This window comes from Petromyzon marinus, chromosome 1 (genome assembly GCF_048934315.1).
Source record: "Petromyzon marinus isolate PM22_M1 ecotype Great Lakes invasive population chromosome 1, UKy_Petmar_22M1.pri1.0, whole genome shotgun sequence".
In the NCBI taxonomy this organism is placed as follows: Eukaryota; Metazoa; Chordata; class Hyperoartia; order Petromyzontiformes; family Petromyzontidae; genus Petromyzon; species Petromyzon marinus.
Window position 1 is genome coordinate 9728291 of NC_133667.1, and position 72089 is coordinate 9800379.

The 72089-nt window shown below is 43.5% G+C and overlaps 2 protein-coding genes across 3 annotated transcripts in view; both read left to right on the top strand.

The window, feature by feature from the left end:
• Positions 1–16291: 16291 nt before the first annotated feature.
• On the top strand, positions 16292–44110 carry LOC142917881 (uncharacterized). 2 transcript variants are annotated; one of them, XM_076062250.1, is made up of 9 exons: positions 16292–16751; positions 18685–18756; positions 26878–26953; positions 35265–35399; positions 38108–38218; positions 39642–39749; positions 41214–41281; positions 42619–42937; positions 43352–44110. In XM_076062250.1, exons 1-9 carry the CDS (start codon positions 16683–16685, stop codon positions 43885–43887), a joined length of 1494 nt encoding a protein of 497 aa, XP_075918365.1. In that variant the 5' UTR covers positions 16292–16682; the 3' UTR covers positions 43888–44110. The 2 variants fall into 2 exon arrangements, with proteins under 2 accessions (XP_075918365.1, XP_075918370.1); XM_076062255.1 differs by lacking the exon at positions 18685–18756.
• Positions 44111–57114: 13004 nt separating this feature from the next.
• LOC142918106 (uncharacterized) overlaps positions 57115–72089 on the top strand; it is a 25964-nt gene continuing 10989 nt past the window's right edge. The window contains exons 1-6 of the mRNA XM_076062259.1: positions 57115–57490; positions 59806–59877; positions 61194–61269; positions 61873–62007; positions 65747–65857; positions 69221–69322. Of these exons, the coding sequence (XP_075918374.1) occupies positions 57422–57490; positions 59806–59877; positions 61194–61269; positions 61873–62007; positions 65747–65857; positions 69221–69322 (565 nt within the window). The 5' untranslated portion in view covers positions 57115–57421. The remainder of the gene's footprint in view (positions 57491–59805; positions 59878–61193; positions 61270–61872; positions 62008–65746; positions 65858–69220; positions 69323–72089) is intronic.

The following is a 72089-nucleotide window of genomic DNA, read 5'->3' on the forward strand; positions in this document are numbered from 1 at the left end:
TGCACCCGATTCAAGAGCCGGATGGCTCACAGGGCTATACCAAAATAAACTGAACTGAACTGAAAACATCGTTTCTGGGCCGATTAACGTCCTGTTGATCCCTTTCTCATATGCTGCGACAAGGTACAATTTCCACATTTTGCGTTGGAGATGAACTCAGCATAATTTTCTACATTGTGTCGTGTACGTTTACACTGCATGCATACTTGATTGGTGCAAAGTTATATTCATTTGTCTGAGCCTTTGGTCTTGAAAGCAGCCCAGAACATTGCTGGGTCGTTGGTCAACTGTCAAGGCATCCATTCTATATCAGCAATTGTTATTGCATATAAAATATCTTACTTTTTTATGGGAATTAAGCAATATGTGTTTCCAGTTTGTGATCATTATTCATATATTTGAAACACGATATATGGGAAAGTAACTTTCAGAAATAATAATATCTCAGTCTCTGAAACCTGACATCAGGCAAATAACGTGATACAGCCTTTGACCATGAATTAGTATCAGTGACAGCAAGCACTATGACCACTTGCTGACCCTGTCAGTTCCATGGATGGCTGGAGTGAAGTTGCCTTCACTACTGTATAGCTGTTTATTTTGTGAATTAGTATTAAATATGTAATTATAAATGTAACGGGTCCAACCCATTGTGCTGTACGAATGAATTGTGGTACAAGGGCCCGCTGAGTTAAGGGATGAACAGAGAGAACGCGATAAAGGGCGCATTGGCGTCAGTTGTTGCTGGGCAGAAGTGGACTCAGGTGCATAATCTTTATGAGAGTTACAAGTGTTTTTCATTACGGTTAGAACCATAGAGCTAATACTTTTCTGTATCCACCTTTCAGGGGTAGATAAAAATGTAATGATTCTTTCAACGTGAATTACCTACAGTGAGGGAGAAGCATATTTGATCCCCTGCTGATTTTGTACTTTTGCCAACTGACAAAGAAATGATCAGTCTATAATTTTAATGGTAGGTTTATTTGAACAGTGAGAGACAGAATAACAACAACAAAATCCAGAAAAACGCATGTCAAAAATGTTATAAATTGATTTGCATTTTAATGAGGGAAATAAGTTTTTGACCGCTTCTAAATCAGATTTCTGGCTCCCAGGTGTCTTTTATACAGGTAACGAGCTGAAATTAGGAGCACACTCTTAAAGGGAATGCTCCTAATCTCAGTTTGTTATCTGTATAAAATACACCTGTCCACAGAAACAATCAATCAATCATATTCCAAACTCTCCACCATGGCCAAGACCAAAGAGCTCTCCAAGGATGTCAGGGACAAGAGTGTAGACCTACACAAGGCTGGAATGGGCTACAAAACCATTGCCAAGCAGCTTGGTGAGAAGGTGACAACAGTTGGTGCGATTATTCGCAAATGGAAGAAACACAAAAGAACTGTCAATCTCCCTCGGCCTGGGGCTTCATGCAAGATCTCACCTCGTGGAGTTGCAATGATCATGAGAATGGTGAGGAATCAGCCCAGAACTACACGGGAGGATCTTGTCAATGATCTCAAGGCAGCTGAGACCATAGTCACCAAGAAAACAATTGGTAACACTACGCCGTGAAGGACTGAAAACCTTCAGCGCCTGCAAGGTCCCCCTGCTCAAGAAAGCACATATACATGTCCGTCTGAAGTTTGCCAATGAACATTTGAATGATTCAGAGGATAACTGGGTGAAAGTGTTGTGTTCAGATGAGACCAAAATGTAGCTCTTTGGCATCAACTCAACTCGCCGTGTTTGGAGGAGGAATGCTGCCTATGACCCCAAGAACACCATCCCGACCGTCAAACATGGAGGTGGAAACATTATGCTTTGGGGGTGTTTTTCTACTAAGGGGACAGGACAACTTCACTGCATCAAAGGGACGATGGACAGGGCCATGTACCGTCAAATCTTGGGTGAGAACCTCCTTCCCTCAGCCAGGGCATTGAAAATGGGTCGTGGATGGGTATTCCAGCATGACAATGACCCAAAACACACGGCCAAGGCAACAAAGGAGTGGCTCAAGAAGAAGCACATTAAGGTCCTGGAGTGGCCTAGCCAGTCTCCAGACCTTAATCCCATAGAAAATCTGTGGAGGGAGCTGAAGGTTCGAGTTGCCAAACGTCAGGCTCGAAACCTTAATGACTTGGAGAAGATCTGCAAAGAGAAGTGGGACAAAATCCCTCCTGAGATGTGTGCAAACCTGGTGGCCAACTACAAGAAACGTCTGACCTCTGTGATTGCCAACAAGGGTTTTGCCACCAAGTACTAAGTCATGTTTTGCAGAGGGGTCAAATACTTATTTCCCTCATTAAAATGCATATCAATTTATAACATTTTTGACATGTATTTTTCTTGATTTTGTTGTTGTTATTCTGTCTCTCACTGTTCAAATAAACCTACCATTAAAATTATAGACTGATCATTTCTTTGTAAGTGGGCAAACGTACAAAATTAGCAGGGGATCAAATACTTTTTTCCCTCACTGTAATGAAGATAACATTTTAAGTTATAAATATTAGAAACCGCTGCAACACAGTCTTATTTGTGCCTCGGGGAAGTCTCAGGCGGCTGTTATTGCGATTAGCTTCGCATTTTAGCCACGCCGTTTGAAACCCATTTGCTACTCCGTGTGTGCAATATTCATCTGCTGTATTAATTTTCTCATTCCACCAAGGTCCTCCACGTGTCATGTAAAACAACTTATGGCCGAATGTTTCTTATTCATGTCAACAAATAAAATCGATCAAATGAAATCATCACCAATCTTTTCCTGCACGTTCCTGTGCATTCTTGGCCAGTTTATTCTTCTAAGCCTTGGCTGCTGTCAGAAATTCTGTCGTCTGCACTCCCATAGTGTACGCACTCACGAACTGCGTTAACAGTGGTCTTATATAGCTGCCTTTGCCAAAAATCCTCTATGATTCGATTATTTGCATATTCAAGGGGCGGAGCATCCACACTTCCACGATCCACTCTCTCGTGTGCATCGGAATATTCAAACAAAAGTGGTCGATATTCGTAAAAAAATGGGTTGCATATTTCCTTTAATCAAGAAGAGAATGATACCTATTGGAAATAATTTGAAACTGAATGCGCACACTATTGAATACATCTGCAAAGGACAATACATTCAAACAATCCATGTCACTTTGACTTAGAGGTTTTAAATGATACTGGATATATTTTAATTGAAAATGTGTGATTGGAAAAGTGTGCAAATACAGCGTTAATCAGCCATTCCCCAATGAGGTGTTTTCCATTGACTGAGTTCACCTATTAGCACCCTCACTCCACCAAAAGCTCTCCCAATGAGCTTCTCACCCCGTTTACACCGTACCCCCCAAAAAGTGACATCCTTTCGATGCGTCTGCTTTGTGTAGAAGGGTGGTTGACGGTGCGTCGCGCGCAAAACCACACCAGGAGAGCCCAACAATAATTGGGGTGTAAAGTATATTATGGAAACCGATGGCCAAGGGGACAACCCACCACGTGTGACCCATGCAATAATGTATGGAAAAATATATGAACAGTGAATTTCCACCGAGTCTGGAATTCGGTCCCCCAATCCGATTGCATTCATTCTCTTTCCCCAAGCTAAATCCACGAGGCTACCTACACTTCTGTTTTGCCATGGTGCCTCAGGTGTCCTTGTGTTGCCTTTCACAACACCCTTAGGAGTAAGATGTGTGTGCAATGCCCTCTCTTCCCCATGCTTTGAAAATGTGGGCCCGTTTACATGGATACCTGCACCAGCTATCAACATTAAGGTTGCCCTGTCGACGATGAACCCTGTGTTTAACCAGACTGGATTGTATGGAGAACTCTCGGATAACTTTCCTATTAGTGAGCTCCTCTGGAGGTAAAGATGTACTGGCTCGGTCATTTGGCATGACCAGCCATTGCATGTCCAAACAACTCCTATTTCGATAGAAAGAGTCGGATAAATGGGCATGGCACAGGCTAGAGAGAAAATGGGCTCATGTGCTACAGGATTTGGAGCAGATTGTACTTGGTGATGACTGGCACCTGTGGTGTGAATATTGTGTGTGTATATATTTGTGTTTGAGTGCAGTCGGCATGAGTGTGTGTAGTCTGTATGGGTGTTTGTGTAAAATTAATAAATCCCACACATGCTCACTCTCCCCCAACTGCAGGTGAGGAACAACACACATACATGCAAAAAATAAACTCAGCAATTTGTTTATTATGCAAAATAACATCAATAGTTCTTAAATAAGGTGCACTGTGGTCGTCTTGTTCTCGGTCACCATGAAAATTAATTATAATTTGAGTTCGGTAACTGACATAGGTTGACAATTGTAGACCGGTGTTGTATTAATTAGGACTCATCGCTACAGTATAGCATCAATACTTACTGCTGCGAAGTCTGCGTCTGGGAACCACATATCTAAAACCCATATTTTCTGGAAGTGCTGGTGTTTTTTTGCATAAAGCACAAAAACTGGGCACTTTTTTACACGTTTTTGTGTTGCTATTTGAAACGTATGGTTTCCCAGCCCGCACTAATTTTCTGTGATGTTTTTTTTCATAATTTACAGACTGATTGCGGGTGGAGAACTGAGTTTTAGTGTGGCAGATAGAGTTGTAGGTGGGACATCAACCATGACATTTCACGGGCATATTATCGTGCTGCATTCATTATTGTCAAGTTATACCAACTACTTCGTGCAGGCTGTAGTAACAGCACGAAGACTATCAGACACAACTTAGTCCAAAAAGCAGGTTACGTAGATGATGCTCACTCTCAATGATATTTAAACAGAAATGTTCATGTAAAAATAAATACATTTTGACCAAATTATGAGGATCACACAATGCACGGTGGCTACTTTTCATGTAATTTGCAAATCCACGACCAAAGAGAACACATTTGTCAATTTCCATCTCGCCATAGCTTCTGCTCAATATGATCAGAGATTTCTGCAAGGACGTTCGTAGCCGTGTCAGAATAAAAGGTAAAGGAGCAACACTGCAATTTCTTGCGCATGCCACTGCTGCTGGAAGAGCCCCTTTAGAAGGCATTTGGTCTAATCTTCCACGCTGGACATGTGTTATTGGAAAAGGTGGGAGTACCCACGATTTATGATTCCCACAGGACCTGCCTTACAGACTAACTGTGGTGTACCCATTTACACTGCTGGGATGACAGGTGGGGGGATCTAAGACACTTGCCCATTGTCTCACCTGTCGTGCCCAGGAGATCGAACCAGTGACCGCTGGATTACAAGTGCTGTAACCAATACACCATGGCATCATCCAGCTGTAGCAATACCGGAATAATAATACTAATAATACTAACACTGTATAGTACTTTATAAGTTTCGATTTAAAGCTTTCGTGACTGCAGGGATTCATCTTCTTGGTTCTTTCGGTAAAGTCACGTAGAATGGAAACAAAGTAATAAAATAAAACATAATAAAATACAATTCTCACGACGTTTCGGCCACAACACAAGTAGCCTTCTCCAGGTGAAGTAACAGAACTGTCGGGACGACAGCGCTTTGTTTCCATTCTACGTGACTTTACTTTATAAGTGTTTCTATATGTCTCCGTGTCTCTCTGGCTCTGTGTCTGTGTGTCTCGCTGACTTTGTGTGTATTCGTGTTGGTGTCTCTTCTTGTTTCTGTGCGTGTATTCGTCCGACTTGTCTGCTTATAAAAGCATGTGTCGCCCGCACATTTGCTTTGATTTCTGCGCATGTTTTGTCACGAAAGATGTTTGCCGATGAGAGGGTGATGACTCATAAATCGCGGATAAAATAGAGGAAAGGGGGCATGGATCGTCGGAGTCGAGGGTGAAAGCGCCGTGGATGAGAGTTCCCCTGTTCAGTATTCATATGCCAAGTTAAAATATTTGTCAAATATAATTATTTTTCAATCTCCAGCTCTCAACCCCTCCATCTCTCTGGCCGCTCTGAAGAAGGGTCATTGCCCTAAACGTCACCTATTTTATTTACACTGTATTTCCTTGTAAGACCACAGTGTTATTGATGCACATGTTGAGTTTTTTGTTTGTTATGTATGTATACTGTTTGATTTTTTTAAGGGAAGTCATGCAAGACCTGCAAGGTATACAGCTCACATTCTTGCTCCAAATACAGTGATTTACTGGTGGTTCAGATGTTTTGTGACCCTCCAATTAATTAACCCCTACAATGTGTTTCCTTTGCATTTCTGCTTCAAATCAGAAATAATCAGAATCAGAAAGGGTTTTATTCGCCATGTAAGTTCACACCGACACGGAATTTACTTTGGCAGGATGGTGCATACATTCAACATATAGGAATCTAAAATCTTAAATAAGTTTTAAACAAGTCTTACTATAATAAGGGTTAAAAGTCTAACACCAAGGGGCTGAAGTATATAAAATTTAATAAATATCGAATATAAAATAGCTTTAAGATATAATTTAAAAATAAAAAATACAAATAGGGTAACATAGTTAATATCGGCAAGGTGTCGTTATGTAGATCAAATGTTAAAAACAGTGTTAGCCCTTGGCCTTGTTTAACAGGCCAGCAGCAGATGGGAAGAAACTGTTTTATTGGCGTGAGGTTTTGGTCCTGATGGACCGAAGCCTTCTGCCGGAGGGGAGTAGCTGAAACAGAGAGTGTCCAGGGTGGGAGAAATCGGCCATAATCTTCCTCGCTCGCCTCATGGACCTTGTCGTGTGCAGGTCCTCGAGGGTTGGTAGATTGCAGGCAATTACCTTCTCAGCAGTGAGGATGATACGCTGCAGTCTGCTCTTGTCCTTGGCAGTGGCAGCAACGTACCAGACGGTTATGGAGGAGGTGAGGATGGATTCAATGATTGCTGTATAGAATTGCACCATCATTGTCTTTGGCAGGTTGAATTTCTTCAGCTGCCGTAGAAAGTACATCCTCTGTTGAGCTTTCTTGGTGAGGGAGCTGATGTTCAATTCCCACTTGAGGTCCCGGGAGAGAATAGTGCCCAGGAAGCGGAAGGACTCTACAATTTTGACTGGGGAGTCTAACAGGGTGATGGGGGTGAGTGGTGCTGTATTCTTCCTGAAGTCCACAACCATCTCAACTGTCTTTAGAGCATTTAGCTCTAAGTTGTTCTGGCTACACCAGGTCACCAGATTGTCAGCTTCCCACCTATAGTCAGACTCATCCCCACCAGAGATCAGCCCAATGAGGGTGGTGTCATCCGCAAACTTCAATAGTTTGACGGACAGATGATTGGAGGTGCAGCTGTTGGTATACAGGGAGAAGAGCAGAGGGGAAAGGATGCAGCCCTGAGGAGTTCCGGTGCTGATGGACCTGGAGTCAGAGACTTGTGTTCCCAGCTTAACGCAATGCTTCCTGTCAGACAGGAAGTCTGTGATCCATTTACAGGTGGTGTATGGCACGTTCAGCTGGAAGAGCTTGTCCTGAAGCAGGGCAGGGATGATGGTGTTGAAGGCAGAGCTGAAGTCCACAAACAGGATCCTGGCGTAGGATGCTGGGGCGTCCAGATGCTGTAGGGTGAAGTGGAGGGCCATGTTAACTGCATCGTCCACAGACCTGTTGGCTCTGTAGGCAAACTGAAGGGGGTCCAGGAGAGGGTCTGTGATGGCTTTGAGGTGTGCCAGGACCAGGCGCTCAAAAGACTTCATTACCACAGATGTAAGGGCGACCGGTCTGTAATCATTTAGTCCTGTTGGCCTTAGCTTTTTGGGCACAGGGATGATGGTGGAGGGCTTGAGACAGGCTGGTACATGGCATGTCTCCAGGGAGGTGTTAAAGATGTTGGTGAACACCGGAGACAGCTGGTCAGCGCAGTGCCTGAGGGTGGCTGGAGAGACAGAGTCCGGCCCGGCTGCTTTGCGTGGATTCTGCCTCTTGAAAAGTCTATTAACTTCTCCCTCCTGAAAGGAGATAGTCGTCTCTGTAGTATTGGTGGGGGATGGGGCCTCTTGGGTTGGAAGGGGTGGTTCAGGACAGTCCAATTGTCTTTCAAATCTACAGTAGAACTCGTTCAGGTCGTTGGCTAGGCGGGAGTCGTTAGTGGTGTGGGGGGCTCTGGGTTTGTAGTTGGTGATCTGCCTGAGCCCTCTCCAGACAGAAGCAGCGTCGTTTGTAGAGAACTGGTGTTTTAGTCTCTCTGAGTACAGTCGTTTAGCCTCTCTCACCGCTTTGCTAAACCTGTTCTTCGACTCCTTGAATCTGTCTCTATCTCCACTCCTAAACGCTTCCTCCTTCTCCAACCTCAACCTTCTGAGCTTTGCTGAGAACCAGGGCTTATTGTTGTTAAAGTTCACCCTGGTACGTGTTGGGATACAGCAGTCCTCACAGAAGCTGATGTAGGGCGTCACAGCCTCTGTGAGTTAATCCAGACTATTGGTAGCAGTCGTGAACATATCCCAGTCAGTACAGTCTAAGCACGCCCGCAAATCTTCCACAGCCTCACTGGTCCACTGTTTAGATGTCCTCACAGCAGGTTTACAGAGTTTCAGTTTCTGCCTGTATGCAGGAATCAGGTGGACCATGGCATGGTCAGAGTGTCCTAGTGCTGCTCGGGGGACGGTGTGGTAGGCTCTACTGACTGTAGTGTAGCAGTGATCCAGAGTGTTCCCTTCTCTGGTTGGGCATTTAATGAATTGTATGTATTTGGGGAGTTCGTGGCTGAGATTACCTTTGTTAAAGTCGCCAAGTACGATAACCAACGAATCTGGATTTCCTCGCTCCACACTCAGAATCTGATCGGCGAGCATGCGTTGGGCCTCTTTAACCTGAGGACAAGGCGGCAAATAAACTCCGACCAAAATGAGCGACGCGAACTCGCGAGGCGAGTAAAACGGTTTACAGGTTATAAAAATTGATTCAAGGAGTGGAGAACAATGTTGCAGAATCACTGTGACATCTACACACCAGCCACTGTTAATGTAAAAACAAATACCACCGCCTTTCGTCTTGCCGGAGAGTGCTATGTCACGATCCGATCTTACAAGATGGAATCCTGCTAGTTGTAGCGAAGTGTCCGGAATCAAATCACACAGCCATGTTTCCGTGAAGCACAATGCAGAAGCTGAAAGAAAGTCTTTGTTTTTTACCATCAGTAGCTGAAGTTCATCCATTTTGTTGTACAGTGAACGTACGTTGGAGAGGAAAAAGCTCGGAAGCACTGTTCGGATCCCGCGTCTGCGTAGCCGTACTAGAGCCCCCGACCGTTTACCCCTTCGGCGGCGTTTCGTTGCTTGAGCAAAGCCTAGCGCGGCATTGACTAGAATGCCTACTAATTCTGCCGATGGAAGCAGAAAAGTAGGAATTAAATCCACAGGAGTTGTTTCCCTGATATTTAAAAGCTCGTCTCTTGTTAGAGAACTCCGAAAATCTTGGCAAAACACTGAATTGACGATTTAGTCGATACATAAATGGTGATCACAAGACATCTGGACCATCACCCTGCAGTGTTTCCAGTTTGACCACTTCTCTGTCCTCTGGACAGTCCGGTCCCTTCACCTGATGAAGGCCACTTGTATTGTGGCCGAAACGTCGTGATTTTTTTACCTACGTGACTTTACCGAATAGAACCAAAGAGTATGGATCCTTGCAGTCACGAAAGCTTTAAATCTAGAATAGACAATGAATCGCACAGAATGAGGAATTTGCAAAGGAGTTGCGGTCGCCGTTTTTCGAGATTGCTGGATGTCGTTAGTCTAAAAACTCGCACGGTACATTCATCTTCGTCTACATGTACTTTTAAGAGACATTAACAGTGTTTAATAGTTAAGTGTTTTACACTTATAACCACTGGTGATCGAGCTGGGGTTTCTTCTGTAGAAATATTGATGGGCCACAAGGCGTATTTGCATTATTTGACAGTGAAGTATCTCTAAAGCAAAGCTACATAACAGCGATATTCATCGTTAGCTTCGTGCTCCACCATTTTGACACCAAGTTTGAAACGATGCAACCAAACCAAGTGACAGCAATGACGCTGATCTCTGGCATCATCTTTCTTACGTTCATCTCAATGGTGAGTGTGTAATACAGTTTATACCAACTACGAGAAGACGCTTTCTACTCATCAGCTGCTCCTAATATATTTCGTTATCAAACATTGCCTCCCATCATCTCCCCAAGCCTCTGATCACCATTGACATCAAGCCGATGGCAAGTGTCGCTATTTCCCTTCGGCTGCCCAAATGGTCTTTTCTCTCACAACCACCCGTGATTTTTCTCTGTTGCTTCTCAATGGCACTCAATGGGAGGTTGCCACTTATTTTGGGCTGGTCTAAATATATAAAACATACGCGATGAGGTCTTTAATTTTCGTTTGCTGCTCCTTCAGTTTCGGCTAGCCTGTTTCTTGCCGTTAATGTTTCAGATGTTTTAACTATTTAAGAACTAAATATTTCCATCTTCACTATTGTGTATATTTGCATAACACCTCTCTTTCACTGTATATATGAATACTCTTAATGTCATCATAACCTTTAGGCCTCCGCAACCATCACAATGCAGGGTAAAACATAAATCTTGGGATAACACAGAATCTGAATTTGTATTTATCCTGGAGGAATCCGAAGAGCTATGAAGCTCTTTTTTACAGATGTCCAGTACCTATGAGGCAGGTAACACGAACTGTTGAACGGCAAATATTGTTAAATAAAAATATCTATGATGGATAAAAAAAAACGTAAGACCAGCTTTTCAAACCCAACAAAACCATAATATCACAAACATTAGGATATCACATTGCTTCTCTATGTCACTGCTACATAGCAGGCTGTCGCACAACCTTACTAGAAGCAGCAGCAAATCCATTGACAATGGAAGCATATTAATTTGTTTACGAGTTTCAAGACAGAAAATCTGTCAAGCATAGCTGGACATCGTGTATCACGTGTGTTGGGATATAATTTGTGGGAAAGTCCAATAATATTGTGCTTAATTCACAAAACACTAAATCTTGACTTAACTCTTTCGTGACTGCAGGAATTCATATTCTTTGGGTATTTCGGTAAAGTCACGTAGATAGGTTCAAAGAAAATAACAAAATATATATGACGTTTCGCATTCTGATGAAGGTTGCTTGTGTTACGATCGAAACGTTGTCGATTTTTTGTTATTTTCTTTGAACCTATCTACGTGACTTTACCGAAAGACCCAAAGAATAATCACAAAGCACTCTTTCAAGAACTGCCTCAATATGAGTTTGACCTCCTCACACAGCCACGCTTTCGGCAAAAACTCTTGGAGTTTTGGTTTTTTTGGTCCTTGGCCCTCAGATTTGGAACGCTCTGCCTGAAACCCGACTATACAAGACCACCGAGTAGTAAAAATTAATTATTTCCTATGATGTGGTAAATAAACTAGAGATATTTTTATGTACAGCACTCTGAAGCCCTTTGTTGAAACTGGTGCGGCTTATAAAACGTAAAATAATAATTAACATAGAGCAATACCTCGGTTAATGAAGAAAATTCGTTCCATGACGTCACTTCGTTATAAGAAACTTTGTTACCAGAGGTAGATATAGCAAATAACGTATTGGGATGCGTTCCAAGACTTCAGAGAAGGCGGTACAATAGGATAGCATGGCCGCACAGTCGCCTTTACTTTGTCTGCTTGGTTTTAAATTATCTTTAAGGTGGACTGCACGAACCCTAACGAACGCACCACTTCAATGTCATATCTCCCACCTCTACCCTCGTTATGATCTGCATTTTCGTTTTCAAAGAGATGGATTGACGTACTTTTTGCCCAGTAAGGCCACTTGGATTCGACCAGGGGTCAACAACTTTTAAAAGAAGAAGAGGCCATTCTTTATGTTTTTGTCTTTGACCAAAATAATTCGAGAGCCACATCACACGCAGAGCTACTTGTACACAAAACAACAGTTTACAAATTCTGACTTAAACAAAATATGTGATGGAATAAACTGCGTCTATTTAGCGCTTGTCCCCCTGAGTTATTTAACACTGTACATTTTGTTGTCACCAAGACAATATATAGTGACCAATTCCCTGTCGTATTTAATACATTGCTAATTAATTGTCTGTGTATTAAGTCACGTTTAAGATTGTCGTCTGCCCGCAAGCGGGCAGCCAAAGAGCTGTAAGAGGGAAGCCAAAGAGCTGCATGCGAGCCCGGAGCCGCAGGTTGCCGACCCCTGTGCTCGATGGTCATTTGTATAACATAATGTGGGGGTAATCAAATATTTTTGTCTCTGCAAAAAAAACCGATACAATTTAATCAATACGAGAACCTCCAGCTGTAGCAGGCTGGAGAGAGAGACTCTAGAAACTCTTTCCTGATTGGCTACCGATAATGTAATCAAACCCCACTCAGTTGAGTTCACAGGGCGCGTTTGAAATGTCACTCTTTTGAATCGCTTCGCATGATTTCAGAAGATATATACTACTACAAACTTTCGTGACTGCAGGAATTCATATTCTTGGGTCTTTCGGTAAAGCCACGTAGATAGGTCCAAAGAAAACAACAAAAAATAACAAAAGACCACGACGTCTCGATCGCAACACAAGCGGTCGTCTCTAGGACGACCGCTTGTGTTGCGATTGAGTCCCCACGACTACCACTTGTGTTGCGATCGAGACGTCGTGGTTTTTTGTTATTTTTTTTTGTTTTCTTTGGACCTATCTATGTGACTTTACCGAAAGCCTCAAGAATATAATAATACGTATGAATACTCTTAAGATGTCATCCTAACCTTTGGGGCTCCGCAACCATCACAATGCAGGGTGGGTAAAACATAAATCTTGGGATAACAGAATCTGATTATTTATTTATCCTGGAGGAATCCGATGAGCTATGAAGCTCTTTTTCACAGATGTCCTGTACCTATAAGGCAGGTAACACGATCTGTAGTTAAATAATATCTCTATGACTGATAGAACAAACTCTATAAAAAAAGTAAGGCTCGATTTTAAAATCCAATAAAAGCAGGTGACAAATTCTGACTTAAACAAACATTTTATGGAATAAACTACGTCTATTTAGTTTTTGCCCCTCTTAGTTATTCTTTAACAGTGTTGGTCATTTTGTTGTCACAGAGACAATCTATAGTGACCCATTCCCAGTCGTATATAAAAAAAAAAATGTTAATTATCTTTGCGTTAAATACAGGAATCGTAATGCTATACAGTACTTTATATGTGTATCTGTGTATCTCCGTGTCTCTCTGACTCCGTGTCTGTGTCTTTGTTTTTGACTCAAAGTTTTTGTGTCTTCGTGTCGATGTTTTTCTTGGTTTTCGTGCGGGTATTCGTGTGTGTCTGAATCTCATGATTTAAGTGTCGCCCGCGCATTTGCAATGATCACGGCGCATGTTTTGCTACAAAAGATGTTTGCCGATAATCGCGGGTGAGAACAACTCATAAATCGCGGATAAACGAGAGGAAAAAAGGGTTATTGGTAATAGTCGGAGTCGAGGGTCAAAGCGCCGTGGATAAGAGTTCCCCTTTACAGTATTCAAATGCCAAGTTAAAACATTTTTTTCAAAGAGAATGGCATTATCTTCTTTGGTTCTTTCGGTAAAGTCACGTAGAATGAGAATAAAATAAGAAATTGATAAACTAAAATAACACAATAATATTCTCACGACGTTTCGGCCACAACACAAGCGGCCTTCATCAGGTGAAGGGACGAGACTGTCTGGTAGGACAGCGCTGGAGTGAAAGAGCCACGTTCAGATCACGACCTTTAAGCTGTGTGAGAGGAAACAAAACGCCTTGACAAAGGAATTAGCATATAATTTAGCATTGAAATGGCTGAGTGATTAGCTTGTGACTGGTCACAGAAATAGCTATGTTAAAAGTTAAAGCATACCCATCCGCAGAGGCACCCCTTGATGAAGGAATTAGCATAGAATTTAGCATTGAAATAGCTAAGTTAAAGCATACACATCCGCAGAGGCACCCCTTGACACAGGAATTAACATAGAATTTAGCATTGAAATAGCTGAGTGATTAGCTTGTAACTGGTCACAGAAATAGCTACGTTAAAGTCAGAGCATACACATTCATCGAGGCACTTAGTACAAATCAAACAGGATAATTTAGCATTGAAACAACTAGGCGAATTTAGCATTGAAATAACTGAGTGATTAGCTAGTGACTGGTCACAGAAATGACTATGTTGAAGTCAAGGCCTACACATCTGAGCTATTCACAGTACTATATAGTGAACCAATAAAAAACTAAAATATGAATTACCTTAATGTTATCAATAAACTCTATATCCTCCAATCAGCTAAGCTACCAACAATAAGTCGTTATATATCACAATGCTATTTGGCGAAAAAATGGGTGGATTCTTACCCTCAACTTTAGCACCACGGAGAGCTACGGGCCCCGTTGAGACGGACGAGTTCATCCATGGTCGGAACAGAGGAGGGGGAGAGAGACAGCTGCGAGGTGCTATTATACTCCATGTTGTAAACCATACCATTAACCGTGGTGTGAGAGGTATTAAGAGTCAATGCTGGCGAAAGAGCTGCGGTCTGAAGGTCATCATAAAATACAATTAATTAAGAACAGAAATGGTTTAAAACATCTTTCCAATGGTTACTAAGCCAGAATCCATCTTCTCGGTTGAAATTGTCTCTGTGCTTGTATATGTGAATGGCCTCATGAACGAATCTCTCATGGTAGCCGGTTGGTTTGCAAAGAACCTCCGTCTTGGAGAAGTCAATGTCATGTGAGCCCACTGAATTATAACAGTGATCTGCCACGGCAGAGGAGTTCGTCCTACCGTGTTTCAAGTCTGCTTTATGTTCGCGGATGCGGTCCGAGATATGTCGTTTGGTTTCTCCAATGTAGCTACTACCACAGAGGCACTTTAGTTTGTAAATGCCCGGGTACTGTATGTCTGGAACAGCATCTTTTACAGATGGAACTAAATCACGGATTTTATGTACTGTGTTGAATCGGACCTGGATCTTGTGTTTATTCAGGATTTTGGAGATCCTTTTAGTGACCCCTGCAATGTAGGGTAAGGTGATGGTTTTGAGTGGCTCCACAAGAGGATCCTTCTTCATGACTGGAGTAATGGCTTTGCGGATTGTGTAGTCGGAGTAACCATTAGCCCTGAGAGCCTGGTGTACGTGCTTGAGTTCACTGGTAATGTGTTCCTGGTCGGAAATGCATTGGGCTCTATGGTATAGAGTCTTGATGAGGGAGTTCTTCTGGGATGGATGGTGGTGGGAATCCGGTTTCAAGTAGGCATCTGTATGGGTAGCTTTCCTGTAGACAGAGTGGCTCATTGAACCATCATGTCTCCTTTTAATTAAGACATCCAAAAAGGGTAGTTTGCCATCTTTTTCGAGCTCCATGGTAAATCTGATGGCTGGGTGTATGGAATTGATGTGGTCGCGGAATTGGTCTAGAGCAGGCTGGCCATGTGGCCAGATGACAAAAGGTGTCATCAACGTACCTCTTCCATAATGTCGGGCGTAGAGTGGCAGTCTGGATGGCGTCAGTTTCAATTTTTTCCATGAATACGTTGGCTACAACCGGAGATAGGGGGGAGCCCATTGGGGTGCCCTCAGTTTGTTTGTAGAAAGTTCCATTCCAGGTGAAGTATGTGTTTGTTAAGCAATGTCTCACCAGGGGGGGTACATCAGTATGCAGTCCTTGATGAACCAGGTCTTCAATGATAGCGATGGTGTCAGGTACCGGGACTTTGGTGAACAAGGACACCACATCAAAACTGACAAGCAGGTCGTCTGGGGACAGGGAAATGCCTTTGATTGTCGATACCATGTGAGTAGAATTTAGTACCGCGGAGGTGTTTTTTTCCAGTGAAAGGTCAGTCTCCAGCTTTCAACCCCTCTATCTCTCTGGCTGCTCTGAAGAAAGCTCGTTACCCTAAAGGTCATCTTTGTTGTTGACACTGTATTTTTATGTATGACCACAGTGTTATTGATGCACATGTTGAGTTTTTTTTCATGTATACAAACTTTTTAAAAACATGTTAAGGAAGTCAGGCAAAATCTGCACGGTATGCAGCTCACATTGTTAACGAAACAATGTACGGTACTTGCTCCAAATACAGAACTCTACTGGTGATTCAGATGTCTTGTCAGCTCCCAATTAATTGACCCCTACAATGTTTTCTTTCCATTTTCATTTTTGCTTCAAATACATCTTACTGACAAAAATATAACGATTTAGTTGAGAATTAAATGGTGATCACAAGACATCTAGACCACCAAGCGGTACAGTGTTTCCAGTTTGACCACTTCTCTGAAGCGACAATGAAAAGCACGGAATGAGGAACTTGCAAAGGAGCCGCAGTCGCCGTGTTTCAAGATTGCTGGGTGTCGTTAGTCTAGGCACGGTACATTCATCGTCATCTACATGTACTTTTGAGAGATATTGAAAGTTGATTTAAAGCTTTCGTGACTGCAGGGATTCATTTTCTTGGTTCTTTCGGTAAAGTCACGTAGAAGGGAAACCGAAAGAACCAAGAATATAGACATTAACAGTGTTTAACAGTTAAGTGTTTTACACTCATAGCCCACTGGTGATCTAGCTTGGGATTCTTCTGTAGAAATGTTCAAGTGCCACAAGGCGTATTTGCATAATTTGACAGTGAAGTATTTCTAAAGCAAAGCTAGATAACAGCGATATTAATTATTCATCGTTAGGTTCGTGCTCCAGTAGTACCATTTTGACACCAAGTTTGAACGATGCAGCCAAAACAATTGGCAGCAATGGGGCTGATCTCTGGCATCATCTTTTTGACGTTCATCTCAATGGTAAGTGCGTAATACAGTTTATACCCACTACGGGAAGACGCTTTTTACTCATCAGCTGCTCCTAATCTAACATTGCCTCCCATCACCTTCCCAAGCCTCCGATCACCATTGACATAAAGCCGATGGCAAGTGTCGCTATGTCGCTTCTGCTGCCCAAATGGTCTTTTCTCTCTCAACTACCCGTGATTTTTCTCTTGCTTCTCAGTGCCGATCAAACAATGGGAGGTTGAAACTTATTTTGGGCTGCTCTCATCTAAAAAAATGCACGATGTGTGATCTTTCATTCTCGTTGTCTGCTCCTTCAGTTTCGGCTAGCCTGATTCTTGCCGATAATGTTTCAGATGTTTTAACTGTTTAGGAACTATATATCTATTATCACTATTGTGTATAATTGCATTAAACCTCTCTTTCACTGTACATATGGATACTCTTAATATGTCGTACTAACCTTTAGGGCTCCGCAACAATCACAATGCAGGGTAAAACATAAATCTTGGGATAACACAGAATCTCAATATTTATTTATACTGGAGGAATCCGATGAGCTAGTACCTATAAGGCAGGTAACAAGATCTATAATTAAATAAAACTATGTAAAAAAGTAAGACTCGATATTAAAATTCAATAAAACCAGGATAACACAGACATTAGGATCTCACATTGGTTCTGTCTGCTGTTATAGCAGGCTGTCCCACACCCTTACTCGCAGCAGCAAAGCCAATGACAATGAAAGCACATGAGTTTGATTACGAGTGTCAAGACAGAAAATCTGTCAAGCACAACCGGACATCATTCATCACTTATGTGTGTTGGGATATAAATTGTGGCAAAGTCCAATGGTATAATTGTACTTAATTCACAAAGCACTCCAACAACTGCCTGAATAGTTGAGTTTGAGCTCCTCACACACCTGCTTTGTCAGCCACGCTTTCGGCAAAACAGTTTTGGAGTTTGGGCTTTTTTAGTCCTTGTCGCTGTGATTTAGAACGCTCTGCCTGAAAAACTACGACACCTACCTGCTGAAATTCTCCCATTTAGAAATAAACTACCAATTTACATTTTTCTCTGATGTGGTAAATAAACAATAGGATAATAGAATCCATTACTTAGTCTAGTTGGTTTAAAATTATATTTAAGGTGGACTGTGCTAATCCCAACGAATGCGCCACTTCAACGCCATCTCTCCTGCCTCTACCCTCCTTATGATCTGCATTTTCGCTTCCAAAGAGATGGATGAGATTTACGTTGCACTTTTTTCCCAGTAAGGCTGCTTGCATTCGATCAGGGGTCAGCAACTTTTCAAAGGAGAAGGGACATTTTTTGACCAAAATATTTCGAGACCTGCACCACACACAGAGCTACTTGAACACAAACAGCAGGTATACAGCAGGTGACAATTTCTGACTTAAATTAACAAGATATGTTATAGAATAAACTGTCTATTTAGTTTTTGCCTTGCTTAGTTATTCTATAAAAGTATTGCTCATTTTGTTGCCACAAAGACAGTTTATAGTGACCCATTCTATGTCGTATGTAATAAATTGTTAATGATCTTTGTGTTAAATGATGTTCAAGATTAAAGTGTTTCTTCTTCAACAAATGGCTGCCCACAAGGGAGCAGGCAAAGATTATCATGCGTTTTCTGGAGCTGCAGGTTGCCGACCCCTGCACTTGATGGACGTTTTGATGACATAATTTGGGGGTAATCAAATATTTTTTGTCACTGAAAAAAAACCGATACAATTTTATCAACACGAGAACCTCGAGCTATGGCGGGCCGGAGAGGGAGACTCCCTTAGCTCTTTGCTGATTGGCTACTGATAATGTAATCAAACCCCACTCGGTTGAGTTCACAGGGCACGTGTTAAATGTCACTGTTGAATCACTGAGTGACTTCAGAAGATATATATTTGTTTCTCATTTTCAAAAATAGGGCGTTGAAGGGTCCCCCTACAGCCGACTTCGTTATAACGGATCTTCATTCCAAGAGGAGTCGTTAACAGAGGTATTACTGTATTTACTTACCCTAAAGGAAATTATTTTGTGTTACACTTAATGATATCTGTATAAAATATTAACACGTTGCATAATGCATGATACAATGACATATCATTGTTAGCAAGATCATCAAATGAACGTGAACATCAATATCAACATCATCATCAACAATAGTTGGCCTGTGGCCATATCTGCAGCATTAACTTTTAGCTGCAGAGCTACAACCCACGATCTGAAGTTTAGCTTTTGCCCATGAAGTATGAAGCCCCATCGTAATATTTGCCTGTTCAAAATTTCTCAGTGCCATGGACCGTGATGCTAGCTGCTCTGCCAAAAGGAACTGCATCATCAGCATATTTGAGATCAGTAAATAGTTGGTCCCCAACAACCCTTTATCAATAACTCATCCTTTTTATACCTAATAGATGTGCCAATTTTTGAGTAAAGGCTTTGGTAAGCCTCATAATTCTCAAATTTAGAATACTGTGAGAATGGGCCTGCCAATTTCTCTTAGCTAACTGGAACCTCCATCAGCCAGTTTCTTGGGCAGTGTTCTTCTCTAAGTTTCAGAGAGGGGCCACTTTCGCCGATAAGACATCATTGTGAGGGCTTCCATACATTTGAAACCATTGGGTTTGACAGTACGATGATGGGGGGTGTTTTCACATTTGTGTATTTTCGGGGGCCGCATGTCAGGGGCCGCACTAAAGGCCACCAGGTGCCGCTAGTAGCCCGCGGGCCTTGCAATGAAGAACACTGATGTAGGGCGATCTGGACTGGCTATTCAGCACAGTCGTAGCACCTGCATGCATCATTCCTAAATGGAAGCATTCCTAAATGCAATCAATGCTCGTATTCTTTACAGCAATGTTAACCACCGTATTGAGCTCAAATTATCTTGAGTTTTATGGTCAATAGTAGATGTTAACGATTGATCGATATTTTAAATTGAATAACTTTTCATACTTTTTGGTTCTTTCGGCAAAGTCACGTAGCTATAAAATATAAAATAAATTAAATCACCACGTTTCGGGCACAACAAGCGTCCGTCATCTGGTGGGACAAACACAGCAAGAAAAAAATGCTGAAGTAGGCAACTACCAACTTCAGCAAATTGCTGAAGTAGGCAACTACCTACATCAGCAATTTTTTTCTTGCTGTGGTTGTCCCACCTGATGACGTACGCTTGTGTTGCACCTGAAACGTCGTGATTTAATATATTTTAGATTTTATAGCTACGTGACTTTGCCGAAAGAACCAAAGAGTATGGATCCTTGCAGTCATGAAAACTTCAAATCCAGAATGAATAACTTTTATGTTTAGAATGTATTTTTCAAGTCAAATATTTGTATTTATTGCTTAAGTAATACATTATTTTAATAGTGTTTTCCTTTAGGGTAGTAAAACAGAATGAGACTGAAAAAATTAGGCATACAGTACAGACACAACAGTACACGTAAAACAGATAGTACAAATGATAGTGTGAAGGAGACAGTACATTTAGACAGTAGAAACGAGGCTTAACAGGCAAGACAAAAAAATGTACTTGACCTTGAATCACGAAAATACACAGGGGATGTGGAGTCGAGTGAATTGTTACATGTGTAGAGGAGTAGTATGACGACGTGACGTTATGCGCACTGTGAGGTGCGATGACGTCATGTCACAGGAGCTACTTAAGGGGGACCCCGTGACGAAAGCGGGGTCATTGTGGGAGCCCGAGATGGTGAGCGTCTGAAGGAGGTCTTCTGCTCATGACCGGACAGTGTTGGCTGAACCCCCGTCCGAGTTCTACGAGTAGGAGAGCCGAAGATATAGCCAGGGGTAAGGCTGAGAGAAGTCTGCAAGAGCCGACTAGGTTTATGAGGAGTGCTGCTCTCCTCGGTCAGGCGGTGTTGGCTGAGCCCCCGTCCCGACTCGAGTGAGAGAGTCAAGAGATAGCCAAGGCTAGCAGCAGATAGAGCCCATGGTCCGGGTGAAGGACCGAGTGTAGGGACACCTACCTCTGGTGCATAGTGTTACCCCTTTGTGTTAATAAACTGGCGTAAGCCCTTACTAGCAATTCTGCCTCCGAGTCGTCGCGCACCACACAACAACTGGTGCCAGAAGTGTCTCCAGCCTTCGCCGCCATGTCAAAGTCCGGGGCGAAGAGGAAGAACCCACTTGTGGTGAGATTCGATGACGAAGATGGCATGGAGGAGGGTCCCACAACGTCCCCGGAGTTCGGGGCCCCGGAGATGTGCTCCATGGAGCTGGGCCAAACAGAGCAGGAGGAGGTGGCGGCTGTGAATGGCTCCTCACCACTGCGGGACACCTGCCGGATCCTCAGGAGCCAGCTCAGACAATTTCTACAGTCCGCCGCCCAGCTTGTCTCGACGATGGTCAAAGTCGGAGCCCAGCCACGCGCACCCAGCACTCTTTCTGAGCGGGAACGGCGGATTCCCGCCATTACGCCTCCCGCCTCGTTCATATTTGGCGCCAATTCCACAACGGACGTGACTCCAGAGTTGAGCGCCATTGTTCTGCAGGACGAGACGCAACATTCGGGCGCCATTTTTGCCGCGACTCCGCAACCGGGCGCCATTTTTTCCGCGACTCCGCAACCGGCTGCCATTACCGAAGCGACTCGGCAACCCGGCGTTGCTACGGCTTCCCCAGCGTTGCCTCCGTGTGTGCCAGTTGGTGGGCCCTCACTGGTATTAACGTCCGGTGGCCAGAAGCTCCGTTGCTTGCCACTCGTCCACCCATTCATTGCGGCAGGCGCCGATTGGACGGCTTTTCAGGACCGGTTTGAGGCGGCGTATACTTCAGTTGGATGGCACATGGAAGAGGCTCTCAAGGTGCTCCCCACGGCACTTGATGACAGGGCTTTGGCTGCATTTAAATCGATTTACCCGGTGGATAGGGGGACGCTCCCGATGCCAAATGCCCAAAGGGCTGCTATTTTTGAGTTTGCCTTCCAGCGCGCGGCTGAAGTTTTCCCTGCGGAGGCGAGAGGAGACCGAGACACCGCTCGCTTTCCTCAGCTCCTTGCTGGCGCTGGCTTGGGCGGCATTCCCTAACATGGGTGGTGCGGCGCTCAACTCTCTGGCATTGGAACGTCTGCTCTCCCTTGCGCGTGAGCTGGGTGTAGTCCTGGCAATTGCCGAGGAGGCTGACGTTTCGTCCCTGAAAGTAGCGCAGGGAATTCAGGTGCACCTTGCACTGAGCCAGTCGCCCGGTGTGGCGGCGTGCGCTGGGATCCCAGGTCCAGAGGGGGCTGGCATGCCTCAAGGTCAGGATGGCCTCGCAGCTTTCGCTGGGAGCGATCGGCGCAGGAAAAATGCCGGGAGCCGCCAGCTGGAGCAATGGAGGCTTGCGAGGGCTCCTCCCTCGCAGGGGCCGGCGCCCACCACCTGCTTCCGCTGTGGTCAGCAGGGCCACATCACGTTGGGCTGCTGCAACGCCCCCGGGGCCTTCAGCAGGCCCTCATCGTCGTCATCTGGGCCCCAGACAAGTCGCGACGCATCAATCACTCGGCCGCTCCCCTTACCTCACTCATCTAGCGGGGTCAGGGTTCATGATCATGCGGCCATCACTAGGTGCTCTGCTTCGCCCAGTGCTCGTTCGTTACCATTCGCTGGTTGGCCTAGGCGGATCCATCAATGGAACGCATCGGGTGGTGGCGGCCGCGGCAGGTTTCTCTGCGGTCGCTGGTTATGTCCAGGGAGTTGAAGTGCGGGTTTTGGTGGACATAGATGCGTCGGCCACTATTGTATCCGAAAGTATTTTTTAACATAGCGTTGGTCCATTACGGCCGGTTCAGGAGGCTCGTGTTTCCGCAAAAGGCAGCAGTTTGGGCATTTTGGGCCACATTGTTGCCTCAATAAGAATTAGCGAAATTGAATTGGAGGGGCCCGTTTTAGTCTCAAGGGCATTGGCAGTGCCATGCCTTTTGGGGACGAATTTCTTGGCCAACATGCCCATCTGTATACTCGTGGACCAAGGTTGTGTGGAGATGCCATCAGGCCATCGGTTGCACTTTTTGCAGTCTCCCGCCATGTTGTCCCCACTTGCGGCCAGTGTGCGAGCTTTGTCCAGGGATTCTACGACCATTCCACCTGGGGCACAGATGTTGGTACCCCTTAGGTTGCGCAGACCCTTGAATTTACATTCACCGGAGACGGGAAATCTGTTGTCTCCCTCAAACTACTTTTCGAGGACGCCTTGTTTGGTGCGTACCCTGATGGCCATGTCAAAGAATCAGGACCCATTTTTATAGATCCTCATTCGGGTCCTTCACAGGTGATAATTCCTGCCGGCACTGTTTTGGCGCACGCGACCCCAACTTCTCTACCCGATGATGCCATGCCAGCTGGGGGAGTTGTGGCGGGCGTGATGCAGGATGCAAAGATGGACGCATCCTGGATTGACGCGCTGTGTCGGGAGAACGCCCTCTTGTCCCCCGAGGAGCGCCAGCAGCTCCGTGCGCTCAGTGAACGGTTCACCGATGTGTTTAGCCAGAAAAAAATCGACATTGGATGTACGACCCTATTGTCTCAGCCCTAAAGAGAAAGATCATGTCCGCTTGGCCGTTGATGAAATGTTGGCAGCATACATTATCTCCCCTTCTACTAGCCCTTGGGGTGCCCCCATTGTGCTAGTCAAGAAACGGGATGGGAGTCTCCGTTTCTGGGACGATTTCTGGAAATTAAACAAGATTTCAGTGGCTGATGCATATCCCTTGCCCCGCATGGATGACTTCCTCAACGCCATCTCAGGTGCGCGGTTCTATTCGACCTTAGATTTGCTCTCAGGCTTCTAGCAATTGCCGCTGGACGAGGCCTCTAGACCAAAGACAGTGTTCTGCACACCCCAGGGGCTGTTCCAATTTAATCAACTTCCTATGGGCCTCCATTCAGCCCCAGCCACCTTCCAGCGTCTCATGGAAATGGTTTTGGCGGGTCTGCAATAGGAATGTTGTTTAATTTACTCGGACGACGTCATTGTGTTCAGCCATACGTTTGACGAACACTTGTGTCGTCATGAGTCAGTCTTCGTCAAAGTACGTGCTGCGGGCTTGAAATTCAAACCACAGAAGTGTCATTTGTCACAACCATCGGTGGAATAATTGGGCATATTGTTAGTGCGTCAGGTGTCGCCACGGATCCGGAAAAGACAGCTTGTGTTCGGACGTGGCCGACTCCCACATCTGTCGCTGAGGTACGCAGCTTCGTTGGCTTTGCCTAGTATTATCGCCGCTTTGTGCACGAGTTTGCGACGGTTGCGAAGCCACTGCACGCACTATCCGCAAAGGGACAGAAATTTCGCTGGGCAAAGAGGAGCAAGCTGCATGTTGCACTTCAAGCATCCTTGGCGGATGCGCCGCCCTTGGGGTACCCCGACTTTTCCAGGCCCTTCGTGCTCGAGCATGACGCCAGCGACACGGGCATTGGGGCTGTCCTGGCGCAGGTGGTCGATGGTGTGGAAAGGGTCGTTGCGTATGGCAGTCGTGTTTTGTCTCCCGCTGAACAGCTGTATTGTGTGACTCGGAGGGAGCTGCTGCTTGCCATAGTTTTCTTTGTGCAACTGTACAGGCCCTATTTCTATGGCAGGCGGTCCACCGTTCGGACTAACCATGCGGCCCTGCAATATTCGTTCCGTATTGATCAGGTCTCGGGTCAGCTGTCCCGCTGGCTCGAGGTGCTGCAGGAGTACACCTTTGACGTTATCCACAGGAAGGGGGCGGGAGCGCGTGTACCATGGGTTCAAGTCACTGCAGGGCCCCATTTGACACCTTGGCCCAGTTGGTTGCAACGGCCGATGTGCCCCCCCCCCTCCAGGTATGTCGTTACCTACCGATTTTGGGCTGGGTCTCCCTCGAGAGGTATGGTCCAAGATGCAGATGGAGGACTCCTCTCTGTTGAGGCTGTTACGCCATGTTGGGCTGAATGCCCGGAGTTCATCTCCGTCGGCCGCCCCGGTCGTCGCTGTGCACGACGGCCTCCTTATGCATTGGGATACAGAACTGGAGAGGTATTGTGTGGTCTTGCCCACTGCCCTGCGAGGGAAATTGACCCGAGCCATTCACGAGAAACTCATGCACCTTGGTTACCATAAGACCTTCTTAACCCTAAAGCGGGATTACTACTGGCTAGGTGTGGAGAGTGACATGGCACTACTGCTGAAAGGTTGCCATGATTGTGCGCGGCGGAAGGCCCCAGTTGGCCATGATCGGGCCCAGCTGCAGTCCATCCGGGTTTCTCATGTTTATGAGCTCGTGGTACTCGACATTCTGGGACCATTTCCTACATCCCAACGGGGCCACAAGTACCTCCAAGTGGGAGTTGAGTATCTCACACGTTGGCCTATGGCGAGGCCTTTGGTGGACCAATCGGCCTCGTCCATCACCGAGCCCTTTGTGCAGGGTTATGTTCTCGACAAGGGTGCTCCTGAACAATTGTTCTATGACCAGGGTCGCAATTTCTCTTCACAACCTGCTTGCACCAAGAAAATTCGCACTTCGCCCTATCACCCTCAGACCGATGGGATGGTTGAACAGTTGACCCACACCCTCATGTATATGTTGTGCCACCATGTGAGCACATCCCAGTCGGACTGGAACCTGTTCGTCCCCGGGGTCCTGGCCGCGTACAAGCTGGCCCGTCATGCCTCAACGGGGTTTTCGCCTATTTATCTAATGTATGGCAGAAAACCAGAACCCCTGATTCAGGTTCAAATGGACCTGGGATCTTCGAAAAAGGGATCCGCAGTGCTTGCTCCTATGAAAGTCGTGCTCGACAGGCTGCGTGAGGCAAGTGGCCATTGATAATTCGGCCAGCCGGCAAGCAGCTAATGAGCGCTTGCTGAAGCACCAAGCCTCCGGGCTTTTGTGGGAAAAGGGGCAGAGAGCGTAGCTTCATTGTCCCCAAGTACCTATTGTGACTTCCCCAAAATTACATCACCCTTGGCAGGACCCTGTTGAGGTCGTGGAGGTGCGACGCTCGCAATGTTTCCGCATTCGCTTCGGTCGCCGGCACTGGATTGTACACCTGTCTAGTCTGAAAAGATATGTGCCACCTAGCCCTGTTGATTCATCGACACTTTGGAAGCGGCCGGTGATTGATGCGGCTGACGTGCCAGGATGATGTGCAAGATAAACGATCTGTATGTGCGCCCACAGAACCTCCCCGAGTAGCTCCAGAGGTGATGCCTCTTCCTGTTGGTGCCCCGGCGATGGGCCTGTCGCCGGCTGATGCACTGCCTGCCCTGACGGCCGACGCCGCACGTGGGAACGGACCAGCAGCTCACACGCACTCAAGGAGCATTCAGTTCCGCTGACCGGCTCCCTGGGCACATTGTCATCGGGTTCCAGCCATCACCGTCATGATCGGCTCATTGCTCCGCGAGATTACGGCCTTCCTAAATTGCCATTCTGCCTTAACGTTCGCCTTTGGTTCCTCCGCAGATGGATACGCCTTCACACTCACTTTACATTGTGGTTATTGATGTTATTGGTTGATGTCTTGCTCTTCTGGTTAAACAGGGCTCCGCTTTCGTATAGTTAACAGCCAGGACGGCTGATTTTTTTCACGGGGGGGGGTGTAATGTAGAGGAGTAGTATTACGACGTGACATCATGCGTGCTGTGAGGCGCGATGACGTCATGACGAAAGCGGGGTTGTTGTGGGAGCCCGGGATGGTGAGTGTCTGAAGGAGGTCTTTCCTGCTCGTGACCGGATGGTGTTGTCTCATTCCCTGTCTGGGTTCTACGAGTAGGAGAGCCAAATATATAGCCAGGGGTAGGGCTGAGAGAAGTCTGCAAGAGCCGGCTAGGTTTACATGGAGTGCTGCTTTCCTCGGTCGAGCGGGTTTGGTTGAGCTCCCGTCCTGACTCGAGTGAGAGAGTCAAGAGATAGCCAAGGCTAGCAGCAGATAGAGCCCGAGGTCCGCGTGAAGGATCGAGTGTAGGGACACCTACCTCTGGTGTGTAGTGTTACCCCTTTGTATTAATAAACTGGCGAAAGCCCTTACTAGCAATTTTGCCTCCAAGTCGTCGTGCACCACACAACACATGCATTATTGAGGAGTCATTGTTTCATACACATAGCTGTGCCCTGACTCTTGTTCTAATTTAATTTCATGTTCAGGTTGAGAATAATGAATGTGAAGAGAAAGGACAATACAGAGCGGCACAAGGGTTCTGTTGCCACCTTTGTCGTGCAGGTAAGCAAGCAAAACAGTAACATCAATTGTTTTGTGGTCAAACGTTAGTTTGTAGAAAGTGTGGGTTGCATATAGACAACAGAACCAATTGATAATTCGGTTTGCAAATAGAATTACACGTATAATTACGGCAATGCTTGCAACAGATCATGTCTAGAATATAGCTGGGTAGGCTAAAGTTGATCACCATCATCAATGGGCTAGGTTACATTAAGTCAGCTGTTCAGTATTCAGCTGTGTGATAATGCCCACATTTATGGACTCATGCCATTTTTTCTGTGCTCAAATTAAAGACCCTGTTACGCTCTTCTTCTTTGGTTCTTTCGGTAAAGTCACGTAGAATGAGAATAAAATAATAATAATAAATTGATAAAATAAAATAACACAATACAATTATCACGACGTTTCGGCCACAACACAAGCGGCCTTCATTAGGTGAAGGGACGAGACTGTCTGGAGGACAGCGCTGGAGCGAACACAGCCAAGCTCAGACCGCGACCTTTAAGCTGTGTGAGAAGAAACAGAGAGCCTTGACAAAGGAATTAGCATAGAATTCAGCATTGAAATAGCTGAGTGATTAGCTTGTGACTGGTCACAGAAATGGCTATGTTAAAGTCAAAGCATATACATCCACAGAGGCACCCCTTGACAAAGGAATTAGCATAGAATTTAGCATTGAAATAGCTGAGTGATTAGCTTGTGACTGGTCACAGAAATGGCTATGTTAAAGTCAAAGCATACACATTCACAGAGGCACCTAGTACAAATCAAACAGGAGAATTTAGCATTGAAATAACTGTGACCAGTCACAAGCTAATCACTCAGCTATTTCAATGCTAAATTCTATGCTAATTCTTCTTTGGTTCTTTCGGTAAAGTCACGTAGAATGGAGGACAGCGCTGGACTCCAGACAGTCTCGTCCCTTCACCTGATGAAGGCCGCTTGTGTTGTGGCCGAAACGTCGTGAGAATATTATTGTGTTATTTTATTTTTTCAATTTATTATTTTATTCTCATTATACGTGACTTTACCGAAAGAACCAAAGAAGATGAATCCTTGCAGATGTAGAGGTGTTGACTACGCGCTGTTGCGTAACCTGCGTTGCCACCAGGGCAGTGCAGCATTACCCCTGGGTACAACGGTTGGGGTCAGTCGAGGTGAAACGGATCGTGGCCAGGGTTTGGTGCGAACCAATCAGACGGTTCCACGTGGGAATGTATGATTGGTTCTACCTGGCCACGAAGGGGTATAAGACGGGTGACCCAACGGACCTCGGGGAGTTCTCTCCCTGCACGAAGATAGAAGACTGGGCTGAAGCCTAGCTAGGACCCTGGACCAGCCTTTCAGCCCTTCTAAGGGCTAAGGCTCGGCATACCCAGTGGTCAGGACCCACCGGGCCAGCGGTGGGTCAGATAGCCTCCCCTAGGTCCTAGCCGGAGGACTAGGATAGCGGTAGACGTGTGAGTCCCGCCAAGTCCGGAGGTTGTACCTCCTTAGGTATCAAGGAGGTTAGTGGTAGACGTGAGAGTCCCGCCAGGTCCGGAGGCTGTACCTCCCTAGGGTATCGGGTGAGGGGACCGAATATCCCTCTGTGTGTGTTAAGCGTTGTATAAGGAAATAATACAATAAACAGAGTGTGCCTCCTAAAGAAGTCTGCTCGTCCTTACAACACTACAACTGGAGTCAGAAGTGGTTGGAAATGGAAACCAGAAGTTCAGCCCACGCGCGGAGCCAGAACGAAGATAACGCTGTCTCACCTGCAAGCACCGCCAGCTCCGCTGAAAACGCTGCCGCGTTGACGGCCGCCCAGCCACCGGTTGAGCAGCCGGTTGCTCCCCCTGCCATGGGGGACGGACTCAGGGCAGCACACGGCCGTCTCGCTCAACTCCTACACGCCGCGGCCTCCATTATTGAAGAGATCAACTTGGAGGTTGCGGGCAGGCCGAGTCAACCGCCGGCAGACGTTCCCGCCATCGGCCGGGGCAGACATTTTGATTTTCCAGCCGGGGAACCACGTGATTCCGCCGGAAGCGGAAGCCAGGGGCATCCTGGGAACGCGGGGGGCCAATCACAACCCGCAACGTCATCAGCACGCGACGCTGCGAATTCAAGTTCCTCAGCGGACGCCGCATCATCATTGTACCGACACGGTACAGTAGACTCTATCGGCCGGGAAATCGCCGATCTCCGGCTCGAGACGGTACAAGCTGAGGGGGAGACGACGTTCGCCCTCCAACAACGCCTGCCCATCTTCCGAGAATTCACATCTGAAGGGGGCGACTGGGCGGCGTTCCAGCGTCGCTTCCTGAGCCACCAAGAGATGGTGGGCTGGTCGGACGCACAGGCGCTCCGAGCACTACCGGCCACTTTGGATGACGACGCTCTCGCCTCGCTCCTCACCATCCCCAGGCAACAAAGGGCGACTCTTCAATCGGCCCTCCGACGGATGTCCGACGTGTACGGGCCTCCATCCGACGTCCGCTGCCGATTTTACGACAGGCGACGCCGCCCTAAAGAGTCTCCGTTGGCATTCCAGACCGCTCTACTGGCGATGGCAAGAGCGGGTTACCCTCGCATGGACGACGAGGCCATCGATGCCATCGTTCTCCAGAAGATGCTGGAGCTGGCGCGCGAGCTGCGCATCGTCATCCAAGCGGTGGACGACGACGGTATGTGCTCGCTACGAGCCGCTCGGTGCATCCACGCACATCTGCTGCTCCACACGGAATCGACCATCGCCGCCTCGGCTTCGACGTCGGAGCCTGCCAGCAGGGACGCCGAGTTCTCCCCCGACCGGGCCTTCATGGCGACCAGGTCAACGGGCCGGCGATCGTCCGACCACGCTGGTCGCCGCAACGACCAGCAGCGGGGACGGCCTGCTCCACGCGGCGACGTGACGTGCTTCAACTGTGGCCGATGAGGCCACATCTCCTCTGACTGCCGTGCGCCTCGACGACGCCCCTCTGCATCCCGGGGCCAGGACTACAAGACGTCCACGGCATCGCGGCAAAACCAGGCAAGTCGCGACGCCTCTCACGCTCGGCCCTCATTCACACCATACACACTGCAACGCACCATAAGAAGGGCTCGCGATTTGGCGTATGATGGGGGATATTCTGGCGTTTGTTTGCGGCCACTCGGACCTGGGCAGTGGTCTGAGTTGGCCCATAGGGTAGTCGCAGCGACGGCAGGTTCGTCCGTGGTTGTCGGATCAATCGAGGGTGTGGAATTTCGCGTGTTGGTCGATACTGGTGCGTCGGCTACGATCATTTCGGATTTGATTTACAATATACTGCCCGTACGATGCCGCCCCTTGGAACGGGTTTCTATCCCGTGTTTCGCCGCTAATGGCAGTTCACTTGGCATTATTGGGCAAATTCGGGCGCAAATTTCGATTGGAGACATTAAATTGGCAGGGCCTATTTTGGTCTCTTCTTCCCTCGCCGTGCCGTGTTTGTTAGGCACTGATTTTCTCGCGAAAATGCCTATTAAGATCCTTGTAGATCAAGGCTGCATCGAACTCCCGTCGGGTCGACGGATGCCGTTCTTGCCCACACCCTCACATCCGCGCATGGCTAGTGCCTCGGTGCAGGCGTTTGTCGCGAGCACAGTCCGCATTCCGCCAGGGACACAAATGCTCGTGCCCTTGCAACTTAAAAAACCGCTAGCCCCGGAGGCCTCGGCACATGGCCTTTTTCTGGGGCCTTCAAACGCAGCTGCTAAGGGGTTAGATTTGGTGGCTGCACAGACCCTCGTAGCAGCCGACAGGGAGCTGTTCTTGCAGGTTTTGAATGTCGGATTGTCCACAACCGTCATTCCGCAAGGAACTGTGCTCGCTCACGCGACCCCGGTTCCGTTGGGGACCGGAGTCGCGGGACACGTGCATGACACGCCGCAGGTCCCACCTCCTTCCGAATCGGATGAGAGATGGTTGGACGCGCTCTGCACAGACATGGGTGATCTGTCTCATTCGCAGTGAATTAAATTGCGCGCTCTTCTGCGAGAATTTTCCGATGTCTTTAGTAAATCTAAATTTGATATTGGCTGCACCAAGCTGCTGCGTCACCACATTGATACTGGTGACGCTGCCCCAATTCGACAAAACCCGTTTCGGCTTAGCCCGGCGGAGAAACAGCATGTTAAATCGGCTGTGGATGACATGCTGAAGGCCGATATAATTTCTCCCTCCACTAGTCCCTGGGGTGCTCCAATAGTGCTGGTCAAAAAGCACGATGGCAGTCTCCGTTTTTGCGTTGATTTTCGGCGCCTGAATAAAATCTCGGTAGCGGACGCCTACCCTCTCCCTCGTATGGACGAGTCATTGGATGCCCTGACAGCGGCGCACTATTTCTCCACCTTGGACCTTCTGTCGGGGTTTTGGCAACTCCCCCTCGACGAATCGTCAAAACCTAAGACTGCTTTTCGGACACCACAGGGCCTTTTCGAGTTTAATAGATTGCCCATGGGTCTCCACTCGGCCCCAGCGACGTTCCAGAGGCTCATGGAGCTGGTCCTCGCTGGGCTCCAGTGGGACTCATGTCTCATTTATCTTGACGACGTCATCGTCTTTAGCCGCACGTTCGGCGAACACATCGAACGGTTGCGTGCTGTCTTCTTGAAAATGCGGGCCGCTAACTTGAAATTCAAGCCGCAGAAGTGTCACTTTCTGCGTGAGTCTGTGCGCTATCTGGGCCACATAGTTAGCCGCTCGGGCATCTCTACCGACCCTGAAAAAAATCAAATGCGTTCAACATTGGCCGACCCCTACATCTGCGGGCGATGTTCGTAGTTTTATTGGTTTTGCGTCGTACTACCGCCGGTTTGTTGCTGGCTTCGCGACGATTGCCAAGCCGCTCCACGCCCTTACGTCAAAAGGGGTGGCGTTTCATTGGGGGGATGCAGAACAGGCTGCGTTCGACTCCTTGCGGAACGCGCTCGTGACGGTACTGTCCCTTGCCTACCCCGATTTTTCCGTGCCATTCGTGTTGGACACCGACGCTAGCAATACGGGGATTGGGGGTGTTCTGTCCCAAAAAGTTGATGGCATTGAAAGGGTTGTTGCCTATGGTAGCAGAGTCTTGTCTCTTGCTGAACAAAGATACTGTGTGACCAGACGTGAGCTGCTGGCCATTGTTTTTTTTATTCAGCAATACAGGCCGTACCTGTATGGTCAGCATTTTACCGTGCGATCTGATCATTCGGCTTTACAGTACGCTCTGCGGGTTGACCAACCGTCCGGGCAGCTTTCTCGGTGGCTCGAAGTCCTTCAGGACTACGATTTCAATGTCACTTACCGTAGGGGTGCACAACACACGAATGCCGATGCGTTGTCTCGCCTTCCGCCGGCTCAAAAATGTGCGTGTTTTTTGGGCTCGGGCCGTTGTAAGCCGCCACTGCCTGCGCAGGTCGCGCCTCTCACAACGGTGTCAGCCGCACTTCCCGCCGCCTCAGCGCCGATGTTGGATCATGCAGATCCAATGGCCAGTGACGATTTGCTGGGGCTAGGTTGCGTCGCCACGCGAATAATGCGGTTCCAAGACAGGGCAAATTTAATTCATTTGTCATGAAGCGCGGCTTGTTGATGTATTGGGATGCTGACTCGTGTCAACATAAAATCGTCGTGCCATTCGCCTTGCGATGCAAGGCCGTATGGGCGGCGCATGAGCGTTTATTGCACCTGGGTGTTCATAAGACCATTGGGTTGTTGCGGTTGCAATTTGTCTGGCCGGGCATGCTGCGCGACGTCACTGACATTTTGCTGGGATGCACCCATTGTGCGCAACGTAAACCGCCGGCTAAACCGGCATGTCCACCCCTGCAACCCATTTCGGTCTCTCGTATAAATGAGTTGGTGGCTCTCGATATTTTGGGCCCTTTTCCTACTACGCCACGGGGTAATAAGTACCTTCTGGTTGGGGTAGAGTATTTTACATGGTGGCCTATGGCCTATGCCCTGCCGAACCGGTCGGCGGTGGCCATTGTGGACGCCTTTGTTCAAGGCTACGTCCTGGACAAGGGCGCACCAGAACGGTTGCTGACCGATCAGGGAAGAAATTTTTCGGGAGCCTTGCTGACTGATGTGTGCCGCCTGTTGGGCACTAAGAAAGTGCGCACTTCGCCCTACCATCCCCAGACCAACGGCATGGTGGAGCGCCTTCATAGAACTCTCACCGCTATGTTATGCCATCAGGTCGATGAATCCCACCTCGATTGGGACTTGCAGGTTCCGGGGGTCCTCGCCGCATACCGTATGGCACCTCACGCGGCGACGGGATTTTCCCCGTTCTTTCTAATGTACGGCAGGGATGCCTTTCCTCCCGCCGACGTTCGGCTGGAAATCGAACAGCCACCGCAAAAGTCAAAGCTCGTTGACCACTTGCGATTCAACCTCCGTAAGTTGGCCGAGGCACGGGAGGCCGCCATTGAAAATTCGGCTTCCCGCCAACGGGCGAATTTGCGACTGCGGGACCCTCGGTCGTACACGCATCAGTGGGCACCGGGAGACAGGGCATGGCTCCACTGCCCCCAGGTGCCGGTGTCCACGTCGGCCAAACTCCTCAGACCATGGCGAGGCCCGGTTGAGGTAGTGGAAGTCCTGCGTCCCCAATGTGTTAAAATTAGCTGGGGACAGCGTCGCTGGTGCGTTCACCCCTCTCGGTTAAAACCCTTCGTCACGCCATGCGTCCCTCCACAACACACACGACATGGGGGCCGAGTGTGCCACGCGTCCGACGAGCCGGATGTTGCCCCGTTGGTGCCTAACCCACAGCGCAGGCGTGTCATTCCTCCTGCAGATGACGCGGGAGTGACGGCTCCATGCAGGCCACGTTCGGCCTCAATGGACTGTGGAGCAGCAGGTGTCCCCGTGGAGATGCCTAAAGGCCCACCGGATGCTCTGGCTCATCCTCCTCCTTCCCTTGTGCCGCCGACAAAGCCTGCCATCCCCTACGATGGTCCCGCGAAACGCACGCGCGCGAAATCTCGCCGGTTGTTATAATGTTTTTTTGGCATGTCTAGTGCCTTGTACATATGTTATGTTGTTAAGGGGGGTATTCATAGGGGTTTAATTGTTCTTGTTGTTCGTGAGGCACACTCACAATTCTTCTACCGTTGGTAATTTCGGAGTTTCCCATTGTTGCAGCCGGGACGGCTGGAGCTTCCGAAGGAGGGGGTGATGTAGAGGTGTTAACTACGCGCTGTTGCGTAACCTGCATTGCCACCAGGGCAGTGCAGCATTACCCCTGGGTACAACGGTTGGGGTCAGTCGAGGTGAAACGGATCGTGGCCAGGGTTTGGTGCGAACCAATCAGACGGTTCCACGTGGGAATGTATGATTGGTTCTACCTGGCCACGAAGGGGTATAAGACGGGTGACCCAACGGACCTCGGGGAGTTCTCTCCCTGCACGAAGATAGAAGACTGGGCTGAAGCCTAGCTAGGACCCTGGACCAGCCTTTCAGCCCTTCTAAGGGCTAAGGCTCGGCATACCCAGTGGTCAGGACCCACCGGGCCAGCGGTGGGTCAGATAGCCTCCCCTAGGTCCTAGCCGGAGGACTAGGATAGCGGTAGACGTGTGAGTCCCGCCAAGTCCGGAGGTTGTACCTCCTTAGGTACCAAGGAGGTTAGTGGTAGACGTGAGAGTCCCGCCAGGTCCGGAGGCTGTACCTCCCTAGGGTATCGGGTGAGGGGACCGAATATCCCTCTGTGTGTGTTAAGCGTTGTATAAGGAAATAATACAATAAACAGAGTGTGCCTCCTAAAGAAGTCTGCTCGTCCTTACAACACTACACAGTCACGAAAGCTTTAAATCGAAATCTATGCTAATTCCTTTGTCAAGGCGCTCTGTTTCTTCTCACACAGCTTAAAGGTCGCGGTATGAGCTTGGCTGTGTTCGCTCCAGCGCTGTCCTCCAGACAGTCTCGTCCCTTCACCTGATGAAGGCCGCTTGTGTTGTGGCCGAAACGTCGTGAGAATTTTATTGCGTTATTTTATTTTATCAATTTATTATTTTATTCTCATTCTACGTGACTTTACCGAAAGAACCAAAGAAGATGAATCCTTGCAGTCAAGAAAGCTTTAAATCGAAATGTTACACTCTTCATTACAGCATGCCTTGGTGTATATTTAAAAAGGCATCAGCAATTAATAATACAACTTTGGAATTAATATTATTCTTTGTAGAAAATGTTATCAATTTGAAAAGCATCCAAATAAAAAAACTTATTTCCAGGAAAAAATCCTGAAATGTAAAATAAAATGAACTAAAAGTTGCTTTCTGATCCCGTTATTATTTGAACTTGTCCATTTTACAGGTAGCAGCTGGTTTCACGACTGCTTTTCTGATGGCGGTGATTCACTCTGCTCACCTTGCTCGCCAGGGAAGAACTACATGGATGTTGCAAACCGTGGTCCTGAATGCAAAAAGTGCAGCACCTGCAATGTTTTCTGTAAGAGTTCCACATGAGTAGGTTTCATCTTTGTATATAGATGTCATCTGAGTGTGGAGAAGCACGCATCAAAGGTTAATAAATCACTCTATGTTCAATAAAACAAACAACTCATGTAACCAGATTGATGAGAAAACGAGTTGTATCACCATGCAATTAGTTATACAGTGTGTTGTGGTGTAGAAAACATTGTGAGAAGAAGATAGAGGTCGATGATATCCGAGGTTGGTTGAATGCATTTTGATTGATAGGCTGCACCTAAGATTACATCCATGAAGTTAAAGGCAGACTGAGAAAAATATTTTCAGGTTATTTCATTGGGTCGCAGCACTCCAAACAGGACTCGCTTTACTGCACAAGAGGCTGGGGTCGATGCTTGAAGACATGGGCAGATTGAACAGAAGGATCCCCACGTTCCTCCCGTGGACCCCAATCCTTTAGCTGATCTTCATTTATCTCAACTTGAGCAAGGCAGTATCCATCTTGTTGCTACATATGACGATCATCTCACTAAATTCATGGGAAAGGGCCTCCCTCTTAAATAGCGGAAAGAATATGGCTGTGACGATATTGAGCTGCTCAGAAGAGAAGAAGGAAAATAGGAGGATGATGATGATGGCGCAGACAGTTTGAACCGGTACTCCCCTGTTGCACTGCAGGCTCACAGACCACGGTCAGCAGGGTGAGGACAAGATGGTGAGTCGAGTTTTACAGAAATTTGGCTCCAGAAGCTGCAGCAATTGAAAAGGCACACAAACAAAGAGGAAATGTATCATACGTTGGAAATGTAGGATGGTCTAAGAACTGCAAAATACTTGCGAAAAGCTGAAATGAAACTTAAAAAAAGGATTAACACACGCACAGAAACCTTGACAGAGCAATCATATACAAATATGACATCACTGGAAACTCTAGCCCGTCCTATTTTAGAGTTGAGATTAAAATATCCTGGTTATTAACAACTCATCGAAAATATTTACAATTACACAGTCAAGAGGGTCCATGGCAGATTACAGGCAAAGTCACCCGGATAAATTATTTTTCTGGTTCTTTTTGTTTCATACATCGCCAGGTGATACAAATTGAGTACTATGCAACATTAAAGAGGAGAGGCAACATCCATAGTTGATTAAACTGCCATCACATTGGTCCCTCATCTCATCTCTGATGAACCTCCACAGGGGAGACCAGATGAGATAAACTCACCTCATCGCGCATATGTTATTATAATTGCGATTATTGTTTGGGTCGACTTGCGGGGAGGCATTCATTCTCGAATGCCATGCTACAGATAAATCTGACCCACTATGATCATAATGATCAAAGAATAACGCCCCTCATCCATACATTAGAATCGGAATCTTCATTTACACTGAAGGAATCCAATGAGCTATGAAGCTCCTTTTCACAACAACAAACATTCGTTAATCATCATGGGACCTCCTTTGCCAGTGTCAAAATATAAGAATAGGTTTTCCCCTTTTTTTCTGGCAACAAAACAGGTGTTAAGATATTCTTAGTTTTTTCGGTAAAGTCACGTTGAAGAGAAACAACAAAATAACAAAATATATATAAAACAATAAAAAAAAAATTCTCACGACGTTTCGACCATAACTCAAACGGTCATCATCAGGTGTGTCGGTTTGCATAAATTTATTTTGAAAACGGCATATTTATTTATATATATATAAAAAATAACGTTTGCGTCACGCGCAACGATTGGCTGTTTGCCAGGACTAGTCCATCTATTTTTTGAAAAGAGGAGGGGGGAGACGAAATTTGTTTTTATGTATGCTGTCTGAAAGCCACTGTAAGCGTGAACAATCAATCAAGAACTGAAATGATTTATCAAATCTTTCCAATGATTGCTAAGATAGAATCCATCTTCTCGGTTGAAATTGTCTCTGTGTTTGTATATGTGGATAGCCTCATGAACGAATCTCTCATGGAAGCCAGATGGCTTACAAAGAACCTCCGTCTTGGAAAAGTCAATGGCATGTGAGCCTACTGAATTAGAACAATGATCTGCTACGGCCGAGGTGTTGGTCCTACCGTGTTTAAGGTCTGCTTTATGTTCACGAATGCGGTCCGAGATATGGCGTTTGGTTTCTCCAATGTAACTACTACCACAGAGGCAACTTAGTTTGTAGACACAGGGTATTGTATGTCCGGAATCACATCTTTTACAGACGGAACCAGATCACGGATTTTATGTAATGTGTTGAAACGGACCTGGATCTTGTGTTTATTCAAGATTTTGGAGATCTTTTTTGTGATCCCAGCAATGTAGGGTAAAGTGATGGTTTTGAAAGGCTCCTCAAGAGGGTTCTTCTTCATGGTTTGAGTGATAGCTTTGCGGATTGTATAGTCGGAGTAACCATTAGCCCTAAGAGCTTGGTGTACGTGCTTGAGTTCACTGCTTATATAGGTGTTAAGATGTTAAAACACCAAACTGAAAGCAAAAGGGTAGGGCCAGCGATTGTGCCCGATGCGGCAACTTCCCCCCCCTCCACCCCTCTGCTGTGCCTCGTCCACAGCAGTCTGATTCTCTCACCTGAAGACGGTCACTTGTTGCTGCGATCGAAACGTCGTGATCTATTATTTTTTCTACCTACGTGACTTTACCAAAAGAACCAAAGGGTATGGATTCCTGCAGTCACGAAAGCTTCAAATCAAGATCAAGTTTCCTTTTGTTATCTGCTGTGTAGATGAAGATGTTCAACAGGACTGTACTGTCACTCGTGACACTGCGTGTAAGTGTAAGGATGGATACAGTCGGCCTCATCCTTCACAGCCTTGTGGAGTTCCATCAGACACAGGTGAGAAATGTCCTGTTTATTTCTATAGCTTCTGTTACCAACATATGCACATTAAGGGCGATTGGCATCAGGAAATTCACCAACTTGCAATTGGTAATGAATTTACACATCTTGGACGTCATTGATATATTATCAATTTAAACAGTAGGGCTGTTTCGAAGATCCCACTTGAGTTAAAATCAGGTTCTTCAGTGTGGTAAATTTTTGCACAATTGTGGATTGTGTGTTATCAAAAAAGAAACCATAATTGTCACGTACAGTACACATGTTTTTGTCAATCCACTGCTGGATGAGGTCCTGTAATTTTCATACCAGGGCTCTACGACAAATTCGACCACTTTTGAGTCATGACATAGCCAACACGGTGGTGTGTAGCTTAGTATCGACAAGGCTCGAATATTGCAACTCACAACTCACTATGGGACGTCTCGCTAAAACATTACCAAGCTGCAGCGTGTACAAAATTATTTGGCATGTATCGTTACGGGTACTGCAAGATCCGACCTTGTTCGTGCCGTGCTCTCTGAGCTGCATTTGCTTCCAGTTGCCAAACGAATACATTATAAGGCCGCACTCATTACACATAAAGTGCTTGCCACAAATGAAGCACAATACCTTGCTGATCTTCCATGAGCATAAACCATCACAAACTCCGGTCATCATCACAGTGACTTTTTTTGGCTCGCCATCAACAGAGACGGTCACTTATCGTGTGCTTTCAGATGTGCTGCGTCCGTCTGGAACGCTCTTCCTTTCGATCTATGCACGTTGAAATCTAGATTCAAAACTCATTTGTTTAGAACTGGTTGTGTTGTTTGTTGTCCTTCCCCCACACCTCCGATTAGTACGGTTGGCTACATACAGTGCGAAATAAGTTAAACATACACATATACATGTGGATTGTGGATGTTATTTTACAAAACTGTACCACGCTGGTTAGTGGGGGTTGCTGAAAAGGGGTTGCATAGATTCACAGGACAACAACGAATCTTGCTACATTGTCCCCTGTTGCCCACCACAGTATGTTAAAAATCATATCTATAATTTGATCCATCAGGCTTCATCGTGCATATTTACGTCATGAAGCAGATCCCTACAGCAAAGCAAATTTAGTGTGGCACTAAGTCGTCACGATGTTTGTGGCTAGCTCTTGCCACAACATCTTGCTGACATTTGTATAATTGGCCACACTGCTGATGAGACTTTGCCAGTATAAACCATCCCCAAGTTTGCTACTTAAATACATGTTACTAGACAACATTGCGACCAAATGTAAATTGGTTGATGCACTGATATAAAAGCATAGGCACTTGTGTCGATGTAACATTATTTCAGAGGGTGATATATAATAGTCTTAGCATTTAATTGTATGTCAATACATATGCATGCTGAATGTGTGTGCTCTGTCATTTTCTACCTGCAGAAAAAAACATTCTAATTCCCATTGGAATTCTTACCGGAATTGTGATCATTCTTCTGGTGGTGGTGCCCTTATTGATTTATCAGAAGAAGAAATGCTTATACACCTTTGGTAAGAAACAGAGCACTTGATATAATTGGCATTGTTTAGTAATGAGACCAATGCTTCAATGAGTGGCCGAGCTATTCTTGAGGAGACAAATCAGGGCTGTAGATTAATTGGAAGACTTCCCAGTGCACATCACAAAAACTTGAAGGAAAACGTGCAATGTCCAAGATAAGACTAAGCAGTAATCCTGCTTATTACAATGTTATTGAGCAGCATTTGAATAATGCTAAATCTTGACTTAAGTTTCTCGTCCACAATTATGAATGTTATGCATTTCCATATAGACACTACAATGTATATATAATAATTGTATTGTGTTGATTTGTCTCAATGTTTTCCTTGTTCGTGCTTCACACTACTCTTCAACATAACTGACATCAACCAAATGTGACCAGACATCCACCTAAACAATTTACAGACAAAAAAAACCATCCCACAACTATACTTGCTCTATGGCCATGCCAAACCTACCAATTCAAGTGGACCTTCAGAACCTTAGGAAGTCTATATTAAAAACCTGAAACCCACTGGAAGATCGAGCTTAAGCTCTCAAAGTGCCCTCATTCAAACTTGAGTCGTGGGAGAGAGTAATCTCGAACAATGCCAAGGTCCTTAACAAGTGCTTAATCACGGAGTCCACAGAAGAAACCTTCAATTGCAATTTGCTCTGGAAAATAAATGCTCTGTATTTAACTTAATCAGAATGGCAAATTTGGATACATTATGGACTGAAAATTTAAGATTAGCACACAGTATGACTGCGGACACAAATCTCAAACCTTCGATCACATAGACTGGCACTGCACGCTTTTAAATTGCACTGGTAGAATTTCAGAGACTCGTCAGACTAGTCTTGCAGCAGTTCACTGGTTCAGAAACCTCGACGTAAATGTTGCTGATCGGCTAGCGCCCATAGAAAAGAATATGTGTGACTCTACAATGTAATGTACATTGATACTGTCATCCAAATATCTGCTACACATTTAGGACCAGAATTCCATCTTCATGAAACAGCTGACACACATTACCATTAAGATTTTCCACATTGCTAATAGTGGTGCATTTAAGCACAGAATACAACTCAAATAAATGTTAGTCAATATATCAGACTGTTTTAGTCGCAATATATGTTTGATAATAAGAGCTTGCATCATGCACAACAGATAAATTAATATATATAAATTTAATTGCTGTACAATTGTTTCAGTGCACATCTATTAACTGACAAGACCATCCTATAATCTCACACCTGTACTGCCACAATGATCACGTGCCTTGCAAACTTTTTACCCCACATTTTGAAGTTTACTTAAGACCAGAGCAGGTTCACTTTTAGACACACTCCCATAATACCATTGTAATAACAGACTAAGGCATACATTGTGCTCTCAGGGTCACCATTAGCAATGATTTCAGTAGATCCTACTGAGTGGACATGTGTCACGTTGTCTTCTTGTACGGGAACAGATGATTCTGGCAAAATGACAGAGACTGCGCCCCTTCTTCGTGTGGAAGTGTGCAAGGATGTCCTTGAGGTAAATCAAGCAGCATCTGCTGGGGGCTGGCTGTCATGACATTGCATCACAGGAACTCGTGTACTCTTGTGGAGCTTTCCACTGTTTAATTGTGGCGTGTAGACTCTCCCAGAACTTATTTACCGCTACTTTTGGTGCAGTGGTTTAGTGTTGTGGATTGTGGTGATGGTGGTGGTTTGGTAGTGTGTTAGGATGGTTAGCCCAAGCTGGCCGTTGTATTTCCCTTCATATTGTTCAAGACTTCTTTTGGTCTCTGCTGGTCCTAGGTATCTCAGTTGTCTGTATGTTACCCTGTTGTACTTGCGGGAGTCACTGTTGGTCGTGTCCCTCTGCCATGGATCTTTTGTATCGTCTTGATCTCGTCTTTTTACTCTCTCGCTCTATTTTCAGTGTTTTGCATTTCACTTTATTTTAAGTGGCTTTGAGATGCTATGGCATTTAAGGTATGAATGCCAATCATTCTTAGAACACTTTATGCAATAGAAACAATAGGAAGGAATTTCCCAGTTATATATTTCTCAAAATGTCTTAAATTTAGAATTTTCTTATACAAATAAAGCGAGTAATCTGTGCAAGATAGTTACAATAAACGGCCAGAGGGTCCAAAGTCACACATTTAATCACAGCTATAGCTGGAATGATTAATTATATCCATTAATTATAACTTGTAATTGACTACTTTTTTGTGGTCAATTACGAGGGCCATTGAAAAATGGCAGATGCCCTACCTCCTCCCGCCCATAGATGGAAGCTCGGTAGACCTTGAATGTTGGGCCAGCGTTGATGTGTGGTTGCACCGTTGTACCAACGTTCCACGCTTACTGGGAAATCACATACAAGCTCCACTCAGCATCATGCGGCTGATGATTTAGGTCACTAAGTCCTGACTTTGCCTGCCATCCAGCAGCACAAATCGAACCAGAGGGGAGAATGTTTTTTTCCCAAATTGTGTATTTGTGTTATCCGATTCACCACGTAATTAATCCAAAAACTGGCAGAGTACTCTGTAACAAATGAATATCAAAGAAGTAGTGCAACTGTAAAATAATACCTTTGGGAAGTCAGTTGTCACCTTTATAACAATTGTGGGATCCTGCACAAATAAAGTCCAATGTCTTGGGTAGTCATAAACTATTAGAGGAAATTCCATATTACAATGGCAGGGTAATTTATCCCTTTACAGAAATGTTCATGTTTCAATAATACGCACCCAATATATAACACTCCATTTTAGCAACTTTGGAGGAATGATGTTAAATAATGCAATAGTAAAATCTACAACCATAGAAATTACATGAAAACAAATTACCCTCGTGGCTTCTTTCCCGTGTGGACAGGAACCACGAATGCTCATCGAGAAGAGAATGAAGTCCAGTGATGGAGAAGTTTGGCGGCAATTCCATAAGTTGCTGCCAGAAGTGTATAAATCCATCTTTGAAAACACCTTCTATTTCATGTACGAGATGGAAAACAAATACGAGATTGACATATCCGTGTTCTGGCAGGCTTACGAAATTACTGACATCTCAGCACGTGCAATCTTTATACTGAAATACTTTATTGGTGAGCGTGAAGAGATGTGCCAGGGACTCCTGGAGATGATCCTTGCAGGACAGGACAAGCAAACGCAGCTGCAGACCCTGCTCGACTCCGCCGGTATGTGGGATCTGATGGGCAACTGTGCCTCATTGTGGGACTTTTCTTAGTTAATCATGGATATAAATTCTAAAGGTAAATATAGAATGAAAATAACTTTTTGTATAGGGCACATTTTAAGTCACACCATTTTTATGCTAGGTGTCGTTTTAGTATACATTGCGATCGAAACGTGATTTATTTTGTTTTATACCGACGTGACTTTACCGAAATAACTAAAGAGTATGGATTCCTGCAGTCATGAAAGCTTCAAATCATAATTGTATTGTTAAGTACAAACATTAAGTAATTGTTTAAATTGCAATATATTAAAATAATTTGTTTTACTGAAATCTAGGCGTTATAAATCTTGGAATTATAAACAGAACTCTGGTTGTGAATGTCTGTTGACATGTTTCACTGGTTTCTTTGCAGTAAAATGCTCTCCAACTCTTAATCCAAACACTGCACATACAGAACTTAACATCTCAGATGATGGCAAGACAGCGGTATGGTTCAAGAGCCCTCCAGATAAACCCGATCACCCAGATCGGTTCAAATACTGGTCACAGGTGCTGTCCTCTGAGAGTTTCTCTGAAGGATGCCACTTCTGGGTGGTGAATGTGGGGGATGCAGTCAACCTTCGTGTTGGTGTCTCTTACCAGAGTATTCTACGTAAAGAACAAGACAGTGCATGCCTGATGGGATTTAACAGCAGGTCCTGGTGTTTATGGAAACACAAGGACAAATACAAGGCCTGGCACGACCAGCATAGTACGGAGCTGGAAGTGGGTGATCATCCTCGCAGAATCGGTGTTGGCTTGGACTATGATAAACGGGTTCTGTTATTTTACAATGCTGACAACAATGAGCATATACACACATTTTATGCTCGCTTCTCTGAACCCCTGCATGTTGCTCTATGGGTATGGTCTGGGGTTCTCACTATTGAGCCTGTTAACAACAATTAAAATGGATATAGATTTAATAATTTATCCGTGGAAAATAATAAACAAGATCAAATTGCCATCCAAATTCTCTTAGCAAAGTCTAAGGAAGGTTTTATGAAGGTTTTTCCATTCACCATGTTGTTTTCACTGCCACGTGCATTGATAATCTCTATATATCAATAATTATTGGAAAGGAAATATCTTACCAAAAGGATGCTCCTCCATAGTAATTTCATGTTCACGCGTTTTAACAGCCAAACATGAGACTTGTTTTTTCCAAATTCACTGTTTATCACAGATACCAATGTAACTCCACTGAACAAGTTGAGCTTTGCCAGCCAGGTTAATTAGCTTCATAGGAAGGGTTACTATTTGCAACTTCTGAATGGCACAATGTTCTTTTGTAATTTCATCACATTATTAATTCGATTGAACTTTTATTTAGGCTGTCAATTTCCTATGACATAGTCCATTCCTTTTCCACATATATGTGGATTTTACAGATAATAGAAAGGTTGTGTACCCATCTGCTGGTCCACCCACCCTCTTATAATCAGCAAAATGACGGATAACAGAAACTGCCAATTTGAAGGTAAGAATGACAAATTGGTCTAACTCTATGGATAAGACAGTCACAAATCACAATAGATTTATGGCACTGTATTTCCACATGAAACTGCCAATTTGAAGGTAAGAATGACAAATTGGTCTAACTCTATGGATAAGACAGTCACAAATCACAATAGATTTATGGCACTGTATTTCCACATTTTTGCTGAGTAGTTGGATAACTGTCATCACGCCCATTCTCTATCGTAATTTTTGTAATTGTATATAAAAGATCGTACTTTAATATGGCAAGTGAGCAATATGTGATACCAGACTGTGATTTATACTTATATATATGAAGAACGTTTCATGGGAAGTCAACCCCAGAAAAAAAATAAACAGCCGTCTTGATTTGAAGTTTTCGTGACTGCAGGAATCTATACTCTTCGGTTCTTTCGGTAAAGTCACATAGGTAGAAATACAATAAAATAAATCACGACGTTTCGAAGGCAACACAAGCCTCTAAGGAAAACAGCAGTCTCTTTAGACCTGACTTCAGTCAAATGAAGTGATACAGCCTTTTGCCACTAGAGAGCAGCAGTGACAGCTTTCCACTCTGTGACCACTTGTTGACCCTGTCGGTACCGTTGATGGCTGGAGTGAAGTTGCCTTGACAAGAGGTTTTTATTTTGTGTTATAAGTAAGAGACCTCATAATAAATTCTTCCGATAATTAGTTGTATACATGTCTGCTTTAAATCGCAGGTAAACTGGGACGTTTCAGCCGAGTTATTGTTGGCCATAACGTCTGCCCGAAGCATGGGATTAATAATCTTGGGGTGATATTTGATGTCCCTTTCCTTCGAAGCTCATGTTAATAAGGTTGTGAAAACCTCGTTTTTTCACCTCAGAAACATTTCTCGACTGCACAACATCATTATATCGGTTGATTCTGAGAGGTTGGTCCACGTACTTGTCCTCTCGCGAATCGATAACTGCAATGCCTTGCTTGTTGGTGTTTCAAATAAGGTCATTGGTAGACTAGATATTGTTCAGAATGCGGCAGTGAGAGTGCTCACCCGCACCCCATTACGTGACCACATTTCTCAAGTTCTCTTATCATTTACACTGGCTACCGGTCTTGAAACGAGTAGAGTTTAAGTGCTTTCTAGGTTTAAAGCCGTGCATGGGCTGGCACCACCATATGATCACGAGCTAATTTATCCGTACACCCCCTCAAGGTCGTTAATATCTGCAGATTCTGCCCTCCTGTGTGTCCCTCGATCCCGGCTGCGTTCCTGGGGTGAGCGGGCATTTGCAATGTCTGTGCCTCGGTTGTGGAATTCCCTCCCGTTAGAAATTCGTTTCACCTACATTGCGGATACTTTTTAGTCGCGTCTAAAAATGCATTTTCTTAAGTTTGTTTGATCTATTTTAGCTCTCCTCTCTTGACCTTTTCTTAACCTTAATCTTACAAGGCGATTTCACAAATTAGTGGAAGGCGCCTTACAAATGAATGCAAATGATCGGTTTTCATCGTAGTTTTGTGCTGTACGAATGAATTGTGGTGCAAGGGCCAGCCGAGTTTTTAAGGGATGAACAGAAAGAACGTGATAGAGGGCCGATTGGTACCGGTTGTTGCTGGGCATGTGTCTTCAGGTGGATCATCTTTATGAGAGTTAAAAGTGTTTTCCATCATGGATAGAAGGTCAGAGCTAATTATTGTGCTGTATCCACCTTCCAGGGGTAGATATCCTATAAGCAATTGTAATCCATAGCACACTAATCCAGAGAGCTCTGTCCTCGATAATTGTAATGCACCACGAATATATGCAGGATGCACAATATTCTATTCACTAATGTATTTACGAATATACGATTATTAAAACAATTTACAATGTAAGATAATAAAAAAAATACCTAAACGTAATATTGAGGATTAAATAAATCATTATGACACTGCAAGATTCTGTATACGCAAACTGATGGATTGATGGTTGCCATAAATAAACACTGGCTCATAAATCTGCGTGTCTGTGTCATATTCTCATGTTTGCACAAAACACTGCTTTCAACTCGTTTATACTGCAGTGTGTCTCCCTGTAGCTATCACCCTGACTAAGTGATTCCCGTTTTCCACACTTTCTTGCAATACCTTGATATGGGGTTATATTTCTGATGTCATCCATCCCTGCACTAGTGGTCAACGGATTTCGTGTGCCTTGGTACTTCGGATTTTATGCATATTTCCTGCCAGTGTTACGTGAATGGTGCATGACTTAAATGTTGTTTGCCTCGAATGTGTTTGCTACTCCGTCTGTTGCAATGTTCATCTGCTGTATTTATTTTCTTATTCCACCAAGTTCCTCCACGGGTCATTCTTGTAAAACAACTTACGGCTGAATGTTTCTTACTCATGTCAACAAATAAAATCATCACCAATCTTTTCCCGCACGTTCCTGTGCATTCTAGGCCAGTTAATCTTCTAAGCCTTGGCTGCTGTCAGAAATGCTGTCGTCTGCACTACCATGGTGTACGTACTGATGAACTGCGCGAACAGCGGTCTTATGTAGCCGCCTTTGCCAACAATCCTCTATGATTCGATTATTTGCATATGAAAGGGGTGGAGCATCCACACTTCCACAACCCACTGTCTCGTGTGCATCGGGATATTCAAATAAAAGTGGTCGATATTCGTCAAAAATGGGTTGCATATTGCCTTTAATGAAGAAGAGAATGATACTATTGGGAATAATTTGAGACTGAATACGCACACTATTGAATACATCTGAAAGGCACAATACATTAAAACAATCCATGTCACTTTGGCTTCGAGGTTTTAAATGTAACTGGATAGATTTTAATTGAAAAAGTGTGATTGGAAAAGTGTGCAAATACAGTGTTAATCAGCCATTCCCCAATGAGGTGTTTTCCATTGACTGAGTTCGCCTATTAGCACCCTCACTCCACCAAAAACTCTCTCAATGAGCTCAACCAGTTTCCACCATACTCCCCCCAAAAGTGACACATCCCCTCAATGTCTGCTTTGTGTAGAAGGGTGGTTGGCGGTGCGTCGCACGCAAAACCACACAATTTTATGGAAACCGATGGCCAAGGGGACAACCCACCACGTGTGACCCATGCAATAATGTAGGGAAAAATATATGAACAGTAAATTGCCACCGAGTCTGGAATTCAGTCCCCCAATCCTATGGCATTCATTCTCTTTCCCCAAGCTAAATCCACGAGGCTACCTACACTTCTGTTTTACCATGGTGCCTCAGGTGTCCTTGTGTTGCCTTTCACAACAACACCCTTATGAGTAAGATGTGTGTGCAATGCCCTCTCTTCCCCATGCTTTGAAAATGTGGGCCCGTTTACATGGATACCTGCACCAGCTATCAACATTAATTTTGGACTGTCGACGATGAACCCTGTGTTTAACCAGACTGGATTGTATGACGAACTCTCGAATAATTTTCCTATTAGTGAACTCCTCTGGAGGAAAAGATGTACTGGCTCGGTCATTTAGCGTGACCAGCCATTGCATGTCCAAACAACTCCTATTTCGATAGAAACAGTCGGATAAATGGGCATTGCACAGGCTAGAGAGGAAATGGGCTCATGTGCTACAGGATTTGGAGCAGATTGTACTTGGTGATGACTGGCACCTCTGGTGTGAATATTGTGTGTATATATTTGTGTTTGAGTGCAGTCTGCATGAGTGTGTGTGGTCTGTATGGGTGTTTGTGTAAAATTAATAAATCCCACACATGCTCACTCTCCCCCCCACTGCAGGTGAGGAACAACACACATACATGCAAAAAATAAACTCAGAAATTTGTTTATTATGCAAAATAACATCAATTGTTCTTAAATAATTTGCATTGTGGTTGTCTTGTTCTCGGTCGCCATGAAAATTAATTATAATTTGAGTTCAGTAATTGACATAGAGAGGTTGACAATTGTAGACAGGTTTTGTATTAATTAGGACTCATCGCTACAGTATAGCACCAATACTTACTGCTGCGAAGTCTGCGTCTGGGAACCACATCTAAAACCCATATTTTCTGGAAGTGCTGGTGTTTTTTTGCATAAAGCACAAAAACTGGGCACTTTTTTACACGTTTTTGTGTTGCTGTTTGAAACGTATGGTTTCCCAGCCCGCACTAATTTTCTGTGATGTTTTTTTTCATAATTTACAGACTGATTGCGGGTGGAGAACTTAGTTTTAGTGTGGCAGATAGAGTTGTAGGTGGGACATCAACCATGACATTTCACGGGCATATTATCGTGCTGCATTCATTATTGTCAAGTTATACCAACTACTTCGTGCAGGCTGTAGTAACAGCACGAAGACTATCAGACACAACTTAGTCCAAAAAGCAGGTTACGTAGATGATGCTCACTCTCAATGATATTTAAACAGAAATGTTCATGTAAAAATAAATACATTTTGACCAAATTATGAGGATCACACAATGCACGGTGGCTACTTTTCATGTAATTTGCAAATCCACGACCAAAGAGAACACATTTGTCAATTTCCATCTAGCCATAGCTTCTGCTCAATATGATCAGAGATTTCTGCAAGGACGTTCGTATTCATAATAAAGGTTTTTGGGTTAGATCGCGTTTATTTATAAATGTGTCGTAACCCTCCACCACCCGACACGGCCAATCAGCAAAAAAAGTGTCACGTTGACAAAAGACAAATAATTCACTACTTCAGCCCACCGGTGTGTTGAAGAGTTAATCCACATTTACAGTTTGAGTACGACGTTTCGCTGGTAAATACTTCCAGCATTATCGGGCAATTCGCCAGAATGGTAAAGCCCTCGCTTGCTCCCGGTTTTATATAGAGCAGCAGGGTGACGTCATCACTTAACTCATCAGGTGCAGTGATTAGAGGCGGAGGGGGGGGGTAATGTAATTATATAATCGATTAGTAATCAGTCATTGGTTATGATTAGTAATGAGTTGTAGATTAGTAATTCTTTAAATCAAAATGTAATGTGTATTATTTAATAATACGCTTCCAGGCCGCACTAAGCCAGTAGCTGTCAGAGCGATTAAAGTTATTCTTGTTCCTCTCAATTTCAATGGATTCTCTAATTAGTCTTTGCCAGTAATAATTAGTTTTACACACCACTGCGACATTGTCAAAATCAATTGAGTGTCCTTGTTGACAAGCATGTTCTGCCACTGCCGACAGTTGTGTTTGAGATAATTTAATATTTCTCTGATGTTCTTTTAGTCTTACGCTGATGTTACGTCCCGTCTGCCCAATGTAGCAGCTGCCACATGAACAATTAATCCGATATACACCTTCTGTTGATAGTTTAGGTAATGCGTCTTTAGTGCAAGATACTAGTTTTTGAATTTTGTGTACTGTACCAAATCTTACTGTAATGTTTTGCTTTTGCAAAACGCGGGCTAATTTGTCAGTTACTCCTGAGATATATGGAATTTTTATTGTTTTAACAATCTGGTCGCTTTCAGTAGTATTGCTTTGCGATCGTGATTTGGCATTCATTGCTCTGTTAATTTGAGCATTATTGTAGCCATTCTGTCGTAGTGCGTCTTTAACGTGTTTAATCTCTCTCACTAGACTCTCACCATCTGACACTGTTTTCGCCCGATGTACGAGCGTCTTGATAAGAGAGGATTTTTGAGCTGGATGATGATGTGATTCTGCATTCAGATAGGCATCAGTGTGCGTTTGCTTTCTGTAAACGCTGTGTGTTATTTTACCGTTTAGGCCATGTCCAAGCAAAATATCTAGGAATGGGAGTGTGTTATTCACCTCCATTTCCATGGTGAACTGGATGGCCGGGTTTTGTGCATTGAGATGATTTAGAAAATCATTAAGTGTATCTTTACCATGTGGCCAGACAACCAAAGTGTCATCCACATACCTAAACCAAAAGGATGGTTTTAATGTGCTCGAGGCAAGTGCTCTTATTTCAAAGTTTTCCATGTACAAATTTGCTATAGCAGGGGATAAAGGAGAACCCATTGCTGCTCCTTCCTTTTGTTTAAAGAAATCCCCTCTCCATAAGAAGTAAGTGTTATTTAAACAATGGCCAGCAAGTTTCGGAATATCTTTTTGTAAACCGGTATTCTTTACTAGTGTATCAAGTAATTTAAGCGAATCGTCCACTGGAACCTTAGTGAATAGAGAAATCACATCAAAACTTACCAGAATATCATCAGGAGTAAGTTCAATATCTTTAATCACATTCACAAGATGTTCTGAATTTTTTATGAATGAAGATGTCTTACCGATGTAGGGCTGTATTTGTTTGGTTATATATTTTGCTAATTGATATGTGGCAGAGCCAATTGTACTGACTATGGGTCGTAATGGGATGCCGATTTTATGAATCTTTGGTAGCCCATAGAGTCTAGGTGGTTTTGAGGCCCTTGGCTTAATTAGGTATTGCTCATTTTTAGGGATTAATGAATTTGCAATTATTGCAGTGGTCTTACGTTCTAAAGTATTAGTTGGATCTCGTTTAATTTTAATGTAGGTACTTTCCTCTAGTAAATTTCTAATTTTATTATCATAATCGGCTCGTGACATCACTACAGTAGTGCGGCCTTTATCGTAGCCGTGTCAGAATAAAAGGTAAAGGAGCAGCACTGCAATTTCTTGCGCGTCCTACTGCTGCTGGAAGAGCCCCTTTAGAAGGCATTTGGTCTAATCTTCCACGTTGGACATGTGTTATTGGAAAAGGTGGGAGTACCCACGATTTATGATTCCCACAGGACCTGCCTTACAGACTAACTGTGGTGTACCCATTTACACTGCTGGGATGACAGGTGGGGGGATCTAAGAAACTTGCCCATTGTCTCACCTGTCGTGCCCAGGAGATCGAACCAGTGACCGCTGGATTACAAGTGCTGTAACCAATACACCATGGCATCATCCAGCTGTAGCAATACCGGAATAATAATAATAATACTAACACTGTATAGTACTTTATAAGTTTCGATTTAAAGCTTTTGTGACTGCAGGGATTCATCTTCTTGGTTCTTTCGGTAAAGTCACGTAGAATGGAAACAAAGTAATAAAAATAAAACATAATAACATACAATTCTCACGACGCTTCGGCCACAACACAAGTAGCCTTCTCCAGGTGAAGGAACAGAACTGTCGGGACGACAGCGCTTTGTTTCCATTCTACGTGACTTTACTTTATAAGTGTTTCTATATGTCTCCGTGTCTCTCTGGCTCTGTGTCTGTGTGTCTCGCTGACTTTGTGTGTCTTCGTGTTGGTGTCTCTTCTTGTTTCTGTGCGTGTATTCGTCCGACTTGTCTGCTTATAAAAGCAAGTGTCGCCCGCACATTTGCTTTGATTTCTGCGCATGTTTTGTCACGAAAGATGTTTGCCGATGAGAGGGTGATGACTCATAAATCGCGGATAAAATAGAGGAAAGGGGGCATGGATCGTCGGAGTCGAGGGTGAAAGCGCCGTGGATGAGAGTTCCCCTGTTCAGTATTCATATGCCAAGTTAAAATATTTGTCAAATATAATTATTTGTCAGTCTCCAGCTCTCAACCCCTCCATCTCTCTGGCCGCTCTGAAGAAGAGTCATTGCCCTAAACGTCACCTATTTTATTGACACTATTTTCTTGTAAGACCACAGTGTTATTGATGCACATGTTGAGTTTTTTGTTTGTTATGTATGTATACTGTTTGATTTTTTTAAGGGAAGTCATGCAAGACCTGCAAGGTATGCAGCTCACATTCTTGCTCCAAATACAGTAATTTACTGGTGGTTCAGATGTTTTGTGGCCCTCCAATTAATTGACCCCTACAATGTGTTTCCTTTGCATGTTCATTTCTGCTTCAAATACATCTTACTGACAAAAATATGACGATTTAGTCGATAAATAAATGGTGATCACAAGACATCTGGATCATCACCCTGCAGTGTTTCCAGTTTGACCACTCTCTGTCCTCTGGACAGTCCGGTCCCTTCACCTGATGAAGGCCACTTGTATTGTGGCCGAAACGTCGTGATTTTTTTTTTACCTACGTGACTTTACCGAATAGAACCAAAGAGTATGGATCCTTGCAGTCACGAAAGCTTCAAATCTAGAATAGACAATGAATCGCACAGAATGAGGAATTTGCAAAGGAGTTGCGGTCGCAGTTTTTAGAGATTGCTGGATGTTGTTAGTCTAAAAACTCGCACGGTACATTCATCTTCGTCTACATGTACTTTTAAGAGACATTAACAGTGTTTAATAGTTAAGTGTTTTACATTTTTAGCCACTGGTGATCGAGCTGGGGTTTCTTCTGTAGAAATATTGATGGGCCACAAGGCGTATTTGCATTATTTGACAGTGAAGTATCTCTAAAGCAAAGCTACATAACAGCGATATTCATCGCTGGCTTCGTGCTCCACCATTTTGACACCAAGTTTGAAACGATGCAACCAAACCAAGTGACAGCAATGGCGCTGATCTCTGGCATCATCTTTCTTACGTTCATCTCAATGGTGAGTGTGTAATACAGTTTATACCAACTACGAGAAGACGCTTTCTACTCATCAGCTGCTCCTAATATATTTCGTTATCAAACATTGCCTCCCATCATCTCCCCAAGCCTCCGATCACCATTGACATCAAGCCGATGGCAAGTGTCGCTATTTCCCTTCGGCTGCCCAAATGGTCTTTTCTCTCACAACCACCCGTGATTTTTCTCTGTTGCTTCTCAATGGCACTCAATGGGAGGTTGCCACTTATTTTGGGCTGGTCTAAATATATAAAACATACGCGATGAGGTCTTTAATTTTCGTTTGCTGCTCCTTCAGTTTCGGCTAGCCTGTTTCTTGCCGTTAATGTTTCAGATGTTTTAACTATTTAAGAACTAAATATTTCCATCTTCACTATTGTGTATATTTGCATAACACCTCTCTTTCACTGTATATATGAATACTCTTAATGTCATCATAACCTTTAGGCCTCCGCAACCATCACAATCTGAATTTGTATTTATCCTGGAGGAATCCGATGAGCTATGAAGCTCTTTTTTACAGATGTCCAGTACCTTTGAGGCAGGTAACACGAACTGTTGAACGCGAAATATTGTTAAATAAAAATCTCTATGATTGGTAAAAAAAAACGTAAGGCTAACTTTTCAAACCCAACAAAACCATAATATCACAAACATTAGGATATCACATTGCTTCTCTATGTCACTGCTACATAGCAGGCTGTCGCACAACCTTACTAGAAGCAGCGGCAAATCCATTGACAATGGAAGCATATTAATTTGTTTACGAGTTTCAAGACATAAAATCTGTCAAGCATAGCTGGACATCATGTATCACGTGTGTTGGGATATAATTTGTGGGAAAGTCCAATAATATTGTGCTTAATTCACAAAGCACTAAATCTTGACTTAACTCTTTCGTGACTGCAGGAATTCATATTCTTTGGGTATTTCGGTAAAGTCACGTAGATAGGTTCAAAGAAAATAACAAAATATATATGACGTTTCGCATTCTGATGAAGGTTGCTTGTGTTACGATCAAAACGTTGTCGATTTTTTGTTATTTTCTTTGAACATATCTACATGACTTTACCAAAAGACCCAAAGAATAATCACAAAGCACTCTTTCAAGAACTGCCTCAATATGAGTTTGACCTCCTCACACAGCCACGCTTTCGGCAAAAACTCTTGGAGTTTTTTTTTGGTCCTTGGCCCTCAGATTTGGAACGCTCTGCCTGAAACCCGACTATACAAGACCACCGAGTAGTAAAAACTAATTATTTCCTATGATGTGGTAAATAAACTAAAGATATATTTTTATGTACAGCACTCTGAAGCCCTTTGTTGAAACTGGTGCGGCTTAGAAAACGTAAAATAATAATTAACATAGAGCAATACCTCGGTTAATAAAGAAAATTCGTTCCATGACGTCACTTCGTTATAAGAAACTTTGTTACCAGAGGTAGATATAGCAAAGGACGTATTGGGATGCGTTCCAAGACTTCAGAGAAGGCGGTACAATAGGATAACATGGCCGCACAGTCGCCTTTACTTTGTCTGCTTGGTTTTAAATTATCTTTAAGGTGGACTGCACGAACCCTAACGAACGCACCACTTCAATGTCATCTCTCCCACCTCTACCCTCGTTATGATCTGCATTTTCGTTTTCAAAGAGATGGATTGACGTACTTTTTGCCCAGTAAGGCCACTTGGATTCGACCAGGGGTCAACAACTTTTCAAAGAAGAAGAGGCCATTCTTTATGTTTTTGTCTTTGACCAAAATAATTCGAGAGCCACATCACACGCAGAGCTACTTGTACACAAAACAACAGTTTACAAATTCTGACTTAAACAAAATATGTGATGGAATAAACTGCGTCTATTTAGCGCTTGTCCCCCTGAGTTATTTTTAACACTGTACATTTTGTTGTCACCAAGACAATCTATAGTGACCAATTCCCTGTCGTATTTAATACATTGCTAATTAATTGTCTGTGTATTAAGTTACGTTTAAGATTGTCGTCTGCCCGCAAGGGGTCAGCCAAAGAGCTGTAAGAGGGAAGCCAAAGAGCTGCATACCACTGTAAGCGTGAACAATCAATCAAGAACTGAAATGATTTATCAAATCTTTCCAATGATTGCTAAGATAGAATAAATCATTTCAGTTCTTGATTGATTGTTCACGCTTACAGTGGCTTTCAGACAGCATACATAAAAACAAATTTCGTCTCCGCCCTCCTCTTTTCAAAAAATAGATGGACTAGTCCTGGCAAACAGCCAATCGTTGCGCGTGACGCAAACGTTATTTTTTATATATATAAATGAATATGCCGTTTTCAAAATAAATTTATGCAAACCGACACACCTGATGATGACCGTTTGAGTTATGGTCGAAACGTCGTGAGAATTTTTTATTGTTTTATATATATTTTGTTATTTTGTTGTTTCTCTTCAACGTGACTTTACCGAAAAAACTAAGAATATAAACCCCACTCAGTTGAGTTCACAGGGCGCGTTTGAAATGTCACTCTTTTGAATCGCTTCGCATGATTTCAGAAGATAGATATATACTACAAATTTGACTTTAAACTTTCGTGACTACAGGAATTCATATTCTTGGGTCTTTCGGTAAAGCCACGTAGATAGGTCCAAAGAAAACAACAAAAAATAATAAAAGACCACGACGTCTCGATCGCAACACAAGCGGTCGTCTCTAGGACGACCGCTTGTGTTGTGATTGAGTCCCCACGACTACCACTTGTGTTGCGATCGAGACGTCGTGGTTTTTTGTTATTTTTTTGTTTGTTTTCTTTGGACCTATCTACGTGACTTTACCGAAAGCCTCAAGAATATAATAATACATATGAATACTGTACTCTTAAGATGTCGTCCTAACATTTCGGGCTCCGCAACTATCACAATGCAGGGTGGGTAAAACATAAATATTGGGATAACATAATCTGAATATTTATTTATCCTGGAGGAATCCGATGAGCTATGCAGCTCTTTTTCACAGATGTCCAGTACCTATAAGGCAGGTAACACAATCTGTAGTTAAATAATATCTCTATGACTGATAGAACAAACTCTGTAAAAAAGTAAGACTCGATTTTAAAATCCAATAAAAGCAGGTGACAAATTCTGACTTAAACAAAATTTGTGATGGAATAAACTGCGTTTATTTAGTTTTTATCCCTCTTATTCTTTGACAGTGTTGGTCATTTTCTTGTCACAAAGACGATCTATAGTGACCCATTCCCTGTCGTATATAATACATTGTTAATTATCTTTGCGTTCAATACAGGGATATTAATGCTATACAGTACTTTATAAGTGTATCTGTATATCTCCGTGTCTGTGTGTGTTTATTTTCGACTCAAAGTCTTTGTGTGTCTTCGTGTCGGTGTTTTTCTTGGTTTCCGTGCGGGTATTCGTGTGTGTCTGAATCTCATGATTTAAGTGTCGCCCGCGCATTTGCAATGATCACGGCGCATGTTTTGCTACAAAATGTTTGCCGATAACCGCGGGTGAGAACAACTCATACATCGCGGATAAACGAGAGGAAAAGGGGCATTGGTAATTGGCGTTATCGCGGCCACCTTCAGCTGCCGCGAAAATTCGGAGTCGCGGGTAAAGGCACCGTGGATAAGAGTTCCCCTGTACAGTATTCAAATGGCAAGTTAAAACATTTTTTTCAAAGAGAATTGTATTACTTGTCAGTCTCCAGCTTTCATTCCCTCTATTTCTCTGGCCGCTCTGAAGAAGGCTCATTACCCTAAACGTCAACTATGTTGACACTGTATTTTCATGTAAAACCACAGTGTTATTGATGCACATGTTGAGGTTATTTTAAAAATGTATACAAACTTTTAAAAATAGGTTTTCCAAGGAAGTCATGCAAAACCTGCACTGTATGCAGCTCACATTGTTAACGAAACTGGACTGTACTTTCTTCAAATACAGAACTCTGCTGGTGGTTCAGATGTCTTGTGACCCCCCAATTAATTGACCCCTACAATGTGTTTCCTTTGCATATTTATTTCTGCTTCAAATACATCTTACTGACAAAAATATAACGATTTAGTAGAGAATTAAATGGTGATCACAAGACATCTGGACCACCACCCTACACGGTGTTTCCAGTTTGACCACTCCTCTGAAGCGACAATGCAAAGCACGGAATGAGGAACTTCTTAAAGGAGCTGCGGTCGCCGTGTTTCGAGATTGCTGGGTGTCGTTAGTCTAGGCACGGTACATTCATCTTCATCTACATGTACTTTTGAGAGACATTAACAGTGTTTAATGGTTAAGTGTTTTATACTCATAGCCACTGGTGAGCCAGCTGGGGTTTCTTCTATAGAAATGTTCAAGTGCCACAAGGCGTATTTGCATGATTTGACAGTCAAGTATCTCTAAAGCTAAGCAACATAACAGCGATATTAATTATTCATCGTTAGGTTCGTGCTCCAGTAGTACCATTTTGACACCAAGTTTGAACGATGCAGCCAAAACAAGTGGCAGCAATGGGGCTGATCTCTGGAATAATCTTGTTTACGTTCATCTCAATGGTAAGTGTGTAATACAGTTTATACCCACTACGAGAAGACGCTTCATACTGAGCTGCTCATAATCTATTTCGTTATCAAACATTGTCTCCCATCATCTTGCCAAGCCTCCGATGACTATTGACATAAAGCCGATGGCAAGTGTCGCTATATCCTTTCTGCTGCCAAAATGGTCTTTTCTCTCTCAACTGCCCGTGACTTTTCTTCGTTGCTTCGCAGACAATGAGAATTGACACTTATTTTGGGCTGCTTTCAATATAAAAAAACAAATACACGATGTGAGGTCTTTTAATCTCGTTGGCTGCTCCTTCAGTTTCGGATAGCCTGTTTCTTGCCGTTAATGTTTCAGATGTTTAAACTATTTAATAACTAGATATTTATATCGTCACTTGTGTATAATTGCATTACACCTCTCTTTAAAAGTACATATGAATACTCTTAAGATGTCATCCTAACCATTGGGGCTCTGCAACCATCACAATGCAGGGTAAAACATAAATCTTGGGATAACAGAATCTGAATATGTATTTATCCTGGAGGAATCCGATGAGCTATGAAGCTCTTTTTCACAGTTGTCCAGTACCTACAAGGCAGATAACACGATATATAGTTAAATAAAATATCTATGACTGATATAACAAACTCTGTAAAAAAGTAAGACTCGATTTTAAAATCCAAAAAAACCATGATATCACAAACATTAGGATCTCACATTGCTTTTGTATCTCACTGCTACATAGCAGGCTGTCACACACCCTTACAAGAAGCAGCAGCAGCAAAGCCATCGACAATGGAAGCATATGAGTTTGAGCTTGATTTGAAGCTTTCGTGACTGCAGGAATCCATACTCTTTGGCTCTTTCGGTAAAGTCACGTAGGTATAAAATAAAATAAATCACGACGTTTCGATCGCAATACAAGCGGTCGTCCTCAGGCGGAAAAAATATAATCCAGCAGTGGAACTGCTGAACCAGCGAGACAGCTGTTACAACAAGAGGCTAATATGTGGCGATGGGCATGCAAGTGGGGTCTGAGCTGGAAAAGAATTCCACCCCCGGACGCAAGCACGTCAGTTGTGTTAATGGGGGAGATTAGGGAGAGAGTGATTAGGGAGGGAGATTAGCGTGAATGAGCTTCCGTCGCCGCATAAGAGTATCATGTCCGCATATGCACACAGCAGTGTTAATGAGAGATTAGCACCATGAGAGTGCAATCCAAAGGACATGTGAGCATGATAGTGCAATCCAAAGGACATGTGAGCATGAGAGTGCAATCCAAAGGGCATGTGAGCATGAGAGTGCAATCCAAAGGACATGTGAGCATGATAGTGCAATCCAAAGGACAAGGGAGAGATCTTAGAGAGAGGCATAGAGAGTGAGAGACACAGAGAATTGGAAATTACAGCTGACATAGGCAGGTAGGATGGGGACATCACAGTTAAGACTTTACCTGGTTAATAACGCTCTTGAGTCTGTTTACGTGACAACCCTTACTAGTTGGTTGTGTTGGGCAGTGGCAGGTGAACGACATATTTACGTGATATAACCCAATAAACCTCTACTGTGGTTCACAGGGTAAGTTTTTAATTTCATTATTTTGAATCGCTTATGATTTCAGAATATACAGTGGTACCTCGGAGATCGAACTTAATTCGTTCCAGAAGGCCATTCGAACACCGATTTGTTCGAACACTGAATTAATTTTCCCCATAAGAATTAATGTAAATGACATTAATTGGTTCTAGACACAAGAAATATCTCATTATAAAGCATTTTTACACGAAGTTTACAGTAATTACATGCATAAAATCATAAAAAAAACAATAAATAAATGGAATAAATGAATAAATATATGAAATAAATTAACATTGAACTTCACTTTACCTGTCGTAAGGAGAGTTGATGGCTTGAGTGGAAGGTAGTGAGGAGGTGGTGGTGGTGGTATTATTGTTTGGAAGGGGAGTCCCCTTCCATAATAACGTCGGGGAACTGCCCTTCTGGGGTTCTTTCTCTTTTGTGCCTCTTCTCTGCCACTAACTGAGTCACTTGAGCTCTTTCTGACTAATAACGTATCTAAAGAGGTTTGTTTTTGCCTCATATGGTAAAACCTTTGTCTGGACAAGCGTCATGCACGCTGGCCATACGCGTCTCAGCCATACAGGTTCTTTCAAGTTGTGATTGCCCGTTCGACCTCCGAATTTCGTTGGGTTTCCGAGGCAAAATTTTTTCGGAAATATTGTTTGAACACCGATTTGTTCGAGTTCTGGTGCATTCGATCTCCGAGGCTCTACTTTATATGTATTCATCTTTTGCAAAATAGGGCGGTGAAGCTTCCCTCTCCAGCCGACTTGGTTATAAAGGACCTGTGTTCCAAGAGGAGTCGTTAACAGAGGTATTACTGTATTTACTTACCTTAGAAATAATTTTGTGTTACACTTAATTAGATCTGTATAAAATATTAACACGTTGCATAATACATGATACAATGATATATAATTGTTAGCAACATCATCAAATAAACGTGAACATCAATATCAACATGATCATATCTGCAGCATTAACCTTTTTATGCAGAGCCACAGCCCATCATCTGAAGTTAAGCTTTTGTCCAGAAAGTATGAAGGCCCATTGCAATATTTGCCTGGTCAAGACTTGTCAGTGACATGGGCCATGATGCTGGGTACTCTGTAAAAAAAAAAGGAACTGCATCATCAGCATAGTTGAGATCAGTAAACAGTTTGTCCCCAGCAACCCTTAATCAATCTTTTATCCTTTTTGTATCTAATAGATTTGCCAAATTCTGAGTAAAGGTTTTGGTTAGCCTCATTTCTCAAGTTTAGAATACTGTGAGAATGGGCCTGCCACTTTCTCTTAGCTAACTGGAACCTCCATCAGCCTGTTTCTTGGGCAGTGTGCTTGACTAATTTTCAGAGGGGGGGCCACTTTCGCCGATAACACATCATCAGTGTGAGGGCCGCCACACATTTGAAACCATTGGGGTTGACAGCAGCACAATGGGGAGTGTTTTCACATTTGTGTAATGTCGGGGGATGCACGTCAGGGGGCGCACTAAAGGCCACTAGGCGCTGCGAGTGGCCCGCGGGCCTTGCAATGAAGCACACTGATGTAGGGCGATCTGGACTGGCTAACCAGCACAGTAGTCGCACCTGCACGTGTCCGAGTCCCAAACCTACCCATCTCCCCTCGGCATCAGGAGAGGGGAATTATGTCATTCCTAAATGTAAACAATGCTCGTATTCTCGATATCAATGTTAACTGTACAGAGCCCAAATAATTATGGGGTTGATGGTCAAGAGTAGGTATTCACAATTAGTCTTTTTAAATAATGTTTAAAATAGAAATTTCAAGTCGAATATTTGTATTATTATTTAAGTAATACATTATTTTTTTCGTTTTTCCTTCAGGGCAATAGAACGAAATGAGACTGGAAAATGTAGGCATACAGTATAGACAAGACAGTACAAGCAAGGCAGTACACATACAACAGACAGTACAAACGATACACTGTGCGAAGCAGACGAGGCTTAACAGGCAAGACAAAAATATATTGAATTGATCTTGAATCACGATAATAAGTAGAATCGCAGGGGATATGGAGTAGAGTGAATCGTTACCTGTATTATTGAGTCATTGTTGCTTACACGTAGCTGTGCCCTAACTCTTGTTCTACTTTAATTTTATGTTAAGGTTGAGTATAATGAATGCGAAGATAAAGGACAATACAGAGCAGTGAAAGGGTTTTGCTGCCACCTCTGTCCTGCAGGTAACCAAGCAAAGCAGTAACACATTGTGACTAACAATGCATCCACTGCCCTATGTGGTCAAATGTTAGTTTGTAGAGTGTGTGTTTTTCATGTAGACAATATAAGCGATTGATGATTGTATTTGCAAAGAATACCACATTTAAATTATGACAATGCTTGCAACAGAGCATTAATATAGCTGGGAAGGCCAAAGTTGATCACCATTACCAATGGGCGAAGTTATTTTGAATCAGCTGTTCAGTACTCAGCTGTGTGTTAATGCCCATAGAGAGTATTTGGCTGCTATAAATGTCCGTACGATAAACTATCATTTGTAACCAGGTCGCTTCTGAAAAATAGCTTAGTGGGCCTTACCTAGTAAAAAGCAAAACAAATCTGACATGCCTTTTTTCTTTGCTCAAATGAAATACCCTGTGACATAATTTACTACAGCAGACCATAGCGTCACATTAAAAGGCAGAAATGGATGTTTTGGATAAACATCAATTAGAAATGCATACAGATTGAATAACGTGTTTGTAGTAAAACGTATTGAGATGTAATATTTAATCAAACACGTTATTTTCGGACCCCATAATTACTTTAACTTGTCCATTTTACAGGAAACATGTGGCTTGATGACTGCTTTTCCGATGGCGACCAATCTTTCTGCACATCTTGTATGCCAGGGAAGAGCTACATGGACATTGCAAACCGTGATCCTCAATGCAAAAAGTGCAGTACCTGCAATATTCTCTGTAAGAGTTCCACATCAGTAGGTCGTATGTGTGTATGTCATCTGAGTGTGGAGATGCATGCATAAAAAGTTAATAAATCACTCTATATTCTTGGTTGTTTTGGTAAAGTCACGTAGAAGGGAAACAATAAAATAATAAAAATTTAAAACAATTAAATTCTCACGACGTTTCGACTGCAACACAAGCAATCATCATCAGGTGTGAAAACCACAGCAAAAATCACTCTATGTTAATTAAAACAACTAAATCGATGAGAAAGTGCGTTGGATCACCTTGCAATTCGGTTGAAAGTGTATTGTGGTGGTAAAACATTGTAATAAGAATATAAAGGTCTGTGAAATCTGAGATTGGTTGAAACCATATTGCTTGATAGGCTGCACCCAAGATTCCATCTGTGAATAGACCATAGATGACAAGGGTCGATTCATGAGAAAGGTGGGCTGAGCAAAAACAATCTGAAGTTATTTCATGGAGTCACAACACTCCAAGTGGGACTCTCTTTACTCCACAATTGGCTGGGGTTGGAGTTTGAAGAAATGTGCAGACAGTGGGCTCTAATCTTGGAGCTGATATTTAATCTCAACTTGAGCAGGGTGGTATCCATCTTGTTGCTACATATGACCATTATATCACGAAATTCATGAGAAAGGTCCTCCATCTTAAATAGTAAAAAAATATGTCTGTCAAGATATTAAGCTGCTTGAATGAAGAAGACTGATGATGGCACAGGCAGTTGGAGCTGGCACTTTCCGGTTGCACGGCGGGCCAGCATGGCGACAAGATGGCCTGTCGAGTTTTACACCAATTATCTCCAGAAGTTGCAGCAATTGAAAAGGCAATACACAAAGTGGAAATGTATCTTAAGTTGGTAATGTAGGATTGTCTAAGAACAGGAAAATTTCGATTTAAAGCTTTCGTGACTGCAATGATTAATCTTCTTTGGTTCTTTCGGTAAAGTCACGTAGAATGAGAATAAAATAATAATATGTCTTAATTAAAAGGAGACATGATGGTTCAATGAGCCACTCTGTCTACAGGAAAGCTACCCATACAGATGCTTACTTGAAACCGAATTCCCACTACCATCCATCCCAGAAGAACTCCCTCATCAAGACTCTATACCATAGAGCCCAATGCATTTCCGACCAGGAACACATTACCAGTGAACTCAAGCACGTACACCAGGCTCTCAGGGCTAATGGTTACTCCGACTACACAATCCGCAAAGCCATCACTCCAGTCATGAAGAAGGATCCTCTTGTGGAGCCACTCAAAACCATCACCTTACCCTACATTGCAGGGGTCACTAAAAAGATCTCCAAAATCCTGAATAAACACAAGATCCAGGTCCGATTCAACACAGTACATAAAATCCGTGATTTAGTTCCATCTGTAAAAGATGCTGTTCCAGACATACAGTACCCGGGCGTTTACAAACTAAAGTGCCTCTGTGGTAGTAGCTACATTGGAGAAACCAAACGACATATCTCGGACTGCATCCGCGAACATAAAGCAGACTTGAAACACGGTAGGACGAACTCCTCTGCCGTGGCAGATCACTGTTATAATTCAGTGGGCTCACATGACATTGACTTCTCCAAGACGGAGGTTCTTTGCAAACCAACCAGCTACCATGAGAGATTCGTTCATGAGGCCATTCACATATACAAGCACAGAGACAATTTCAACCGAGAAGATGGATTCTGGCTTAGTAACCATTGGAAAGATGTTTTAAACCATTTCTGTTCTTAATTAATTGTATTTTACGATGACCTTCAGACCGCAGCTCTTTCCCCAGCATTGACTCTTAATACCTCTCACACCACGGTTAATGGTATGGTTTACAACATGGAGTATAATAGCGCCTCGCAGCTGTCTCTCTCCCCCTCCTCTGTTCCGACCATGGATGAACTCATCCGTCTGAACGGGGCCCGTAGCTATCCGTGGTGCTAAAGTTGAGGGTAAGAATCCACCCATTTTTTTGCCATATAGCATTGTGATATATAACGACTTATTGTTGGTAGCTTAGCTGATTGTAGAATATAGAGTTTATTGATAACATTAAGGTAATTTATATTTTTTTTTTATTGGTTCACTATATAGTACTGTGAATAGCTCAGATGTGGTGGCCTTGACTTCAACATAGTCATTTCTGTGGCCAGTCACTAGCTAATCACTCAGTTATTTCAATGCTAAATTCGCCTAGTTATTTCAATGCTAAATTCTCCTGTTTGATTTGTACTAAGTGCCTCGGTGAATGTGTATGCTCTGACTTTAACGTAGCTATTTCTGTGACCAGTTACAAGCTAATCACTCAGCTATTTCAATGCTAAATTCTATGCTAATTCCTTTGTCAAGGGGTGCCTCTGCGGATGTGTATGCTTTAACTTAGCTATTTCAATGCTAAATTCTATGCTAATTCCTTTATCAAGGGGTGCCTCTGCGGATATGTTTGCTTTAACTTTTAACATAGCTATTTCTGTGACCAGTCGCAAGCTAATCACTCAGCCATTTCAATGCTAAATTATATGCTAATTCCTTTGTCAAGGCGCTTTGTTTCCTCTCACACAGCTTAAAGGTCGTGATCTGAACGTGGCTCTTTCACTCCTGCGCTGTCCTACCAGACAGTCTCGTCCCTTCACCTGATGAAGGCCGCTTGTGTTGTGGCCGAAACGTCGTGAGAATATTATTGTGTTATTTTATTTTATCAATTTATTATTTTATTCTCATTCTACGTGACTTTACCGAAAGAACCAAAGAACAGGAAAATTATTTAAAAATACGAAAAGCTAAAATTAAACCATTAAAGAAGGATTAACACACGCACAGGAATCTTGAGAGAGAAATCATATACACAGATGATGTCACTGGAAGCCTTATCACTTCCTATTTTAGAGTTGAGATTAATATGTCCTTGTTAGTCACAACTCACCTAAAATGTCCAGAATATCAGTCAATAGGGTCCATGGCAGCATCCACTAAGCCACTATCTCCATTAAAACAATGAAATGCTGGCAGATTACAGGCAATGTCACGCGGATAAATTATTTTTTATCATCTTTTTTTCTTATACACATATCGCCACAGGTGAGACGAGATTAGATAAACTCACCTCATGTCGCCTCGGTTATAATTCCAATAATTGTTTGAGTTGACCTGCGGTGAGGCATGCATTATCGAATGCCATGCTACAGGTAAATGTGACCCACTGTGATTATAATGAACAAAGAATAGCTCCTCTCATCCATACATTCGAATCAGAATCTTAATTTCCACTGAAGGAATCCGATTAGCTTTGAAGTTCCTTTTCACAGATGTCTAGGAGGGGCGGATCAGCAAGTTACAACAAAGATTCGTTTATCAATTACCCTGTTCTCCAAGCCATCAAATATTATACAAGTTCCATCGTATTACCAAATTGTAATGTACACTATGCTAAAGTTATAGCTACTTGGGACATGTTGCCAAGACCAACATTTTGTACATTAAACAAACAGTACAGTATAAATTTCGATTTAAAGCTTTCGTGACTGCAAGGATGCATCTTCTTTGGTTCTTTCGGTAAAGTCACGTAGAATGAGAATAAAATAATAAATTGATAAAATAATATCATTGTGTTATTTTATATTATCAATTTATTATTTTATTCTCATTCTACGTGACTTTACCGAAAGAACCAAAGAAGAAACAGTACAGTACTGCAATTAAACTAAGTTTCCTTTTGTTCTCTGATGTGTAGATGAAGATGTTCAACAGGACTGTACTGTCACTAGTGACACTGCGTGTCAGTGTAAGGATGGATACAGTCGGCCTCATCCTTCACAGCCTTGTGGAGTTACATCAAACACAGGTGAGAAATTTCATATTCGTCTCTATCGCCTCTGATACCAAGATATTCAATTAAGAGCGATTGGCATCAGGAAATGCACAAACTTGCAAATGGTAAAGAATTTACACATCTTGGACGTCATTGAAATCTTGTCAGTCGGGCTGTTTCGAGTATTAAGGTACCAGGCAGAGCTTCGTACTTGCCCCATTATTATGCATTTATTAACTGACATGCCACACGCATCGGAGAAATGTATACACATGATATTTCCCTTACTACACATGTGTGAAGTCTCTTCCTTCACCAAGGACCAAACCGTGAATATTTCAGACATTGGCAACTCCATACAAGACCATGGCTACAGCATTCCATTGGAACAATTAGCTAGTAGTTGCTGAACCAAATGTCTATTTGCAGCAAGGAAGTCTATAATCAGCCATTGCTAAAATATTTTGGGGGTACTGTTGATCGAAACCAGATCTACCATTGAAGATTGATGAAAAAATGTAACCTTATCGAGAAACTTACAGACACTAGTTGGAGAGCAGATGTGCTTACACTACACATTCATCTTATACCTGTTTTATATTTGCACATCCGAGCTATGCTGGGGCCATGCCATGGCAGCGTGGCATGAGATACTTTTCCACTGCACAAGTTGACCCATGCCATTGTTGTCACATGCAATTCTGGATATCAAAACGACTGTCGATGACGCAGTTATACTGAGTTGTGCTGACTGATTTCACGCTAGTTGTGAATCAGACATGCACACACAAGTATACTTTACACAACACTCTGCGCTCCTCTTTGGGCTAAGAGGTACCACACCAACGAACATCTTAAACATTACAATGAGGATTGTCACCAGCAAAATAAAGTTAACTATTTTACTCTGGCTCTCTGTGCTATAGAACATGTCTCTTATAGATGTCTGCAAACAGCAAATAAATACTCATGATTACAGCTGAATTTAATCAATCCTAACCTGCCCATCTAAAAAGCTCGAGAAATATATTAAACTACTGCTTGAGATCGTGCAAGTCAAAGCCTTTATATTTGAGTTTCAGCACATCAAATAAATGGCGAAAGATTTGTGTGAATACTAGTATGATTAAGAAGCATCGGATTGCTGATCCCTCTAAAAAGAGATTTCATCTTCCTTAAAAACAGTAGTTTACATTAAACCAGAAGAATGTAAATCATGGTAGATCAGCACTACTACTTTCACAAGTACAAATTGAAGACCATGGCATGCAATTGCAGAAACGTCGATCATATAGTGAACCAATGACCTCTAAAAATGCAAAACATGCTTTAAAGAAATCCACTGCCCATCAACTGAAGGCTATTCATAGCTAATTAATTTAGACTAATTAATTTAGAGATTTGTGAGTTGCTATTCATTCAGATACATGAAAGAGAAAGAATGGGAGGACAATTATTCAGAATGACAACAGGTGGAAAAAACTTAGCAATGGTACATTAATCTAGGTGGTACATCAATAGTACATCAACCTAGACAAAGATGTCAAGACATTTATTTTATAACACGCGACTATCTATTGTGATTAGAATTTCTGAATATTTACTGGATCTGGACAGGACCAGTTCAGATGGCAGTGATGCTTGCCGTGGCTGGTAACAAACTCGCATTGCCAGGGTCATGGGACATTGCGCAAACCACTGCACCACCTTTGCTCCCCCATTCCTATGTCAATCTACTGTGCTTCAAGTATTAAACTGGTTGATTTTCTGATGAAGTGCTCATGCTATGTTTGTCATAATAATGAGCCAGCATAGCCGAGATTGTGGATTGTATACCCCAAGCGCAAATGGTTGCAGGTGGATGGTTTGGAGGTGATCCTCCTTCCAACTTGCGTTTTGCAGTTCAGACAATCCATGCAGTTTCTCAAAAGAGCTCAGCGCGGGTAAAACATTTCGAATATTATGGCTACATAGATATGAATTCAATTACTTAACCGTACAATCTGAAATAATAAAAAAAATCAAGCACAGTGTTTTTCACACTGCAAGGCACCATTCTGAAGATCCCATTGGAGTTAAAATCAGGTTATTCTGTGTTCTTGCACAATTGTAAAAATATGTTTTCGTATTTTTTGTGGATTGTGTGTAATCGACAAACGAAACCAAAATTCAGACTTAATTTGAAGCTTTCGTGACTGCAGGAATTACTCTTTGTTTTTTCGGTAAAGTCACTTATAAATAAGAAATAATAAAATAGCATAATAGTGTACGACGTTTCGGTTGCAACACAAGCAGCCATCATCAGGTACAGAAGAGCTAAATTTAGGAGAGAGGGGAAACACATAACCTCAGATGTATATACAGACACCCAAGTAGGGGGAACTGACACAGATACAACAGGGGACACAGAGAGAGAAGCATACCAGACAAACAGGGTTTAGCAAAATTTTTGGAACCATGTAAAGCAACACAGACGGTCGGTCAAAACACAATTAACGCATAGTCCGGTTGACCACGTTATTTCAAAGATTGCTAAATTGAAAGTTAAGTATGAAACTCAAAATACAGACCGCACACACACACACACAGACATCCAAGAAGAGCGAACCAGCACAGAGACAAGCACACAGTAAAGTCGCCTTAAATAGGCAGCGAAGGTAAGGCTGAGAGACAATGGAACAAAATTAGCATGAGGTATGCATGGAGCAGAGTGGGGGGCGGCAGCACACAATGGGACAAATCAGCATGAGGTAGTGGGGATCGACAGCACCCACTCGGAAGCAACAAGGCCCATACACAGGCAGAGACAGCACAGAGACACAAATCCAAGCCAAGACACAAAGTGCGCAATAAGTTCAACATATGTGGATCATGGGTGTTATATTATAAAACCGTACTATGCTGGTTAGTGGGGGGTTGCTGAAGAGGGGTTGCATAGATTCAAAGTACAACAACAAATCTTGCTACCATGTCTCTTGTTTCCCACCACAGCATGTTAAAAATAATATATACTTTGATCTATCAGGCTTGCTTGTGCATATGTACTTCATGAAGCAGATCACTACAGCAAAGCTAATGTAGTGTGGAACTGACCAGTTATAACAATGTTTGTGGATAGCTCTTGCCTACAACATCTAGCTGTCTGGCATTTGTTTAATTGGCCACACTGCTGATGAGACTACAATTATAAACCATCCCCCAAGTTTGCTACTTAATTACATGTTACTAGACAACATTGCTCCCAAATTTAAATTTGTTGATGCACTGATATAAAAGCATAGGCACTGGTGTCGATGTAACATTATTTCAGAGGGTGTTATGCAATAGCCTTGGCATTTAATTGTATATGTCAATATATATGCTGAATGTTTATCCTCTGCCTTTTGCTGCCTGCAGAAAAAAACATTGCAATTCCTGCTGGAATTGGGACCTTCATGCTTCTGGTGGTGGTGGTGGCCTTATTGATTTATCGGAAGAAGAAATGCTTATACCCCTTTGGTAAGAAACATTACAGCATTTTACGTAATTTTCATTGTTTAATAATGAGACGAATTCTTCCACGAGTGGCCCAGCTGTGATTCATGAGACAACAAATCAGGGCTGTAGATTAATTGGAAGACTTCCCAGTGCACATCACAAAAACTGGAATGGAAATGGGCAATGTCCAAGATAAGACTAAGCAGTAATCCTGCTTATTACAATGTTATTGAGCAGCATTTGAATCATGCAAAATATTCACTTAAGATTCTAGTCAACAATTACACTGTATAACATTTTTATTCCCCTTGGTATTAAGTGTTATTTCCAAATTGCTTATGCCTCCATACACTTTGCTTTTGTGACCAGGACAGTGATATTTTGAAATTTTCCAGAACATTATTGATAGATTCAGTGCTGAGTAAACTTGGAGTAACTTCTAGAACATTCTAGAACTTTCCAGTAATATAAATAGAAGCCTTGAGACCACTAGTTCAGTTTAGTTCCAGTGGCCTAAGTGAATACATATCTGCATTTTTCTGAGATGGCATCAAGAGGCTGCAAGAATCCAGCAGACGCATTTTGCTATGTCTGCGGCCAATTTATCAAGACAAGAGCAAAAAAGTGCTCTGTGGAAGCATCTGCTAAGATGTGTGAGGCCTACAAGGCATATTTTGGCATGCCTGTTGGGGATCAAGACAAACCCTGGGCACCTCATTTCACCTGCGAGCAATACAAAAAAACTCTGGAAGATAAGATGGACAATTATTGCTCGGAAATTTAAGTTATTACATTTGTTATTTTTTTTATAAATTGTAAAAAAATTATAATGTTTTACAGTTTTCGATTTTATTGAAAAAATATATCATATATGAAAAATGTTGTGAGAATCTCTTACACATTAGTCACGCGTAAAATCCACTGACCACTCAAGCAACTGCTACTTCTGCATAGTGGACCCTTCCAAATATCCGGACCTTCCTTCATCCATCGCCCCGGTTCCACACTGCCATGAGCTCCCCGTACCCACTCCTCCGGACAGAGAGCAGCGGTCTTGAGAACAGAGCAGCAAGTAAGAGAGCGAGGTAGATGTTGTAGATCCAGATGACAATTTCAGAGGTGGAGCTGAGGAGAGAAACCCATACTACCCCAACGAAAGATACCTCAACGACTTGATCAGAGATCTTGGTCTCACCAAGTCCAATGCCGACCTTTTGACGTCTAGGCTCAAGCAGTGGAACTTGTTGGATGAAAGTGTGCAAGTCGCAGAACAACGTCAAGTGGGAGCCACTGATGGACCCCCGGAAGGTGCTGATGCCACCACTGCACATCAAATTGGGCCTTATGAAACAATTTGTCAGAACTGTAGATAAGGAGTTGGCAGCCTTCAAGTACCTTCAAGACTTCTTCCCTAAGCTGTATGAGGCAAAGGTCAAAGCCGGTATCTTCGTAGGACCACAAATAAAGAAGATCCTGGAGTGCAATGAATTCCCCAAGAAGCTCACTAGTAAGGAGAAAGCGGCTTGGAACAGCTTTGTCGTAGTGGTTCGTGGCTTGCTGGGCAATTACAAGGTCGAAAACTATGTGGAGCTGGTTTAGACTCTGGTGAAGAACTACGGCACAATGGGCTGTAGGATGTCCCTCAAAGTCCATATCCTTGATGCTCATCTTGTTAAATATAAGGAGAACATGGGAGCGTACTCGGAGGAGCAAGTTGAGCACTTCCACCAGGCTATACTTGACTTTGAATCCCGCTAACAAGGACAGTATAATGAGAACATGATGGGAGACTTAATTTGTAGGCTGATTCGTGAAAGTTATTTACAGTATAATCATGAATCTCGAAAAACTACTCTCTTCTAAATATTTTGTAGTAATTGTTGTCTTGCTTTACTATAAATACATGTAATTTTGATTCATATGTTGTTTTTTTCTGACTTTATGTGAACAAAAATACACATTAGCCCGTATTCTCATTGAAAATAGGTACATTTCTAAATATCACTGTCCTGGTCACAAAAGCAAAGTTTGTGCGGAATAATAGGCATTTTCTATACTTTTTAGGCATCAGCAATTACGAAATAACACTTACTACCCAGGAACAAAAATTGTCTTACATAGTGTTATGAATGGGATGCATCTCCACATAGACACCACTATGTTCGTATAATAATTATATGGTGTTGATTTGTTTCAATGTTTCCTTGTTCATGCTTCACAAGACTCTTCAACATAACTAACTTCAACAAAATGTCACCAGACTTCCACCTAAATATTTCAAAAACACAAAATATCACGCAACTATACATGTGTAGTGTCTTAAAAAAATACTCACATCGACACGTTGTAAAAAGTCCCTTGCTTACACTTTATTCACCTGTTTTTGCGCCAGTTATTGGCACTCCTATAACTATCTGTACGGTCACATATACTTAACTTCTCCCCGCTCTCTTATTTATTCTGCACGTTACTTATCCTGCACTCAGCAGCTCTGCTCTCAGCGACTCCGCACACAGTGACGTCGCACTCAGCGACTCTGTACACAGTGACTTCGCACTCAGCGACTCTGCACACACCGTCTTCGCACTCAATGACTCCGCACACAGCGTCTTCGAACTCAGCGACTCTGCACACAGTAGCTCCACAGTCAACGACTCTGCACACAGCAACTTCGCATCTCCACCGCTGCCCTCACCTATGCTCCCTCAGACCTGCTCACCCGTCTGTCCCGGGCAGGGGGTTCAGCCAACACCCGCCTGGCGATGGCGTGAAGGTTAAGGTCCCATTG

Coding starts and splice junctions, on each gene's coding strand:
- LOC142917881 (XM_076062250.1), top strand. CDS start 16,683: ATGCAGCCAAAACAATTGGCAGCAATGGGGCTGATCTCTGGCATCATC. Junction 16,752..18,684: donor TTTTGACGTTCATCTCAATG/GTAAGTGCGTAA, acceptor TTTCAAAAATAG/GGCGTTGAAGGGTCCCCCTA. Junction 26,954..35,264: donor TTGCCACCTTTGTCGTGCAG/GTAAGCAAGCAA, acceptor TCCATTTTACAG/GTAGCAGCTGGTTTCACGAC.